The 65,071-nt window shown below is 34.1% G+C and overlaps 8 protein-coding genes across 16 annotated transcripts; 3 read left to right on the top strand and 5 right to left on the bottom strand.

Annotated features, from left to right (window-relative positions):
* Positions 1 to 500: 500 nt before the first annotated feature.
* Positions 501 to 2,567, bottom strand: LOC133698662 (uncharacterized). 2 transcript variants are annotated; one of them, XR_009843177.1, is made up of 2 exons: positions 1,049 to 1,453; positions 501 to 931 (listed from the first exon to the last, which is right to left on the bottom strand). XR_009843177.1 is itself a non-coding variant. In XM_062121668.1 (2 exons), the coding sequence occupies exons 1-2, from the start codon at positions 2,469 to 2,471 to the stop codon at positions 902 to 904; spliced, it is 387 nt and encodes a 128-aa protein (XP_061977652.1). In that variant the 5' UTR covers positions 2,472 to 2,567; the 3' UTR covers positions 501 to 901. The 2 variants fall into 2 exon arrangements, 1 of the variants encoding a protein (XP_061977652.1); XM_062121668.1 differs by lacking the exon at positions 1,049 to 1,453 and adding an exon at positions 2,115 to 2,567.
* An 862-nt stretch (positions 2,568 to 3,429) lies between these two features.
* LOC133698612 (NADPH-dependent pterin aldehyde reductase) lies at positions 3,430 to 6,793 on the top strand. 3 transcript variants are annotated; one of them, XR_009843166.1, is made up of 6 exons: positions 3,430 to 3,838; positions 3,914 to 3,983; positions 4,085 to 4,278; positions 4,886 to 5,058; positions 6,222 to 6,408; positions 6,491 to 6,793. XR_009843166.1 is itself a non-coding variant. In XM_062121595.1 (5 exons), the coding sequence occupies exons 1-5, from the start codon at positions 3,590 to 3,592 to the stop codon at positions 6,289 to 6,291; spliced, it is 756 nt and encodes a 251-aa protein (XP_061977579.1). In that variant the 5' UTR covers positions 3,431 to 3,589; the 3' UTR covers positions 6,292 to 6,793. The 3 variants fall into 3 exon arrangements, 1 of the variants encoding a protein (XP_061977579.1); XR_009843165.1 differs by having other exon boundaries at positions 3,431 to 3,838; positions 6,222 to 6,388; XM_062121595.1 differs by having other exon boundaries at positions 3,431 to 3,838; positions 6,222 to 6,793.
* Positions 6,794 to 7,677: 884 nt separating this feature from the next.
* On the top strand, positions 7,678 to 16,992 carry LOC133699065 (uncharacterized). 3 transcript variants are annotated; one of them, XM_062122193.1, is made up of 12 exons: positions 7,678 to 7,862; positions 8,209 to 8,348; positions 8,448 to 8,631; positions 9,322 to 9,404; positions 9,534 to 9,732; positions 11,264 to 11,385; positions 12,462 to 12,528; positions 13,457 to 13,507; positions 15,000 to 15,052; positions 15,220 to 15,430; positions 15,874 to 16,044; positions 16,637 to 16,992. In XM_062122193.1, the coding sequence occupies exons 1-12, from the start codon at positions 7,701 to 7,703 to the stop codon at positions 16,694 to 16,696; spliced, it is 1,503 nt and encodes a 500-aa protein (XP_061978177.1). In that variant the 5' UTR covers positions 7,678 to 7,700; the 3' UTR covers positions 16,697 to 16,992. The 3 variants fall into 3 exon arrangements, with proteins under 3 accessions (XP_061978177.1, XP_061978178.1, XP_061978180.1); XM_062122194.1 differs by having other exon boundaries at positions 11,270 to 11,385; XM_062122196.1 differs by lacking the exons at positions 9,322 to 9,404; positions 9,534 to 9,732 and having other exon boundaries at positions 7,679 to 7,862.
* A 545-nt stretch (positions 16,993 to 17,537) lies between these two features.
* LOC133699175 (dynamin-2A) lies at positions 17,538 to 27,801 on the bottom strand. The gene is made up of 22 exons (XM_062122333.1): positions 27,434 to 27,801; positions 27,214 to 27,264; positions 27,017 to 27,137; positions 26,788 to 26,880; positions 26,450 to 26,511; positions 25,889 to 26,006; positions 25,440 to 25,779; positions 25,036 to 25,183; positions 24,199 to 24,300; positions 23,993 to 24,112; positions 23,259 to 23,342; positions 23,038 to 23,165; positions 22,191 to 22,275; positions 21,934 to 22,072; positions 21,337 to 21,413; positions 20,799 to 20,855; positions 19,719 to 19,866; positions 19,469 to 19,617; positions 19,131 to 19,244; positions 18,971 to 19,038; positions 18,567 to 18,745; positions 17,538 to 18,114 (listed from the first exon to the last, which is right to left on the bottom strand). Exons 1-22 carry the CDS (start codon positions 27,578 to 27,580, stop codon positions 17,888 to 17,890), a joined length of 2,757 nt encoding a protein of 918 aa, XP_061978317.1. The 5' UTR covers positions 27,581 to 27,801; the 3' UTR covers positions 17,538 to 17,887.
* Positions 27,802 to 33,969: 6,168 nt separating this feature from the next.
* LOC133699211 (chloride channel protein CLC-c-like) lies at positions 33,970 to 40,969 on the bottom strand. Its single transcript, XM_062122372.1, has 7 exons — positions 40,480 to 40,969; positions 39,274 to 39,474; positions 38,163 to 38,340; positions 36,700 to 36,962; positions 36,044 to 36,313; positions 34,521 to 35,649; positions 33,970 to 34,363 (listed from the first exon to the last, which is right to left on the bottom strand). Exons 1-7 carry the CDS (start codon positions 40,647 to 40,649, stop codon positions 34,274 to 34,276), a joined length of 2,301 nt encoding a protein of 766 aa, XP_061978356.1. The 5' UTR covers positions 40,650 to 40,969; the 3' UTR covers positions 33,970 to 34,273.
* Positions 40,970 to 46,765: 5,796 nt separating this feature from the next.
* Positions 46,766 to 51,035, bottom strand: LOC133698775 (RNA pseudouridine synthase 3, mitochondrial). Of its 3 annotated transcripts, none has more exons than XM_062121833.1 (9): positions 50,569 to 51,035; positions 50,406 to 50,490; positions 50,144 to 50,313; positions 49,825 to 49,872; positions 49,650 to 49,730; positions 48,694 to 48,810; positions 48,475 to 48,576; positions 48,185 to 48,343; positions 46,766 to 47,313 (listed from the first exon to the last, which is right to left on the bottom strand). In XM_062121833.1, the coding sequence occupies exons 1-9, from the start codon at positions 50,878 to 50,880 to the stop codon at positions 46,939 to 46,941; spliced, it is 1,449 nt and encodes a 482-aa protein (XP_061977817.1). In that variant the 5' UTR covers positions 50,881 to 51,035; the 3' UTR covers positions 46,766 to 46,938. The 3 variants fall into 3 exon arrangements, with proteins under 3 accessions (XP_061977817.1, XP_061977818.1, XP_061977819.1); XM_062121834.1 differs by having other exon boundaries at positions 50,144 to 50,302; positions 50,422 to 50,490; positions 50,569 to 51,034; XM_062121835.1 differs by having other exon boundaries at positions 50,422 to 50,490; positions 50,569 to 50,636.
* Positions 51,036 to 54,438: 3,403 nt separating this feature from the next.
* Positions 54,439 to 57,679, top strand: LOC133698915 (glycosyltransferase BC10). Its single transcript, XM_062122024.1, has 2 exons — positions 54,439 to 55,511; positions 56,566 to 57,679. The coding sequence occupies exons 1-2, from the start codon at positions 54,975 to 54,977 to the stop codon at positions 57,205 to 57,207; spliced, it is 1,179 nt and encodes a 392-aa protein (XP_061978008.1). The 5' UTR covers positions 54,439 to 54,974; the 3' UTR covers positions 57,208 to 57,679.
* A 1,558-nt stretch (positions 57,680 to 59,237) lies between these two features.
* On the bottom strand, positions 59,238 to 64,032 carry LOC133699778 (pentatricopeptide repeat-containing protein At1g10270). 2 transcript variants are annotated; one of them, XR_009843318.1, is made up of 5 exons: positions 63,464 to 64,032; positions 61,842 to 63,355; positions 60,620 to 61,575; positions 59,638 to 59,925; positions 59,238 to 59,523 (listed from the first exon to the last, which is right to left on the bottom strand). XR_009843318.1 is itself a non-coding variant. In XM_062123236.1 (4 exons), exons 1-4 carry the CDS (start codon positions 63,943 to 63,945, stop codon positions 59,842 to 59,844), a joined length of 3,036 nt encoding a protein of 1,011 aa, XP_061979220.1. In that variant the 5' UTR covers positions 63,946 to 64,032; the 3' UTR covers positions 59,238 to 59,841. The 2 variants fall into 2 exon arrangements, 1 of the variants encoding a protein (XP_061979220.1); XM_062123236.1 differs by having other exon boundaries at positions 59,238 to 59,925.
* Positions 64,033 to 65,071: the final 1,039 nt, after the last annotated feature.

Genomic DNA, 65,071 nt, shown 5'->3' on the forward strand with positions numbered 1-65,071 from the left:
ATTTTCAAGAAACATAACCGGGCGCAAAAACGAACGTCCCCTTGAGGTAGAACCATTTTCACCATAAGCCTAAGAGGAAAGAACATGGATACGCTTAACCAAGCCCACCCCTGAAACTTGGCTGCCCAATGACTAAAAGCTAAGAGTAGCCCAAGCATCTGTAGGCTTTACACTGACCCGATAATACAACAGCTGCATTCAACACAGTTCTTTCTCTTTTACGTGAAAAAAACAAATGCAGAGATCAATCTTCCCTGAAAGAAAAGTCAGCTGCGTAAAGCTGCATTAGGCTATGAACAATGAAAACGCTCTCCACTGTTCACAGTGAAGACTGTTCATTTTTACAAAGTAAATAGTAGAGAGTGAATTAACTCTTCACCGTTCACTTTACAAAAATGCAAAGTGAACAGTGAAGACGGCAGAAAAAGAAGCAACAACTTCAACTTGCTTTCAGTTACCCTGCATGCATTTTAAACGTAAATAATAATGGGTCTCATAAATAGTAAATTACGTTTAGTAATTAACCAAACGGTTTATTTATGTGGACTGCTTCAAAAGCTGAAGGAGCCACAAAAACAAACACTCTCGCACTGATAATGAAGAAAAATACACAGCGAGTCTGCAAGCACAGATAATAAAGTACAGCAGGCTGCATTTTATCCAGCAACAGTATCAAAGCACAAGTACGCATCAAAAAAGAAGCAATATTGTTTCAAAATCAAGACATACGAAACACTTCCATGGAGAATTAAAACTTATGCAGCTAGCAGCACTAGCATAGTTCAAATCATGGCCTACAAAGGGGGTATAACTCGCAAAAAATTAAGTTCTGTCTTTGCTCCGGCAGAGCTTATGGTCATCCAGAGTCTCCAATGCAGCAAGTAGAACAGACAACATACAATTATTGCTTCTTCTCTTCTGCCTTCCTTGGCTGTGAGGAAAAAAAACAGAGAATTATAAAAAAGTAAAATAGAGGGAGGTGGTAACATGTGAATATGCAAAAGAAAGCATAGATCATGGAAAACTAGGAGAGTATAAGCATGGCTACCAAGCTCTAGTGAAGTGCAGAAAGAAGATGCAATCTCATTATCACCTCATTACCAAGTGTAAGGGGAACGGAACAATTGTTCAGTAAGAAAAGGCATAGCTTTGTGAATGACGCCCTTAAGCACCAACTCCTATTTCTATCATTTCACAACCTCCTGCCTCATCTTTTTCTTGGTAAGCAACCCTTTTCTCAGAAAGAATCATGAGCAATCAAGGCACAACAAGATTCAAACTGGATGGTTAGAAGGCAATTCACACCACTGATTGACTGCCTAACTTAAATGAAAGCATGAGTTGGTGGAGCCTCCTTTTCAATGCAATTAAACTTGGCCAATTAAGTGGGCTGGCTCTGCTCCTTTTCCTTTTCTTTTCTTTTATAATTTTTATGAATTAAGCAGTTTTATTATATTAAAAGAAATAAAGAACACCAGTGAGGATGATTGGCAAGCACCCATTAAGTCAAGAACATCTGATGTCCTGAGAAAAACTCTCCTGTTCCATCCATAAAAGTAACCAGCTGTTTTATTAATAAGACCATCCTGTTTCTCACTTAACCGGCTAACCCCTTTGTCCATGATTATCAGGGCCCTAAAAGCAGCCACAATGATACTCAAGCTAACAGAAGCAGATAAAGGTGCATCTCTCACTGTGTGATACAAGTTCCTAATCAGCACTCAGGGCACTTGTTTGTTGCATTGGAAACCCCTGGACTTTCAATCAAGGATTTTTTTATCTCCTTAGTGTTGAAATTGGTTTGTAGTCATGTCATTAGGTCAATGGCAATATTATCCTTTTCTTATTTCAATTCTGGCTAATCAGCCTACGAATATAAACTAATCACTGACCTGCAACAGCTGGTTACTTTCATGGATGGAACGGGAGAGTTTTTCTCAAGACATCAGATGTTTACCTAGAACTGACCCATGGATGAAAATCACAATGGATGTCAAGATGTCAAGTCCTACCATGGAGTAACAACAAAACACACCACCTGTTCGACAAAATGTCCAAACGAGAGCAAGAAAACCACCTAATCAAACAACCAAATACAACCAGCAAGCACTAACCTTAGTACCGGGAGCAAACTGGTGGAGCTCTTCTTCAGGGATAATAACAGGCCACTTCTCACCAGCCTCACGAAACATTTGCTCGGTCTCAAGAAGCTGACCCTTTTCCAAAATCATGGTCCTAATGGCCTGTGCAGGAGTAGAAGTGGCATCGAAAGCTTCCTCGACGCCGTTGACGAAAGTGACAGTGATCTGTGGTGGGAAATCGTCGGTGCGGCGCTTGACAAGAAGCTGGCAAGCAGGGTTGGATTCTTTGGCCTTGCGGGCATTGCATTGAGCTAAGAACTCCATACATGAGGCTACGCGGGGGTCTAGTGCGTTGAATTCAATTTTTACCTTTGAGAGGAACTTCAACATTTTATTTTCGTCTTTCTAGTTCTTTCGGTTTTCCACAGGGTTGGCTCCAGCCTTGTTTCGTAGGGAATTTATGAATTTGAATAATTCTTGAAATATTTTGTAAATTTAACTTGTACCTGAACCAGGGAATATGAATATATGAATATAAAAAATTAATTTTAAAAATAAAAAATGTCATTTTTAATATTATTTTTTAAAAAAATTATTATTATAATATCAAACACTATCTTAATAAAATTACCAATTTATTATAAAACATAATTATAAAGCGAGGCCGGATCCATAATCTAATTTAAAACTTAGAGATGACTAAATCATTCAAAATCAATATAAATCAATATTAATTTTTAAAAAGCTAAAACAATAAAGTATTTAATTATTTTAGAATCAAATCAATTAATTTATTAAATTAATCATCGATTTAATTAATAAGATCAAAACAAGGATAAACTTAATTTATTTATTTTTTATTAAATAATATCATTTTATCTTTAAAAATTATTTAAAATGATATCATTTTAGATTAATAAAAATAAACATATCAAATATTATTTTAAAATCTAATTTGGCTCGACAAATAGACTGGTCAAGTTGAGGCATTAATTGATATAAATTAAAAAAAACAAAGAAAAACTTGAATAATCTATTCAAAAACCCTAATTGTTATATAATCTTATCAAACATTTATTATCAACCCATTAATTTTAATTTGTTTTTATTGAATTAAGTTGATACAAATTGATTACAATAATCTAAATTTTATCTTAAAATAATTTCTCATCAAGTTTTAAAACCATACCACTTCGCATCATTTGATATTATGTTGCGATATATTTTTTAAAATTATAATTTACTATTAAAATATATTAAAGTATATTTTAATAATAATACATAACAACTATAAAAAAAATACTTAAAAATGTTTTTTTTTGAAGCTGACACTGTTGCAAACGCAAAAACCAGAGTCCAGAGGACCAGAACACTCCACATCATACAGCAAAAGACAAAACAACCCCCACCACAAGACACGTGGTGTAGCTCTGCAATTTGCACCCAACTATCGCGACATATCTTATTCTTTACCTGTAACAATACTAACAGAGCAATTTCAGAGCAGGATGACGGTTCCAACAACGACGGCGCTTGGGACAGTGAGCAGAGCGGCGGCAACCGCCGCAGCAGCAGGAGGAGGAGGCAGCAAGAAGGTGATGATAACAGGAGTGGGGAAGGGTCTAGGGAGAGCATTAGCCCTAGAATTAGACAAGAGAGGTCACATTGTTATCGGCTGCTCCCGTTCCCAGGACAATCTCAATTCTCTCCAGTCTCAATTCTCCTCCGATAAGCACCTCCTCCTCGACGCCGACGTGGTACTATACTATCATCTCTATCTTTTATTATTTAATTTTCTAAATCAATCAATTAATAATTAATTTTGGTCGCAGAAATCAAATAGCAGTGTTGAAGAGCTTGCGCGTATTGTTGTTGAGAAGAAAGGCGTTCCTGATATCATAGGTAAGATTAATTAATTAATTTTTTAAAGTTTTATTTATTTATTTTTGTATAGGATTTGTAGTAAAATTGATTCGGCCGGGTATTGTTTGTTGGGTATGTAGTGAACAATGCGGGTACAATTAACCAAAACAAGAAGATTTGGGAGGTCAGTGAAGAAGAATTTGATAGCGTTATTGATACAAATGTGAAAGGGATAGCCAATATGTTGCGCCATTTCATCCCTCTTATGATACCAAACAAGCAAGGGATTATTGTTAACATGTCCTCTGGATGGGGAAGGTCCGGCGCTGCGCTGGTAAGTGAGTAGAAAGCAAGTAAATTCGCAAAAAGATTACTTTCTTTTGTTGTTTTCCTGTGGCTGATTTGCATTGCTCATGTTCCCTTATAGTTATATCAATTAGGAGGCTAATGAATTTTAAGATTTTGTTTGTTTTTGGACAATAACGGCACGTGTCCTCAACAACTTAAGATTAGATGTTACCATGAAATACTGATCCTTAAGAATTAAAGGAGAAAAGTTTAGGAAATGATGGCCGAAAAATCTTGCATGTTTTGAAAAATTGTAGACGTTTTGATATATTTGAGAATTGAAAAGGAACCATCTTGTTATATTTAATCAAAACATCGATGTTAAGGTATCTTAGAGCAAACAAATTTTAATGAAGGGAAGATCCAAAACATAAATTTAGTGTTGGGACCTAAAGCAAACCTACCCTTGGAAAAGTGATATAGTTTGGCTTATTCCATGTATTGTAGATATCTGCTTGCATTGATTTATTGGTATTGGGATTGTGGGGTTTCTTATTTATTTATTTTTTGTGAAGTCTCTGTTTCAAAGTGGCCTTATGCACTTCTTCTGAACTGCATTTTTTTTAGTTTTTGACCAGTTTTATCTTGTACAGGTTGCACCTTATTGTGCATCTAAATGGGCTGTGGAGGGTTTAAGTAGATCAGTGGCGAAGGAGTTGCCAGAAGGAATGGCAATTGTCGCTCTTAATCCTGGTGTGATACATACTGACATGCTCACGTCATGCTTTGGCACTTCAGCTTCTCTGTACCAGGATCCTGATACATGGTATCTAGTTTACTCCCTATAAGATCATCTTTGCCCTTTGCTGAATAAAGTTTAACATAATTAATGGCTCTATGAATTTGTGCATGAGTTCTATGAGTTATATATTTATATCAATTTTATAGGAAAAACTTGTTTCTGTTTCTGTTGGTAATGCAGTGAAATTAAATGTGTTATCTTGTCCTTTACATATATCTTGCAAGAAGTTATATTAAAATTTTGAGAACTGGTTTGAAAGGCCAATACAGTAATAGTTGAAATGGTATTAAAATTCAGTCTTTTGTTCCTGTCAAGTTTCTTCTCATAATTATTTTGCATGGATATAGTCTTCTTCAGGTTCAAACACATGTGCTACGAAGAAATAAAAAATATAGCATAGGAGATGTAGCTAAGGACATGTTGAGCATCTGAAGTGAAGGTTTCATTAAGTAAATTAGTAGTGAATCAACTTGGCATAACACAAGTGTCTTGAAATATTTATTTTTGTGTGATTGAATAATTTAATCTAATGCTCAAATTGTAGTGAACGAGTGCAAAATTTGCCAGTTCAAAATCAGAATACATAACAATTGCAAAAAAAAAAAAAGAAGAAGAAGAAAGAAGAAAGAGAAAGTGTATATATTAAAACAATAGAAGTAGGAATCTCTTATGAAAGTTGTTGAAGCAACCCAGTAACAGGCGAAGATGCTCAATATCCTGGTTAAGTTAACTTGCATGTTGATTTTTCAAATCTTATTTTGTCACTGTATAACATAAAACTATGTTCAGGATGTATTATTTATTGATTTAATTTGACACAAAATGCTCTGGTAGACACTGATAGTCAAAAGATGAAAAGACAATACTCTTACTACCACAGTCTTGTGCCAGATTTTGGTACTGTTTGATTCTCATACGTGCATAGACAAAAAGAACAGAAGAGATTTGAAGAAGGAACAAAATAAACAGGCATATTTCTTGTTTATCTGCAACCATAAAAATATATTGGTTTTCGTGCTTAGTCACAAACTCATGCCAAGCAGGGTGATGTACTGAATTGATGTACGCAACTGTCTCGCGTGCACCAACCTTACTTGTTTATATTTGCTCCCTTTCTTTGTTATGAATATCCCTGGGACCATCCTGTTTCTCACTTAACCGGCTAACCCTTTGTCCATGATTATCAGGGCCCTAAAAGCAGCCACAATGATACTCAATCTAACAGAAGCAGATAATGGTGCATCTCTCACTGTGTGATACAAGTTCCTAATCAGCACTCAGGGCACTTGTTTGTTGCATTGGAAACCCCTGGCCTCTCAATCAAGGATATTTTATCCCCTCAGTGTTGAAATTGGTTTGTAGTCGTGTCATGAGGTCAATGACAATATTATCCTTTTCTTATTTCTATTCTGGCAAATCAGCCTCCGAATATAAACTAATCACTGACCTGCAACAGTTGGTTACTTTCATGGATGGAACGGGAGAGTTTTTCTCAGGACATCAGATGTTTACCTAGAACTGACGAGGCATCGAGAACCGATGGGATTTTTTCACGGGCATGATACATATATTGGGATGAGAGTTTGAATGAAATCTGTTTATGCTCTTCAGCATGTTTTAGCTTTTCTCAATGTCGAAAGATTTGTCAAGAATTTGTTCTTGTCCAGCTAAAGAAACTTACAATTTTTTCTTGCACTTGCATGGAAGTTTTGGTTGCACGATTCTGGTGTTAGAATTTAAAAAGTGGTCTTCTTGCCAATCTTGTTCCTGTACAAAATCATTGGTTGCTTGGAATTTCAACATTGAATAAAATAACTCCCCCTCAGCTATCTTAGCTGAAATCTTCTTATTTTTTAACTTTTCTAGACTGCATGGATGCATAAGGTGTAAACCTCGAGCCCATCACATTATATGCTGCACACTACCATAGAATCAGTTCTACAAAGGTGCTGTAAAATGTAAGAACCAAGACAGTTCTTAATCAATCTGTTCACAGTTAAAAAACATGGAGAATTCTGTGTTCGAGTCCACAATAAGGGTTAGAGACACCAAATTTGTGCTAGACTTGCTGGAAGAAGATTTTAGTCCCGTGTATAGCTTGCAAAATTACAAAGTCTAAGGACTAGACTATACTTGTATTTTTACGCGAAAGGAGTTTTTCGTGTAGTTATAAAATTTAGCCCGTGAGGGTCACCTGGTGAAAATGTAAAAATAAAAGAGAAGGATATGATTTTATTAATATCATTTTATTTTGAAAAAAAATGTTAATCTAAAATACAAAAAGGATTATATATAAATTAAAATAATTCTACTTTTAATAAATAAAATAAAATATATTTTTTTAGTATCGCCAACTCGCAAATTGATTGGAGTTGGGTTTTTTGAATTAATTTTTTTTTATCAAAACAATATTATTTTAATTTTTTATTTTATAAAACAAGATAATATATTTTATAAAAAAAATAAAACAGTATTATTTTAATAAAAAATAATAATAAATCAACTAGGTCTATATGTGACTGGGACTTGAATCGGCTCATGTAAGTATGTATTTTATTTTTTTTTGAAAAAACGGGAATGGTATTGAGAAATTGGAAACAACAAGGATGAAAGTGGAAGAATTGATGAATCTAAAAGAACATATGGCGCTGTAGCTGGCAACGTGGATGAAGTCATTACTGATTTTTTTTCTCTCTCTCTCTCTCTCTCTATTTTTTCCGGGTTTCAGAAAGAGAGAGAGAGCCAAGAATTTTGTGGCCATGGCAGCAGTAGTAATGAGCTACTACTGCAAGCCTTCGCCATTTCTGGGCCACTTCCCATCTTACCTTGTAAGTCTTCTTCTTCTCGTGATTTTTACTTTTCTCTCTTGACATCTCAGGTCATTTGTAAGCTGACTGATTTATTTTTGTCTTCAAAAAGTGTACATGATGATCCATGTTTCGTGTTTTTTCATAGCATGGAAGATGGTCTTGAAGTCATGCATTACCTTGAATGAAATTTTACTAGGAATCTAAGTTGTCTGGTTAAAGCTTGAATTCTATGTCTTGGTTGAATATGTTTGTGCACATCAACTACTGTCTTTTACTACTTTTGTCTTAGGCTGCTATCATTGTAACTGGGGATGTGCAAAGAGATGATGATGAGAACATATGCATCTAATTCTTGTAATTGCAGGCAAAATCATCATCCAGACAGGTTGCGGGGACTGCAGTTCAGGAATCTAAAATCAGTGCACTGTTTTGGGGATCGAAGAAGTCTGTGCAGCCAAAAGAATTGGATGTTTCAGTTTCACTACAAGATTCCATTCTAACAGGGTCAGGCTTGGAGGTTATATTTGATGGTCCCACAGAATTTGGAATCTTTTTCCTTCTTGTGTTAGCAGCTAATTCCAATCTTGTTGGTTTTAAATTCAGGGGTGGTTTGGAAAAACAAATAACACCTAAGAGGATTTCACTTTCCATCATTTCTTCAATCTCAGAAGTTTCGTCGCATGAATGGGATGCCTGCAATTTGGATGCTACTGGCCCTGACAAGTTTAATCCATTTCTTAGCCATGGTTTTCTTTCAAGCTTGGAAGAGTCACGCTCGGCAGTTAAGGTTGAGAATCATTGCTTCACTCTAAGCTTCTCCAAGTTCTGTCATTAAATCAGCATAGGTCTCACTTGGACATCACTTGAGAGTAATATAATTGGCTGTCTTTCAGTTAGCCCTGAAAAATGAGTCTGTTTTGCTTCTTCATTTCCAATTTAACATAAATTGTTGGTCGTGGATGTATTGCTTTGACTGATTTCCATTTTATGTGGTGTAAATCCCTTTTCAATTACAAAATATTCCCAAACAACAGATCTCTTGTGAGCTATGTTATAGCAGTTGAAATTCCTGCTTGAAACACTGAAAATTTCATTTCGAGCTGTAAACTCACCTTGGATTCGTGAAGGACAGCACTGATGTAAACTCACCTTGGATTCGTGAAGGACAGCACTGATCAAAGGGCCACCAAAATTGTCCTTCCTCACCACATTGGATTTGCTTATTAGAAAGAGTTGCCATCTTACTTTTTTCTTGAGTCAGGGACTGCTGGTCTCATCTTGGATGTGAGTTCAATTTATGTCTGGTCTTCCTCAGTGTTGGACCGGATGATAATGAAACTGAAATACTTTAACATCTTGGTTAAGAAATTTATCTCCTTTTGGATATTGTGTGACATGGGTAGTAAACTACTAGAATAATAAAATTAAGCTTGAATGTTCTGCTGCTGTGTTAATTTTCTTTTTGAATCAACTCCAGGAGACTGGATGGATGCCTAGCCACATTGTTGCTAAGGATGAATCTGATAATGTTTTGGGTGTTGTTCCACTCTATCTTAAAAGGTTCTGCATCTTCTATGCTGCCCATACTGCCAATTCTTATCTACCTTGTTCTACAATCCTTTTAACAATTCAATTTTAAACACTTCTATTGGTTAGCTGTTGTTTCATCTCTTTTACTTGGATGTGCAGCCATTCCTATGGCGAATTTGTTTTTGACCATTCTTGGGCTGATGCCTACTATGGTTTCGGATCAAGGTATTATCCAAAGTTTCAGTGTTGTGTGCCTTTCACTCCAGTAACTGGTCCAAGGATTCTGGTCCGCAATACCCCCTTCAGAGATCAACTTTTTGATGTTCTAGTCTCTGCCCTGAAGGATCTGGCAGCCAAGGTGTGACATTAAATTGATATATTAATACTGCTGCTTTCATGCATGTTTTTATTCCCTTTTCCATTACATGCAAGGTCACGAGAAAATATTTCTGGTTTCTCAAGGATTCTTTCTCAATTTTATTCTTCTAACTCTATCTAAATAATTTTTTAACTCGAGTGATTAATGGGGGTTTTATTTTCAAGGAATGTGTCCAAATGTATTTCTGTAAGATGGTTAAGTGAGCAGAGTTATTGTTTCCATTTCACAATCAACTCTATGTTTCTTTTCTAAAATACTGTTCAAGAATGTATTTTATCTGTAAATGGCTCTTTCATGTAAACCTGATGGTGGTTTATAAATCTAGAAACCAGCCATAAGACTGAGTGATTTTCACTGTTCATCCGTGTCATTGGCATCAACTCTCCTGTTCCAATTTGATTGGATTGTTTCAGGTAGACTGATGTTTCTAGAAGGTGGGAACTTTATTATGGATTGTTTCAGGTAGACTGATGTTTCTAGAAGGTGGGAACTTTATTATGGATCTATAGTAGGATGTGTTAGAAAAATATTGCTTTATAATTGTGGTAGTTTGGTTAAACCATGGCCTTGATGACATCATTCAGTAGGAGAATTGATGTTATTGTTGTTCTCTGATCACCAAAATCGTCTACAGCTGCAAATTAGTTTTCAATTATACTAAATTGTAGTTAGGAAAAAAGGAATCAATAATCATGCAACCTTAACTATCCACTGAATATTGTTTTGTCATTTGATCAAGCATAATAGACTATTGTACAAAACTGGTAGCTGAAATTTTCACAATTGTGAAAAATGATCTTTTCTCAGAGATCAAGCATGATAGACTATTGTACAAAACTGGTAGCTGAAATTTTCACAATCACGAAAAATGATCTTTTCTCAGTTTTGAGTGGAAGAATACAATACTTTGAACTCTTTTTGCCACCTGCTTTCTTTCTTTCTTTCCTTTTTTTTTAAATTTGAGAGAGAGAGAGAGAGAGAGAGAGAGAGGATGGGGTTGGTTGTGACTTGGGTTGGTTGTGACTTGGAGCTTATCTAAATAAACTTGCATTTGTTGATAGAAGGCCGGAGAAGAAAAACGAGAGGAGGCAATCAACTTGAGAAAAGAGAAAATTTCCTTGGTGGAGGTGGTGAGAGATTCTGTGTTTGTTTGTGACCTGTCTCTGCATTTTCAAATGCAGAGACACTTTCACAAGCAATGCTTATCATGGGTTTGAAAAGATTTTGGAGAGTGTTAATATCAATCATTCTAGTTGAATCTCATTTCGTGATTGACTTTAACTTTATAAGATCTGTCCATTTGTTCACAACTTCCTACATATTATTATTAGTTTAATTCAGTTTCTAGGAATCTGTTACTCTTAGATGCACTTGTGATTGTTTCCTTTTTTTTTATCAGAAGAACTGTCCAGTCTAAGATGTTTGGATCACTAGCAAAGGACTTCTGAAGACCATTCATTTTCCACTTAACCTGGAATTAATTTTCTGATTGCTTTATTTCTTTTCATAGTCCCAGGTCTCATCACTGCACGTCACCTTCCCCACTGAAAAAGAGTGGCACATGCTGAAGGAAAAGGGATTTCTGCAGAGGATTGGAATGCAGTATCACTGGAAAAATCGTAACTATAAAAAGTGAGTGTTTCATGAGGTACCATGTAAAGTGAATTATTTTGCTCATTTAAAGTTCGAGTCCAGTCAAAGTTCCTTGCACTCTCTTTTAAGGTAAGTTTGCAGTTTATAATTTCAGAATTTATACAATTATGATGCAATATCTAATTATGAATTGCATCAAAGGAAGGAAAAACCCCGCTACCAAGCAATCAGTGAAAAGTTGATTTGGGAAGGCAAGTCATGGTTTTCTCAACAGTGTCCGGAAACTTGTTGCCTTCCTGTACTGCAGTTTATAGAGTGTGTCTGAGATTATGCTGTGCAATATGCCATTAATAATGTCAAGAAATCTATGGCTTGTTTAACACCCACCTCTCTTACAATTTAGTATGACTATGACAACCTTTTGTTTTTGTCAATTATGCTACACTGTCATCTGCACACAAGTTCCATATTAAGCGAGAATATCTCTACATTTTCTGTTTGCTCATAAATCTCCATCTGAGTAAAGCCTGATCTATCTATCTTACCTTTGATGGTGGTGCCTTTAGTTTCCCTGGTCTTTTTATGTGAACTTGTGCAGTAATACATCCCCTTTCCAAGGGCCTTTTATTCACAACAGAAAGAAAAAGGAAATCAATAACTTAAACCTATGTCAGTTAGCTTAAACTTTTTTCAGGTAATATTATAAATCTAATTATGACTACTTGTTCCCAGCCACCTCACAGTCCCACCAAATTTCCTTTACTTGAAATTAAGCCTACATTTTTACAAATTGACAGCTAAGGCTCTTCATGTTTTTCATAAACCCGTGGCTCATGAATACTTAAACAGCAACAATGAGTATGCGCTAGTTAATTAAGTTCCCCTGTTTGAAATACCTGTCAGACTTGAGATCTCATAGTCTCTGACTGCATGAACTCATCTTGCTCTAAATATCATGTATGATTTTATATAGCAAGTCCTTGAAGTGCTTTTTTTTTCCTCTCAGCAGAATCAATCACCCAGCCACTTCATCTTGACCTAATGCTAGATCTAATTTGTTTTTCTTGTTTATATACGGATAAAATTTTGTTTAGAATTTCCTTACATTGCTGCAGTTTTGATGAATTCTTGATGGATATGAAGCAAAGTAAAAGAAAAAATATTCGTCAAGAGCGCAAAAAGGTTCATCTCCTTTTCTTCCTTAGTCCCATCACGCTCACTCAAATGAGTTTGAATTGTGCCTCTTTACATTGGCTTGTAAAGCCTATGTCTGTTGATCTGAGTGCTACAGGAAGCACACAATGCTTGCACCATTGCATGATGAGGCATGCTAGTTTATTATTAAGAACTTGAAAGTTTTCTTATTGGTCCTACATTTGGATTCTTTGTTGTGATCTAAAAGGATCAACATATACTATTGTCGGTTAAGTTACACTACATGGTTTAAATCTTGGTCATGGTTATTTGTTGCACATATCTTGACAGAGGATGAAACTTTTTTTCCCTTAAAGTTTGCATCTCAAATCATAGAAAATCTCAGGAAAATCCAGCATTTGAATCAGATAATGTTAATATATTGGAGGAAATCCATATCTGACACATATGGCATTGGACTGAACCGCCTGCCTGATATTTTGCTCAATAAGAGAAATAGGTAAAAAAATAGCAGAGAAGAGAGAATGCATTTGTGACATCTTTCTCGTTCATGCTATACATTTCATAGACCTTGTCAAACCCATGGAAGCAAAATTGACCAAATTGGGGCTGACTTCTATTGTTTTTTTTGTGAAACTCATCATGATCAATGATCTGTAGTTATATGTTATGGCATTTTCCTCTGCACTCTCTTAATATGATGATAGTTATTGATCTTTCAGCGGGAGACACAATGCATTGCCTACTTTCAAAAACCACAGTATCATCATTGAACGTGATTTGTTAGGTCTTGAGAATCTAGTCCTAGTTGATTATTCTTTCCCATTTACATATGATTTGGACTCTGTTTACTCTGTTTCCTTGGCTTAATTTAGGTTTAGGTCCTGAGTGCTTCCGTAATCAGGTAGTAACATTTATTTTGACGATGCTGTCTGACTGAACTTTCTTAATGCAGGTTTCTACTCAAAACTTGAGTATGAAACGTCTTCGGGGTTATGAAATAAAGGTATTTAGTAATTGTATCTGCTAGTGATGAATTTTAATGGTAATATATGTTATCACGTAATTTTTTAGTCTGTAGATTCTATTTTTTCTTTTTATTGTTTTGCATATCATATGGTCTTAAACATGCTGTAATCTTGTTTCAACGTGATTGATTTTCTTCATATGGAGTTCATAATGTATAGCAAAGCAACTTGTCATTTGACATTTTTATCATTGCATAAGCATTGAATATAATGTCTCTGTTACATTAGTGGTGCCTCTTGATATTTGATAGATTTGTAGAAATATTATCAAATGAATCAAATCTTGGAAGATATGAATTTAAAATACAGAATAATTAAAATCACATTGAACTGACATGCATTGATAAGATTCAATTTTATGTATAGAAAACGAAAGTGCCCTACAGGAGCTACTTTCTGAATATCTATATAAAAAGAATACAAAGGGAATAAGCTCTGATCAAAGCAGAAAGATTAATTAAACTATATTTTAATTGAGCATGCCTATGCCTGGTTAAAAAATGGAATAGGCATATAAATGGAGCAGTTAAATCTACCTTCACATGAATAAATGAAAAACAAAATGGGTTCCAAAATGAACATGACCAAGCTTCTCAAGTTCCTTGAGCTTTTCCTAATCATTAAATTTATTTGAAATGATGTTTGGAGGTTCGAGCATCTCACTACTCAACTGTATCAGTTTTTGTAGAAGAGAAGTGTACGCCCAAGAAATTATGACGTTGCCTTCCACCCCCCCAAAACACACAGACCATATGTATAGACATTTGCCTTCAAACATTGTCTTGTTTTGTAAATGTATCTGAATCCAAAACTGAATTAAATAAAGAATAAACTAAACTTGTCAATTAGTATAAAAAGGTCATGAAAAAATATTGTGTAGTGGGATTTAGGTTGAGGGGGAGAGAGGAGAGAGATGAAAAGGAGAAATTGTATTTGTTTGAATAGCTGAAAGCTGAAAGTGTACTCTAATTATGCATCTATTTTTTAACCTTTTTCCATGTTGCCATACGGACGGAGCTACTAGGAATGGTACATAAAGAGTCATTCCATTTTGCCATACTGACCACTCTGAATTATAGAATCTGAAGCAAAGTTTTCAATGTTTTGTCAGTTCCAGGTGTTATTTCTAGAGTTTGAAAACAAACCCAAAACACAGGTGGTACCTGAGTGTTTGCTTTAAATATCTACTTCCTAGTTCTGCTGTTGTTATCTAGCTTGAATGGTGCCAAAGAGATGACATCCATCCAAGATTCTCTCTAGGCCAGAAGGAGTTGTGCTTATTCATCCATCACTCATGAATAATGAATGCGTGCCTTTGAGTTTTTAACACTCTGTAATTAGGTCTTCTTTCAGAAAATTATAGCTCATGCATTGTTATGGCTACTTGAATTTGATTGTTGATTTTCCACTCCCTTTCTAGAGTACAAAAAAAGGATTTCTTACCCTAGTATTTTGTTCATGTCTTGGCAGGCTAGGCATTGGGATACCTTCTATAGCTTCTACAGGAACACGACTGATAACAAGTTTGATCTCATCATTGAAACCTTTTTTTCCCTTCTTTCCACCAAAATTTTGTTGATATAGATAACTACAAACAATTAGTTCTTACTTCACATCATCATAGAATTTAGTCAAATCATATCAGATGCTCGAATCGCCACCTTGTTAATATGGTATTGTTTTTCCATAGGTGGGGTACTCCTTATCTCACGAGGGATTTTTTTCACACCATGGGGTCAAAGATGGGAGATCAGGTGCTGCTTGTTGTTGCTGAAGAAGGGGATGAGCTTGTTGCAGGAGCTCTTAACATTATTGGTGGAGATACTCTATTTGGACGTCTATGGGGATGTCATCCAAAAGCCTACTATCCAAGCTTGCATTTTGAAGCATGCTATTACCAGGTTTTGATCTGATTTCTTGAAGTTTTTCATTTTTCATTTTCTGTGCTGAACTGCATTATCAACCACCTGCTGTCTGTTAATGATGCCATGTTGAATACAACAGTAATCATAAGTTTTAAGCTCGATAAACTTAACTATGGACCCTGTTCTTTAATTTTATGTGGGCTATGCAACCAAGTCTGTTGACCTTGTTGACCTTCTGCATTTCTTAATAATAAGCTGTGGGGACCAAATTATTTTTGGGGAATCCTCGCTCCATCTTTCTCTGTGATATTCCTGGCCAAGGATAGCCAGTGTCATTTCATGTAAGCAGTTGCAGTGACACAGACACTGACAGAAGTTACCTTCTGGAGCTTCCACGGCATTGCTGTAGTCTATAGAGCATCATTTGCAGCAGTCATTAACGACATGAGTATTTATCCACACTCGGTTATCACATGCAGGCAATAGAGGCGGCCATTGAACTTAACTTGAACACAGTAGAAGCAGGAGCTCAGGGTGAGCATAAAATTCAGCGTGGTTACCTGCCTGTGTTAACTTATAGCTGCCATTACCTCATTGATGAAGCTTTCAGGAAAGCTATAGAGGAATTTCTCGTGCGGGAATCAACCCAGGTATGGTCTCGTGCATAGGTTTTTATAATGGTAATATCCTGAGTTGAAGCTCCTTTCTTTCACCACTTAGCATGTGCATCAGGACAATTTAGGGTTTTTCTTCCTTTATGACGGCTAGCGTGAGGTATATGATCTGAATTCCATTGATATCTGTGATCCAAAACTCCATCTTATATGTAAATAAGATGCCGATGAGATCAAGGGCAGTTGTATTCATTTAGATACACAATAATAATAATGATGATATAAGAAATCTCTATCCTTTCTTATAGAGAATTTGAAACCAGCATCTTTCCTTGCTTATTTGGGAATGTTGTCTATTCTGTTGATTTAAGAGAAAGAAACATCCGATCCGGCTCTCCATCATCCCTGAAAGATTTTTATCCTCCAGGGGATAATACAAGATTGAAATGCATTTAATGACTTAGACCTCTAGATGGTGTTGATCTCTGAAATTTCGTAGCAAATGGAATTGCCCATGGTGTTCCATTAAGAATTTATTGCCTGTTTGCCATTAGTATATATAATAAGCTTTCAGTAAGTTCATTGCATTTCTCTGATTAACCATTCCTTTTCTTCTTCTTTTTTGCAGGTTAAGCTTGTTATGAAACTAATTCACGATTCCGGTCCGCTTAAGGAGGGCATAAAATAGAATCAAAATGCATTGATGTTGTTGAAAAACTAGGACATCTTGCTACTTGTTTCCATAATCTCTGTAAATATATTTTCTGCACTTTTCTGCTCCCAAAAGTTCACCATTAAGGGTTTGTATATAATCACAGGAAATTAACATATCAAGGGTTTGGTGTTGTCATTCCAACCGCTAAACGATGGTTAAGTGTGGTGTCATCTCATCTGCTAAACCATGGTTAAGCTTTGCACCGACAGCAGCAGCAAAATTCTATTTCACCTTGAAAAAAATAGATTATAAAGAAATTTCATTTCAAATTGGTAGTCTTTGACTATGGATGACCATTGTTTCTCCTCATAAAGATTCGAGGTTCTCGACTTCATAATGCAAGTTGAATGTGAGCATTTACACTAATATTACATGAAAATTAGGGAAAATAAACATACCATATACCGTGTGCGACATTTTCTATTTTGCATTTTGCTTAGAACCCTAAAGAGTGTTTGTCTGCGTATTTTTCTTTCCTTTAGATTCTTAGAATTTCAAACTGTGCTTCGAAATGAAAAGCATTATTTTAGCTGCTTTTCATTTCAACCATGATTTGAAACGTACAAAAATACATTAGCAGGTTCTAAGATTGTATATTGAATTTTTAAAAGTGCTAGTATAAAAAAGCATATGATTTTAATACACTGATATTAAAATTTTTAAAAATATTTTTAAAAAAATTCATTTTATTGCATTTTCACCTGACTACTAGATCTTTAACAATCACAGATATCAAAGTCTATTTGGGGGAGGATCACGCAAATAATGATAATGGGGGAGGGGGGAGGGTCAAATTCAAGCATTTACTTCACCATTGCAGCACAAACCATGAGAAAGAATTACTTTTCTAGTCAGATTCAATACAACAAACACATTCGTCAATTCGTAACATCTGATTCAAAAATATATATGTAAAACAGATAGCCTCACCCCGGCAGCCGAACTTGGAAAGGTAAAATGGAAAATTTTAGTGTAGGTAAATACACATCTCAAAATCAAGAACTTGCAACTTGCAATATATATCTACACGCCTATTCCACTTTTACAAAGCTACTAACATGATGTGAGCTCCAGAAAATGTTCTGTCCGTCTTGAGTGGGAGCAGCAAAGCATGCGGCCACCCAATAATAATGCATGAATAATGAATTTGAAACAGGCTTTTATCTAGTACCTATAGGATGAACCAGACGGTGGTGGCACAGGTGGCATTCGAGTGGGTGTGCGGCGACTGCTGTTTGAGTTTACATCACCATTCTGAGCTGGATCACTGTTTCGCCGGCTGTGAGACCTCGATGGGCCACCAAAACTGTCAGTAGGTCCATTGGCTGCCGCATCAAATGCATTTCTCCAGTCTTCTCCTGATGATGGTCCATTTGTTCTTGGGCTGCTTTCTGCATAATTTAACATTACAAAGTACATTGAAGAGATCAAATATCTGAAAACATAGCACAAGTGGCAAACGATTCTCTTTCAATGAATACATGCAACATCTGTGAAAATTAAACAGTCATCAGGAGAAAGTCAACTGTGGGATTTATGGCCATGACTGTTTGCAATGGAATGCCAAACCAACATGAATTACTCCCCACAAACTACTTTCAACCGACACTGTCCACATTTAGGATACGCAGGTTTCATGAAACTAGATTCTGCAGCCACCACCATCAAGAGTAAAATACAGAAATTATGCAGACAACAAATTATAAATCAGCTTCATGAAATTACCATGAAAAGGAAATACTGATGCTACTGGTTCTATTATCATGATCATGCAAGCTAAGAAATGTCTGCATAAGCAAACATCAACATAAAGGTGAACTGTACTGTTTGTAGCCACCATTACCTGCTCCACCACCCCCACCATCAGACCAGTTGGAAGCAGCAGCTGCTCGATTATCATGGATGCTAAGTTTCCTAGTGAGATTTGAAAGAAGAGAGGACTGTTTCTGATAGCGTTCTCTCCTCCTCTTTGCATTCTGGTCCTCCTGGAGCAGCTCCTCAATCCTTGCTGTGCTTTGTGAACTAGCCACCAAAAAATGAGCAACAGGTAAGCCTTTATTGAGAGAAAAATTGGCAACAAAAATAAAGAAAAGAAATTTCAAATGTACTTGAGATGGTATTCAGTGCCATGTGCACCACACCAACTTCCATTAAGAATATATATAATGCACTCAAAAGGTTTGCAACTCGCAGGGCATAACGAAGAAGATAACCATACATTACAAAAGCAAGTAACAGTACACTGACCTTATAGAGCTATATAACTGATTAAGCATGTCTTCTTTGGCTTTCTCTACTTGGCAAAGAACAACTGCCTGCTCAACAAGAACGAAATGATAAATATTTCAAAAAATTATATCAACAAATAAAAATAATATGATGATTGGCATTCAAGAAAAAGAAATACTTTTGGGACATTGGCACCAAGGCTGTTAAGAACAGCTTCAACATAGCCGCGTACTTCTTGTGACATCCACCGGAGCTCTTCTTCAGGGTCAGCAGGTCTTCTAGCGATTGTATCCTAAAGGGTAGCAAATTAGAATAGTTCCAAGAAACAGTCCCAACTACTCTGACTTTAGGGGTGCTAATATTCTGTTTCTTAAGAACTAAAATACCATGCACAAAAAAATAAAAAATTCCAACAATCACAAATTGCAGCGAAGGTAAGTGATAATGGCATCCAGTCACCCCAGACAAAAAAAAAAGACGTGGGAAAGAAACAATAAACATCACTGGATAACTCACTAGGGAACCATCAGACATGCTATGACGCATGGGAGGCCCAGATTCACCAATCACTTGGCCTCCTTTAGACTGGATGACATTTCTCAACTTGTTTAGCCACTCAACCTTATCAGCCACGCTCTCAGCTTTTAATACAACAGCGCTGTGAGCTGGAAAAAAATAAAGATCATTAATCAGCACTTTTGTGAGCGTGTATTTTTTTTCAGGGGAGGGTGAAAGCAAACAAGATAGAGAGGCAAGCTAAAGATACCTTTCAAGACAGTCTTATATTGAACTCTACTAGTTATTTTGAACACAAGACTAGGTCCTTTCTCAGAACTTGGTCCGTTTGCCTTTTTATCCTTGGAACTTTTTGATGGGGTTTCTTCTTCTTCAGAAACTTCTTCAATATTGCATTCCTGATTGTTACATCCAAAGATCAGGGTAAATCAATATGCATTAAGAGAAGAAAACATGAAAATTAGCATTGATTTCAAGCTTGGTCACTTTGAAATTATTAGGGCAAAAGCAGTACATTAGATAATACATTCACTTGTCCCGTCAAGAATTTCAGAACTTATACTGGCAGGACAACCTGAAAACTTGCATCATAGAACTTCTAGTTTTAACTTATTATGTTAGAAAGAAATACCACCTGATGTCCATAGGAGTTGTTTTTCTATCTTATTTACAAAACTTGCCTTCCATCACTTGCTATAAGCCCTCTCTATCTCCCTCTCTGTTTTTTCCAGTCAGATTTTTACCTCTCAGAAATCCTATAATTTAACTTTTGCTCCTGTAGGACATGCCTGTAAAGTTTCTGTTTTTTATTCTTTTTCAAGTCAAATGAATCCATATTTTAACCTAGCAGAATAAATTATTACAGCTACATTATTTTTCTTTCAAACTTCGTTTTGAGAAAACCCTTTCAGAGTTACTTATGTAGGCTTGATTGATTACAACTGTGCTCAAATCTTCTTCAAACTCAAGTCTTCCTTTTATATTATACAAAAGCCAATCACTTTGACATTAGAAATAGATTCCCATTTCATGCCCAGCCTTTTATATTTAAAACAAAATTGCAAATAATTTGAAGGTTATGATGTACATGGCTGTAACTATTTACACATTTCTGTAGATATCTTGTGTCATCCAAGTTTCTTAAACAAATTAGGATGTTACAAGAGAGGACTGTCAATCCTCAGCAAGCATCATCCTAATAACAAATTTTTATATGTACGGATCCCACATCAATTTTAGTTCGGCTTACTTCAATAACATAAGTACTTAGCATTATGATTTATGCTTTTTATTATCAATTGAAATTCCCCTCTCCTGGTGAGGTCCTTACCTCCAAAGTAATAACCCCACGGAAGTGTCTTTCTTCTTGCTTTTTGGTGTAACCAAGCTGCAACAAAAGTTAAATAATATAAGCCCTGCCAGAAAAGAAAGTAAACTTACAAACAAAAGAGTGGTAGTGGTAGAAAAACGAATGATCAAATTCAAGGACTACTATAAACATTATCCAAGACCCAATTCCTGAATGGGTGACAACATTTACCAAAGGCACCAAATAACAATTGAAAAATTCAAATGGCTTCACTGTACAATGTAAAAGATGAGAATACACTGTACAATAACCTCATTGAAACTAGATACCATTTTGTTTACTTAAAATTTTAAGCATCAAGTTCATCTCAAGCATACTTTTCTCAAGCTGGACATGATGCTCCTAAATAATAGATATGTTAATGCGGCACATGACTACACTTCTGTAAGTTAGAGACTGAAGGCAATGCCCTCTTTGGTAAAGGATTATGCAACGTCAGTGCACAGGAAATTAAATATCATACAATCACTTTAAGCTGGCCAAAACTCTATACACTAACCTTGCCACTTTTTTCATTCAAAACAAACCAACGCTTACTCCAGCCATTAGTTTTTCCACTTTTCTTCAACAAAAACCCTGCATTTCCAGAGTAATATCAATGACAAGCGACAAAGTCAAGAACATATGAAAGTACTTCCACAAGGATCTGGCACCAATCTTCTTTTCTTTATTGGGTATCCAGTGTTAGTCTTTGGAACCAAAACTGCAGGTACAATCAAGTAATGACAGAAAGCAGAAAACATAGGCAGCTAACAAAACAAATAAAAAGCTGCACATCCAGCACCCCTATCCCAACCAAAAAGAAAAACTAAGAAAAGGAAAGGAAAGGAAAGGAAAGAGAAAAAGGGAACTAAATTTGTTAAAAATAGTATTCCCTGCCCTTTTTAGGCCAAAATATCATTTTCAGGATGTTTCAGAATATAGGTCCACAGTAATTTCTGAAGGACTATTACAGCATACTTCATACGCATGTTACACAAACTATATACATGCATGCAAACTCAAGCATGTTACAGATCCAATATTGGAATAAAAGGATGTTAATTTCAATATTGTTTAGACAAGACAATCGGTGTGAATAAGTTAGTGCACACACCTGCTGTTATCTCACCACCAGGCCCAGCAGTTTTCAAGGCAGATCCCTCTTGCGCATCTTTATCCTGCTGGTTGGATTTATCTTTCATTGATTTCAAGCTTCCTCCAGATTGTTGAACACCTGTCTGGGGGCTGGTTGCCTATGAGATGCATTGAAGATAATTAGCATATGTAATGAGAAAAACTCATAAAGGCTTTTCTGTGTGAAGTGTGTATGGATGCAACACCAACTAAATTTCAAGAAAGTAAATAACTCGCCCTATTTAAAATAGATTGCTCTGCATCAACTGCCTTTTTTGAAGATTTGTTCTTTAGCTCATCCTCACGGCGCTGCCTATCCATTCTGGTTAAGAATATGCAATGAAGGATTAGAATAATCCATAGAAACAGCCACATATCAACAAAAGCACACTTTAACAACTAAAACAATAAATCATTTCGGAAGAAAAGTGTATTCACACAAATTATGAAAAAAAAAATTATATAAAACCTACTTTCACATATGTCAACATAAAGCTTCAATTTAAGCATATAAAGAGCTTCCCTTGCCACTGTAATTTATTCTCTTTCCTATATTTCTTTTATAAGCTGACAAGCATTTGATAAAGGATGGAAAGTTCAATGTGTAATATATCACAACATTTGATTCTTTCTTGCTTGGAACTTCTGGAGAAAATTCATGCCCTTAAAATTTTAAATCTGATTAACCAATAATCAAATATGGTCTATTCTTCCAATTGGATTAGAGAGGCAGGTTTCATCACAGTCTAGTTGACGCATCATATCAGTAACAAATACAGGGAGTTATTAAAGAACCTATAACCAATGACATGGAAAGGTATCAATTTTTAATACAACATTAGAAGAAAAACAATTTAAAATTTCACATTGCAGCGACAACTTATACTAAAACTGACAAACATAAGCCAATCATTTACCAAACATGATAAATTAGAAGCTTAACAACAAATACAGATGCCAGAACAGACACAAACCATTATATACTTACCTATCAGGGTTAAACTTTCAAAAGCACATCTTTTGCTAACAATGACTAATAATTCCAAAAAAAAAAATTTATCTACATTTAAATTTTAAAGCATACCGCCTCTGCACCAATCGGATGAAGTGTTGAGGTGGAACAAATGCACGCTCCATATCAACTAGGGCAACTACCATTTTCTTAGCTTCATTTTTAAACCCATCAAGTGCAGAACTTGCAATGGCAACAACCTGTTTGATAAAATTTTAAAAACATGATCTAAGATTCTAGACAATGAAATATCATACAGAAAGTATACAAAAATAGCAGTAAGGCTGCAGTACCTCTCTCTTGAAAGGAGGATACCTTCCAAGACCAGGAGTAGCATTTGCAGCAGAAGATACTATATCCACTAGTACACGATGCACCTATTATGCAGCCACCCAGATAAAAGTAACTGAAGTTAGTATAATAGGTAGCCGGAAAAACTATACAAACACCCATTGAAAAACAGATTTGGATTAAGCAATACCAACAAAAGAACAGATTAAATCATCAAAATTTAGAAATCTTTTCTTCCCTAGAAAAGTTTTGCTTAGAATGTGGGCGTGCAGAATACTAAATCAAAAAGGAAAAAAGATGGCATTGATAAAGAAAAAAAAATAATAGTGAAAAAGGTCAGAGACCGATAAATGCCTGCGGTTTATAAAGAAACATACAGTGCATGTCAACAATTTTACTTGGGGATAAAATTTGAAAACCATTATGATGACCCAGATTGTTTATGCCTGGTTTCTGTGATCTGATGCATTCAGATTGGTTATGCAGAATACTATGATGCAGCAAATTGCAATGAGGAAAGATGTAAGCATTTTACCAAAAGAGTTGCAGCTGTCACTGAAACACCACGGCTACAGGCAGACCCATAAGAGCATGCATATTAACATTTTATAATAGCAACTCCCCCCTTCTTTTAATTGTTGGATTGAACAAGTTTTGATTTCAAGTAAAACATTTTGGTTCCTTGAAAAGAAACCATATATGGAATATAACCAAAAGGAGCACACAAGAACTGTACCTCATCAACACATAGCTTTGAGGGTTCCTTTGCCAGCTCAAGGACACCTTTTATTAAGGACCTTAACCCCTTCTCTGGAGATATAAGATATGGTTGATAACCATCGGCTTCTAGGACAATCTGATATCAAGGAGATAATTTGAGAGCACCTTGAAACATTTCTAATAAGGAAGAGATACAGAATCAATTTAGAAGGGAAGTAATACCCGTTTGACATTGTTTATGTCAAAATGCCTATCTAAAGGTAGCTGCTTGATTCTGTTTGGAAAATTACCCTCAAAACTCGCAACAACTTTCCAACCATTACCCTGTAAATAAGCTGGGTTATTGAAACTATAGTGATTGTACAGCAGAACATGGTTTTGAAACCCTAACAACAAAGAAAATCAATATAAGTCGAATGTCAATTATGGTCCTCGTACTCTAAAGAAGTGCAGGACAATTAACTGCGGGTACAGTCATGCTCTTGCACTGAACTAGGAGTCAAATTGATGTATAACATGCACACCCTGGAACCATGCAGTGTAGAATTATTTTTGGCTTATAAGAAAGATACCATAACTCAATATTTACAGCACATATATCCTCAGCTAAATTTATAAACTTTCATTTCTTTAAAGTCCCTATTCACATTCAACAGCCACACAGGTTCAAATTCTTTGAACACAAGCCCAGGAGGTTTAGGGACAACATCCATCAGGATGCAAACACCACATTAGTGAGTAATCTTTCGAATTTCAGACATTTCCTTCTAAATTTGAAGAATTCCTTAAATTTGAGATTTTATAATTTTCTATCACATGTAGTTCCCATATTGTTAAATTATTACATTCAAGTATCAAATAGTATCTACCATAAAAACAGTGACAGTCTGGATGACCAAAGCAAATCATAATAATATAACAGCAATTCAGAAGCCCCTTTTCTTTTCATAAAAACTATAACAATCCCAACTCAGGTAAACATCTGGAGTACTCTCACTAGTTTCTCTTGCAGATAGAAATGAAAATGATGCATAAGATGCTTCAAAAAGAAAAACTCACTTCACCACCCATAAGATGCAGAAGAAATTTGTCCTCAAACTCACGGCAGAGCTCCAAAGCTAAAGCTCTTGTACCTTCAGAAGAACTAACCATTTGCTCCCCAAGCCCCACCAATTCATCCTGAACTATTTGAGATTTCCCCTGAAGCCTGTATTTTTGTCAGCACATAAACAGCATTAAAGGCCTAATGGACAAAAAGTGTCATCATACAGGAGAATACCAGACCTAATCCAGCAATTGTATGTCAGTAGATAATAATTTCCTAATTCTTGTCCAAAAGAGGGATAACACCAATAAGAAGGAAGCAACGCCAAGACAGCAGAAGATATGTACAACAGTTCTGAAAAAACATGGAACTTAATAGAAACAATGATCAAACAGCAGCAGGAGAAAAGGAGCAATACCCAGAAAGGAGATTGGGAAGCCTGAGTTTCATGCGACTACGGATCTGACCAGCAAGGGCATCCACTAGAGCAACTCTCCCAAGCTTGCTTGGTGGGGCTCCAGTCAATATGGATTTTAGACTTTCACTTTCAGCTCGCCAAGCAGTTTCCAAAGAGTTCTCAGGTGCACTTGCTGATTGGGCTGAAGCAATGGAAACAGATTGACCGATCAATGCAACCCATGGAATATCAGATGTTTTTGGTGGTCCCTGATTCAAAAGAAGAGCTTGAACAGCTGCAAGAGCTTTTGACTCTGTAGCTGCTTGATCAATTTTACTAATAACACCAACTGTTCTGGTACCTATAATGCAACACAAAACATACTTAAGCTATAATAATATGTTTTCAGAAATTTAAAATTACAAATAATTTCAGCAAAAAGATAGGATGCAAGCTTAAGAATGACTCACTCTCAGCATCATATTCCTTTGCGATTCTGAGGGCTCTAGAAGAAGAAATTTCTGGTGCCTGAGTAGCAGGTATTACAACTAGCAGAATAGCATCATTGTGCTGAACATAATCACTGATCTGGGGGAGCAAAAAAATACAAGCTATTAATAAACCTTCCAACTGCATTGATTTAGAAAAGAAGGGAAAGATAACAAAGACTTTTCAAACTACGGCATCTTTTATTTTTAATAAGCATAAAACTTCATTAAAGAGCACCAAGAGGTGCAACCCATACAAAAACAGAGTATCACAAGCTGTGACCCACAAAAACAATAACAATATTAGTATAGAAAAAATCCATTCCCAGAAGAGAAAATTTACACTATGTATAGCAGAATGAGCAGCAAAATATTGCTTAACCTTTGACGTACAGCATCTTATAAACGGAAATGATCAGCTTCCTGATTTTCTCAGAGAATAGTGTTTTCCATCTGGGCTCTAGGCCTCCAGCTAAAAATAAAAGAATCACACATGTACCTACTGCAAAAATTTGCAACCTAAAAAAAGATAACAACACTCACCATTGAGTCATCTACAATTCTTTGATCCACCCCAGGCAAGTCAATCAATTTCAATGGTGGGGCTGAACATATCAAAGAAAAGAAATTAATTAAAAAAACAAGATGATGCAAGGAAAGTGCACATATATTACTTGTCAACAAGGGTGAATGTTGACCTTGTGTCTTTGCATTAATAATCTGTACTAGGACCTCATCAATTCAAGATAGGTCAAGCTATCTACTTAACTGAATAAAATTTGCTAGAAATCAAAGGAAATGCCATATGTGAATTAAATAACACCATTTTACTATCATTTCCTACAAAATCTGAGCAGCCAATCATTAAGAGAGGAGCCGACCTGTACTGGTACGAAGTTTCAGATATATTTCATCACGACTCCTGCCTGAGGAACCTTTACTTAGCCTTTCCTGTAGAGAATGCCGAAGCGCACCTATCATGCACCCATATACAGAAACCAACAATAATCAGAGACAAATCCAAAGAAGCAGATGCAGCATTGGATGCATGCTTCAATGACATTAAAACCCAGCACCAATCGGCCAACAAAAAGCAATCCCAGGACTTACTCGCAGAAACCTGTTGATTTTTGCTGTCAATTTGCAAAATAATCGATTTACTGCTTACAGAACTATCCCTACTTAGCTCGATGCTTATCGGAGCCCGGGTAGCACCATTTTCACCAGTTGGCTGCGGAAAAAAAAATTGTTGTCAGCGGTGAATAAACATCCAAATCATCAGTAGCGCATCGCAAATACAAGCTTACCAAAACAGGATGTCCGATTAAACTATTCAAAACAGCAGATTTGCCGGCGCCCTGTTCAAAAACACGTCTCGTTAGCAATAAAGGCTTCAAAATTCTCAATACTCAAGCTTTCTTTCGGATTTTGAAATTCACGGGCATTGTTTCTTAATTGGAATCCAAACGCGGCCTTAATTGCACAAACCTAAAAAACAAACAGATCCAAACGATCCAAGGAACTTACGACATTGCCGAGAGCAACGACATTGAGGAAAGTGGAGGAGCGTCGAGAAGAAGACGACGTCGTTTCATCGATATCTTCATCGGCGAGCAAGGCAGATGCTTGCCTCATAGATTCCGATAGCTGAGCCAATTCATCGATCGCCTCCATAACTAATTTCAAAGATTTTGAACAGATTTCGAAATAACGAGGAAACAAAAGAAGATTTGTAGAGATCTCGAGAAACCCTAAGATTGGATCTGGATAGTGAGATTTTATTCGATTCAAACAATTGGGGATGCAACAAAATATATTTATTAGAAATTTGAAAGAGACGGTTCGTTTGTGCTTGCCTTTTCTTTTTTCGGATGTGTGATTATTGAATTGAGTTTGAAATTAAAATCAGGAACAATCCGTGTGGTGGCAACGAGCGAGATGGAACTTTTATTTTATTGCAGAATGGTCCTCTAAGTTTGTGTTTTTTTTATCTCAATAGTTGGAATCAGGAATCTTTGAGTTGAGAGTTGAGACCATATATATTAAACCTGAAGCGGTATGGTAGATCAACTCGGTGACTCATCAAGAACTTGATTTATGTTGGATTTCAAAATAAATTGTAAGATTTGATCTGGTTAGATTTGATTGATTTAGAAGATAAATTTATGATCTAGTCGATTGAGTTAAAACCATACTTAATTTAAAAAAAAATCAAAATAACATTATTTTTTACTAAAAAAAACATTATTTTAAATTAATTTAAATTAACTATCTCAATTCATGATTTAAACCTTGAATAAACTCGTGAGTCGAGCATTATTTAGTAACTTTAGTTAAGATTTTAGATCATAGTTATTAAATCAGATTTGATCTAACATCATGATTTAAAACTTGACTTAATTTATGTTTTATTTTAAATAATATTTTACATAAATTTGATCAAATTCAAGTTATTTAACAAATTTAATTGACTTCATCAAGCCTGGCCAAATCATAAATAAGAAAAAAAATTAAAAGAAAATAAAATAATCTTGTTTTAAATAAAAAGAAGACATGTGCTAACTGATAGTTTGCCTAGAAGTATGGTTGGGATTCTTTTTTAAAATGTTTTTCATTTGAAAATATATTAAAATAATAAATTTTTATTTTTTAAAATTTAATCTAAAAATATTAAAAAAAATTAAAATTTTACAAAAACCAGTCCAACCAAAGCTGCGAAGAGGACCATGGTGATCCTTGGACCTAATAATGGATATGTCAACCATGCTTTAGCCTACTTGGAATGAACATGTTTATCGATGTGTGAGCTCAATTGTATCCCTAATCAATATTTTTAGCCAATTACATCCAACGTGTATTGAGTGTAGGAATTAGGATGATACATCGTGGGCACCCATTCTTGCACGCATTTTAAAGAGTCAGCCGCATGGCGTTGCATAAAGGCGACACGTATAGGGGGTTGGGCATATTGAATGGGTGTGGTTGCATGGCAATTTTGAAATTTAAGTATAGAAATTTGAATTTCAAAACTCCATGATTTTCAATCTGCTTTTTTAACATGTGAGAAATATATATATATATATATATATATATATATATATATAATTTTAATATGTTAATATTAAAAATAAAAATATATTATTTTAATATATTTTAAATTAAAATTTATTTTTAAAAAATATATTTCAAACTGGTGATTCTAAAACATATCATGCAGATCAGTCTACACTAATTTAAACTCATCAATATTCTAAACACATGTACTAGTGTTTGGAAATGTGATAATTTATGTTTTCGGGCATGTTTTATAAGCATGTTTCACTTTGATGTGTTAATATTATAAATAAAAAAATATATTTTAATGTATTTTTAAGTAAAAAATATTTTTAAAAAATATCAAATATACTACCCTCGCTGTGTTTTCAAAATCATGGTTTGCATCTAAAATCATGATTTAAAAACATATTAAATTTCAGCTTTGTCAAATAAAAAGGTTTTAGGTGTATTGAGTTTTCAAAACTATGGTCTTTAAGATAATTATTAAACAAATACTTTTAACTCAACTTGTTTTTTTTTACCAACTCCACTTCAATATAAAATAGGCACTAAATAAATATGAAATTTCCAATTCTCTCCCAATTTGTTCACTTCAGTTTCTCCAAGAAAGGCTATTTAAAAGAGAGAGAAAAAAGAACTTGTAAAAAATCAAGACATTGAAGAAGGACAATGGGTTTGAATCCTTTTATCTCATAATATATTTATTATTATAATTTTTCAAGTAAAAAAATAAGGAAATGAGGGGAAGACAGATGTTATGGTTTTTAAATTTTAAGATTATAGTTCGGAACTAGAGAAAGTGAACTTTAAGTTCTGAAAATAATTACTTAACTGATATGATTAATCTTAATTTATAAAAAATTAGATAAATAGCATTCTTTTGTAAATTATATTTAAGTATGAATAATAAGTGTAAGATGTCTTTATATTGTTTTTTTTTACTATTTCATACCAATAATTTCAATTCATCTCAATATCACCTCTAATTAATTATATAACATATTAATTACAATAGTTAAGAGTTTATATAAAATCTAGCATATATAAATAAAAATAAACATTTAATTTCTTGTATTTACAAACAAAAGTCAAGCATTAAAGTTTACGTGATACACTTAGCCTATATGAATAAAAGAGATAAAATAAATCCACTCCTGATATGAATATGATAATCCTGAAAAGCACAATATACAAAACATAAACTAATGAAATAATTAATAAACAATTATTACATCAAATAATATAAATAGATTCCTTTATCATTTCATCATTTTTCTTACTCTAGTTATCTATATTAGCATCATAATATCATTAATTACCTGTAACCCGCTAATCAATGTCAATATCAATATCAGATTGATATAATTAACAATTACCTCGAGTATGGTTTTATCAGGGGTATGTCGATATCAATCCATCTTGTATCATTAGCTTCTATTTTATTGGATAGCTAATCAAGTTTTCAAGTACATGCTCATGTTAACATGTTCACATTAACATCATTAGCCTTTATATTTTTTGAGAATGACAAATCAAGTTCATTCCCACAAATTCCCTTCATGGTTATGTCGATATCAATGAACCTCATTGTGATCATTAATCTCTCATATTAGAAATGACTAATCAAGTTCAAGTAAATATCGATGTCAATGATCCTCATTGATATCATTAGTCTCTCATATCACGAACGACTGGTCAAATTTAAGTAAATATTGATACCAATTATTCATGTTGGTATCATTAGTTTTCTATATCAGGAATAACTAATCAAGTCCAAGTAAATATTGATATTAATGCAACTCATTAGTTTTCTAAACCTAGAATAGTTAATTAAGTTTATTTTCAACAATTTAATTTCATTACATTGATGCCGATGTCATTAGCCTCCATTTTAGAAGTGACTAATCAAGTTCTTAACAAATATATTTCCATCAAAATAAACATTAGTATCAATGTATCACATTGATATCATTAGCTTTCAAATTACCTTGGACATCTAATTAAGTTTACATTTCTTTCTTTTCTTTCCCCATTATTTTCTTTTATTTAATATCCATGAAATCCACATTCAAAGAGCTTATGGTTACAACAATTAAAGTGATACAAATGAAATTATCAAGGTGTGAGACACTTACCTGCAGCATATAAAGTTCATGCTCCTACTCTGAAATCAATGTATCATATTGATATCATTAGCTTTTAAATTTTCTTGAACAGCTAATCAAGATCACGTTTCTTTTTTTTTCTTTCTCTACTATTTTCTTTCATTTAATTGTCATGAAATACAATCAAAGAACTTGTAGTTATATAACAATTCAAGTCATACAAATGAAATTATCAAGGTGTGAGACATTTACATGCTGCATATGAAATCTTTACTCCTACTCCGGACTGTGTTGTAACTGTGATAGTATCTTTTGTTAAAACAGGATAAATTCAACACCATTATTTTATTATAACCTTTGGATCCACACTTAGGTCCCTAGAATAACACATTTCTATTATTTCAATGCATATACATATTTCACTCTTGTAAATTTATACATCCATATTCAAGTTTTATTTTATCATTTAATTCATCAATACTAGAATTATGATTGTCTGTATTATTGGTTTTCATGGTGATATGGATTAAAAAATATTCAATTTTATTTTGGAATAACAGTACCCTAAATGCAATAGCATCCAATTTGCTACATCAGCGTAATTCAATAAGTTGCTATAGTGACATAAGATTCAAACAAGAATAACTCACACCCAAATCACAAACAAAAAAAATCATGATATGTATATAAGTATGTTGGCCAACACATATCCAAATTTAAGTTTAATTCAATGATTAGATCTTTCTGGATCAAAATAAAACTAAACTGGCCTGAAAATTTAGGGAGTTATTGTTCAACATGAACAAATTCATATCGGAGTGTTTATTTTTTATGTACACTGTACATAATATAGAGAATAATCAGGCTTGATCAAACGGTGAAATAGAGAGAAAACATTGAACGACCTAGATTGTCCTGGATGATATTTTTTTTTCTAGTATATTTTCAATGATAATTTAACTAAAAAAAAAATGATCTTGAAAATCTCTCCAATAAAATTATAAAGAGCGAATGTAATAAAAATATATCCAAAAACCAGCTCGATACAAAGATGCAGTGATGAGATATGGCTGCCAGCATGTATTGTTTCCTATGATTTTTTTATCTTTGGCTTCTCTCGTTTTCTCCAAGTTTTTTGCCGACTACTAGGGGTGTTCACGGTTCGGTTCGGTTCGGTTTTTATTAAAAAAAATAACCAAACGAATTTTTTTTTTAAAAAAACCTAAACCAAACCGAAACCGGTTCAAACTAACCGGTTTTGGTTCGGTTCGGTTTTTTAGAGCAAAAACCGGTTCAAACCGGTTTTGCTCGGTTTTGGCTCGTTGGCTCGATTTGACTCGGTTTTGGCTCAGTTTGGCTCGGTTTTTTCTGGTTCCGGTTCGGTTTGGTTTTTCCGGTTCTAGACTTAAAAAACCGAAACCGAACCGAACCAAAACCGGTCGGTTTTTTCAAAATTTTAATAGGTTTAATCGGTTTTTTTTCATGGTTCGATTTTTTCGGTTATTTTTTTTCCGGTTTTCTCAGTTTAATCGGTTTTTCGGTTTTTTTAAACACCCCTACCGCTAACCATGGCTCCAATAGAAAGCCAACAAGGTATTTACATTGCCAATCTTCTCATTAATTACAAAAATGCACCCCCTAGTCTAGTTTAATTATTTTTTGGTTCAACTGTCTCCGCCTGCTTTTAAAATAACATACATGAAGGTTTTTAATATTTAAAACCCATTTCATTCTATCCAATATCTCCTTATTTTATTTTCTAATTAACCCATTTATTTCCAAAATTAAATTTAAATTTTCATTAATACTGAAAAATTCAGGTCGAGAGTTTGCATGACTCATCTTTGAAAATTTTATGATGATTAAGGAGTGAAAAATGACATATCATTAGTTATTTTTTAGCTCTACCATGAAAAAAAAGATAAAAACAAAGAAAAATAAAATAAAATTCAGAACTCACAAAAAATAATAAAAATACATTTACATATGATGTGTTAATGTTAAAAATAAAAATAAAATATTTTGATGTATTTTTAAATAAAAAAACACTTTTAAAATATATCATTTATCATAATATCAAATACATTAGACTTCACAATATTTTCCAAAGGAAGTGATGGAAGGTCAAAGTGTGTGTGTGTGTTTTTAAAACCTGGTGCCTTAGGTTCATAGGCTATATTTGTTTCAATGACGCGATCTGCATTTATCCTTAACTATATATTTAAAAATATTTATCTGATTAAAAAGATTATAATTTATAACTTTTTTAAATTTATTTTTTAAAACAATAATTATAAAAATTATTATAATATCAAACATACATCTTAACAGTATGATACATGGAAGCTAGCAAATTCACATGAGCCAGAGCAGGGCAGATTAGCTTGCTAATATCGGTTTTTTGTTAACCCGTTTATTTTTGTGTTTTAAAAATATTTAAAAAAAATTTTTTTACTTTAAATTAATATGTTTCTGATAATTTTAGATCATTTTAATATACTAATATCAAAAATAATTTTTAAAATATAAAAAAATACTTTTTTAATATATTTTTAAATAAAAAATAATTTAAAAAGTAACCACATCTACACCTCCAAACGGGCTAATTCTCGCATTTTGGCTGCAGAGGCTTGGAACCCAATATCAAACCTGCTGGCATGTGATAAGCCCTGGTGCCCACCTTACAAATAAAAAAAATAAAAAATACAATGTTAGACCTGGCTCCAACACTTATCCAGAAACGAGCTAAGATCATTGTATCCATCTATTCAATCAATTCAGCTTAATCATTTTTTTTATTACAATGAAATCATTTTGTTTTCTCTCTTTTTTTTATAAAAAAAAAAAATTCTTTAATATTGATCCAACTAGGCCTAAATGAGGTTTGAATAGATCAAGCAGTTTCATAAAGCCTTCTACAAGCCAGGAGTCCCGAGCCGTAGATTTTTCGAGTCAAGCCAAACTGAGTTTAACAACCATACTACAATGCCCTTGCTACGCATCTTAGAATACAAATCCTATTATTCTAAGATAAGCAACTTTCCTTACACTGTTTCATAGTTCCATTATAGTAAAATCCATTCCTTGCAGAGAATCCTTTGTCCAATAATTCCCTCGGTTTGGCAATGGCAAGGGAAAGTTTAAAGATCCATAAGAACGAGTCCTCACAGGCAGAAAACACACAACTATAAGTAGCTTGCTTGCCCTACTTGTGGGGTGTAATTTGTGGGTAAAGCCCCAGTACATGCTCTGGTGTGAAGTCGTGCCGAGTCAAGATTCCAACAAGAGGAGGCCTCTGCAAAATACAGAAATTTGAGGAAATCTTTGCACGAGCATTTGCATAGATTCTAGACAAACCATTAGCAACAAAAATGGATAAACACAGATCTGAAACGAAATCCTAAGTGTTGATTTGCATATTAACATGTATATGAACAATGAGAGAGTCTTACCCCTGGTGTCTTCGACACCACACACAAGTGTCTAAGGCCAAGTTCGCGAAAGAGAACAGCAGCTTTAGCTAGAGACATGGATTCAACCACGGTGTATGGAGATGTGTTGGCAATAGGATGGAGATCAATATACATCTCCATCTCCTCCTCTGTGATCTCCAAATCTTCCAGCTTCACCCCTTTGCCCGATCCAGCCTTTGCAAAGTCATGTGCCTTGAAACCCCTCAGCATATCTGATCCTGTCTTTACTCTCTGCTTTGTAAATTTCTTTCCTTCAAGCAACACGAGCAGATGAGACCTCAAGACAAGCCCACATAATTCTGGAGCATCTGAATAAGGTGGCTCGTTAATCACAGGAAATCCATTATGCCCTGTTACTCTCAGGACATGTAATATGTTCCCTACCTTTTCAACCCCAGAGAATGAAACTAATGGACCAGAAACAACATCACTTGCAATAAGGTGTCTCATGTATGGTTCTGCATGGGTTTCCATATAAGGCAATCCCTTAATTTTCATAATTTGATCATAAACACCCTTATTGAAAATATCAGCCACAGATTTTGAAATGAGGAGCACTAGCATCATTAGTGGAAGCATAAGCAGATCATTAGTAAGTTCGAGAAGTATGACACAAAGAGAAACTGTCATTCTCATGGTGCCACCAAGGAAGGAGGCAGCTCCAAGAAGGGCAAAGAGACCCACATCAAGATTAGAAAGGGGACCGAGCAGTGTTCCAACAAGACGGCCATAAGAGGCCCCAGCAAGAATGACTGGGATGAAGAGCCCAGAGGGAACAGCAATGCCATAAGTAACAATGCCAAGGCAGAAAATAGCAACGAAGAAAACCAGAAGGGTGGAGAGGTGAAATTCTTTTTCACTGCCAGAAGTGAATAAGATGCGGATGGCATCATCATTGGTGTTGAAAAAGAGGGAAGCAAGATTGTTATAGTGGTTTGGTGGACACTGGAAATTCTTGAAGTTTCCAGAGCGACTTTCAGTGGGGCATTGCTCAGCCAGGTGAGGGGGACAGGGAATGCACTGTGAAAGCCATGGGAGGCCGTAGGAGCAACAAGAGGTCAACAGGGAAATGACAATAACAAGCAGGATCTTAAACAAAGGACCTCTCCTGTAATTTGTTCAAACCATCAGCACCAGCAAATATATTGTCAGTCATCCACTAATTCATGCATTTCAAATAATTGAGAAACTAAACCAACAAATCTGTGTCAGAAAATTAATCCTGTCTTTGTAAAGCAAGAATCAAAAGCAACAAATAAAAGTTGGAAAGATGAAGGTGAACAGTCCATGTTGGATATAAAGAGTTTTACAATGGAAATTAAAAATAATAGCAGGATTAGTCTTTTCTGAAAACGTAGATATGAATAAAAATATACTTTTCCATGTTTGGTTTTAACTGTTCAAAAGCAGGATGGGTGATGAAATATAAAGCATAGCTATTCACAAATGAAATGACGATAAAGATTAACAGTAAATAATATGAAGAGACTGTTGGTGCATACTCGTTGATGATGCTATAAGTGCGAAGGACCTTGTCAACACAATAGTTGTAAAAGCTTCCAAAAACGCCTCCTATCACTCCAAGGAACATAACTGCTAGTAGATCTGGGGTACTGTAAGTAGCTTTTGTGGAATTTACATCAAACATGATCAGACCTCCTTGTCCAAACAGCCCACATTTTCCAGTTCGGCAAAATTCTATGAGACTTCTCAATACAACTGCTACTACAGCTGTTGTGAAGAATGTCCTCCAAAGAAGGGCACTCCTCCACCTGAATGATACAAGAAAATAATACATTTCACCTCTTTGTAGAGAAAAGAACACTCAAAAGTGGAAGTTGAAAAAAGCAAAACACCCCAATAACATCTAATCATGAAAAGCAAGGGTTACAGAAATAAGGTCACTTGTAACTGTGAAAGAAAATTATCTGCAACCTGTTGAATGCTAAACGAGTTCTATGTGGTTTTACAAAACATCAAGTTAGTCAATCAAAATGAATGGATCTATATGAGAATGTATTTTTGCCATTTAAATTGGAATCATAGAAGAACATACACCAATTCAAACATAAACATAAGAAATTAAAGAAGCTACCATACCAATTCAACGATGGAGAAATGGGGAGAAGGAGAGGATGCTGAAAGAACAGAGAGTTACCAGGAAGCAGCTTCTTCAAGGGCAAATAAGACCCCGCCAACAGGAGCACGGAAGGCAGCAGCTACACCAGCAGCAGAACCACATGTGATCAAATCTCGCCGGTCTCGATCATTTTTGAAGTATCTCAGCCATTTCCATGTCAAATGATACTTACGAGAACCTCCCTGTCCAAGAAAGGAGGCTATGCAAGCACCAGTATGCACCATGGGTCCTTCTTTGCCAACAACAAATCCAGCAGCAACTCCAAATATGGACCCAAATATCTGAGAAGTTCAAATTAAAGATAAAAAACTAAATAACCAACAATTTAGAGATTCCCTAACCACCCCATAAAACTAGATTGCCCCCACTCATGTCAGTGATGAATTAGCTCATCATGATGAACTAAAAACAGTAGTAAGGAATGACAGTCAACAACAGAAGGCAGGAAAAATGTCTGCGTTAGAAATTATAATTGCTAGCTTTTCCAAAGCAATGAAAGAAAGTAGATTATTTCATGAATAAAGGAAACAATCAGCATAAAAACTATTTGAAGCAAAAGCTTCTCAGATTAAGAGACACTAACAGAATTCTTCTCTTCGTTTAGCCTTTGCTTGTGTTCTGATGAAAGGATCAATGGGAAGAACTAATGCAAATGATTTGTGACTTCTAGTTTCACCCCATGTATCCTGACAAGGCAGCGTATTCACATCCAAACTCATCAAACATGTAAATAAAACCAATGTGGAAGGCAATTTCACTTTAATTGGGTTTCAAGGAGACATATACTGGCTGGTCACCAAATATCCATTTGAATGCAGAAAAATCAATGGATTTCTTTGTTAACTGCATGTTTTTTTATGCCTCAAAAACAATATTCAAGTTGTTGCATATAACGTAACCTGAGTGATCCATTCTACTAATGGCTAGAATAAGCAGAAGACTGGCAAACTTTCCATTTAAAATAGTTGAATGAATAGCTTGGACTTGTACAAAAATGCTAGGTTTAGAGTAATGTTTGGAGGCTAACCAATGAAGTATTAGAATGATTCGACTAATTTTGATGCATGTCTAGTAACAAGCAGATTATAATTTTTGGATTTATCTACAGTCTGTTGGAAACATGAGAATTGGACCTGGCCTTTATGTCTTTGTTATCATCCCCTATCTGAGAGGTGACCTGATGCTATGTTGACAGGCAAGTTTCTCACCTTTCCGCCTTTTCTTTATCTTTGGACATCACTGGCTATTAAACAACAATTACCCAACTTCATAAGCTAATGGCGTCTTGAAATTTGCAATAAGTGGCCAAAAAAAAAACTACCTGTGGTAAGGACTTAAATAAATTGTATAATTAGAGGAAACAACTTGTAAGACATTCAGACAATCACTAAATTCAAAAAATTGTATAGAGGGAACCAATATAACTTCTGAAGTTGGTGAGAGAGAGAGACAGAGAGAGTTGCAGATAGTTTGTTATTCACCTTTACAAAGAGGGTAGCAGGTGCCAAAATAGAAGGAGCATCTACACCATTGAGGTATGCTTTAACCTCTGGTATACCAGATCCTGCTGCTGCAGGAGCAACATAAGCACATAGGGCTGCAGCAGCAATAGCCAAAACCACATTGCAACCAGCATAAGTTGCAAATGCCTGATAGTACCTGTACTGGAATAAGAATTATTCATAGCATGTTTGATTATAAGAAAACTCACAAAAGCACGTATCTTGTTTCATGATAAAATATAGCCAAGTATCACTACTAAGATAAGACAAAAGTCTATAACAACTTGATCTGCAAAATAATAGAAAACTGATGCGCAGATATTAACTTTGTTGTGTAACATATATATAAAAAAATGAAAAAAAATAAAAAAACATGTTGACATAAGTTAAAATATCGAGATAGAAGCCAATGCTAATCACAAGTAAAGGTATCCCAAACATGGAAATATGTTGTTACCAGGAACAAAAATGGGGGAAATTCAACAGAATATGAAGGAAAAACCACAGTTCTTGTGCACAAGAACTGCATCGCCAAATGTTCAACAATTTCTTTGAATAGATCCAACTTCATATAGCTCTCATAATTGTGGCGGTGCATGCACTCAAGCCTACCTATGTAAGGTCATTACTGCCCAATAATATATCTTGATATTTCAAACTGAAAACGGTAATCAGACTTGGGGGCACATAAAGCATGGAGTGGACTCAAAAATAAAATTAACAATCATACTCAATGTAGATTGATGGGATTCGGATGGCTATCATGATTGATAAATTTTTGAAAATGCAAGCTCAAAAACTAGGATAGGTTATCACAAAAATAGAAGGAAAAAAAACTGTTATCTTTGTAGAATTGTGTCCTCAAAGGTAAACCCAATGCTAGATCTTGGGTTCCAAATGGGGGTCATATGTTGTGGAACGGGCTGGTGTGGGACTAAGGATTGCTACCCTCTCAATGCCTAATGGATCTCCAAAAGCAGCAAAAAGTTGTTCATAGTAGTATAGAATACGAACATAGTATAATCTCAAGCTGAAAATTAGTGCACTTTCAGCATGATGAAGAAGACACTTTAAGTTAGACTACGCTTACTTGTCCTTAAGCATGAGATTGTTTGTCATCAGAAGTTTGAAACCAGCTATATTCTCAATGGCAAGGTTATTGAAAAAGCCGACAAGCCCTGTACCTAACCCAATGAGGAGAGCAAGTGTCCACTTGAGGACAACATACTGAAATATCTCAGCCTTCTTTCGAGACCTCCAGTCCTGTTTAAAAAGTTCATTCTCAGCAATCCTGCAAAAATACATAGACACAAGTGGGTCAGAATGCAGTAGCAATCCAGCATTACTTCCAGCACAAATGGCATACTGCTTAGAACTTCTAACAATATATTTAAGACTACATTATTATGAGCATTTCTGAACTTTAATAATGTCTTTCCCCCTTCAATACCCTAACTTAAAGCATTTCAGCATTTCCATTCTCAGTAAGGAGAGCACGAAGGCACCAGTGAACATCCTAAGGTTACCGAAAGGATAACTACGGTCACCAACTGAAAGCCATAGGTGAACTGCAGGATGGGAAGGCAAGCCTAGGAAAGAAGGGTGTTCCCCACATAACTTTAACAGCCCAATTCTATAAGACCAACCACAGCCTGAGTACACTCACTGAACAGTAAAAACACAAGGTCATGGTCGTCATCCTCTATCATTACTTGTAGCTAGTCAACCTTTACTTGACTAATGATAAGAGTCCAAGAAATGCTTCTTATTGAAACTAACTCCACATTTAATTTAGTTCTCAACAACTACTAATAAAAAGAACAGGCAACCACATCTTGACTCACTCGAGAGCGATCTTATTTGTTCTAAAGCCCAATTCAAGCAACAAAATGTTCAAAATTAAATTTCCCTTTTCTCCTATATTGTCATTGCCCAAAAAAACAACATAGAACACAATATACAAAAGTTCGTTCCTTTTTGTCATTTTCCTTCAATTTCTAGCTACCTAGAACGAGAACAGGAAAATTGATATGATGGGAACAATTAAAACAGTAAATGAAGAAGCCATCAATACCTTTTCTACTAAACCAATTCAACCTTCCATATAACAACAACAAATCAATGCATTCTCTGGTGATCTACCATTACATCAACCCAAGTGATAATTGATAAATAAGAATATTGGTAAACAAATGGAAACTAAAAGGGCAACATTAACAATGGAGATTAACATAAAAAGAACAAAAAAGACATAAACTTTAGCAGAAAGAGAGAGAATGAGAATATTGAGACTTACTCATAATCAAGGCTTTCGATGGGGCAGGTATTAGCACCAACAATGGCAATCTGTGAAGTATTGTTCTTTCTATTCCTAACAAGAAATGGCTCTCTCAACATTGACACACTGTGTTCCTTATCATCATCTATCTCTAAATCATTCTTTTCTCTATTACTATAACCCTCCATTTTCAACCCTTTCCTTCTTCTTCTTCTTCCCCCCCCTTTTCCTCCTCTCTGTCAAAGTTTCTGTCTTTGTATTTGCATGCCAATTATATACAACTATCTAAACATGGGGCAGCAGTAAATTTGTTTCCTTTCAAGCTAGATTTTCAAGTTCAAATTATGAGCATCAAGACCAAACCACCTCTTTTCTCTTTTCTGAACAAATTATGAACAAATAAATGGAGGGGACGTTTATCCATTGACCCAGAGCTTTTGTCATGTGATTTCCTCCTTTTGCGTCATCTTCGTTGGCCGACCACATTCTACCACGTAGTTGAGTGGTTTCTTTTATTGTTGTTATCCCCGCCTTCACGTATCAATATGGTGTCACGCCGATCCTATCCTTTCTTTTCTTTTCTTTTTATTTAACGTAGGTATCCGGGCTAGCTTGCGCACACCTCGACTAATCCCACGGGCCTGAAGTTAACGACCATGTAAGCCTCCAGTGGCCATCATATGAGCAACCACAGGGCTCGAACCTGAAATCACAGAGGGAGCAAACCTCTTGGTCCCAAGCTCTTATCACTAGGCCACCCCACCTAGATGGTTCTATACTTTCTTTAGTTATGGCTGAGATTGTGTTATTAAAATATTTTTTAAATATATTAGAATAATATATTTTATTTTTTAAAATTTATTTTTAATATTAAAAGATCAAAACATCCAAAATCATAAAAATAAAAATAATTTGAAGTAAAAAATATTAAAAAATTTAAAAAATATTTTTTTGAATGCAAAAATAAACACACTTAAAAATTGTTGTGGTATGACCCGATGTTGTATATCAACACACAATTACGTCAAAATTAGATTTTGACTTTTTTTAATTTTTTTTCAAAATAATGTTTTAATTTTTCTTTAAAAATCTTGAAATAAAATAGTTTGGGATTGATTCAGGTGCACATACTCAACCTTTGACCACGGGTCTTTGGCCAAAATATGAGCCAAGCTTGCTTTAATAACTTTTGTTTCATTTGTCTATTTAGTCAACACTAAATAATTAGTTCGCGCTATACTTTAGGTCAGATCAATTTAAATTGTGTGAGGATTAACTCAATTAACTTCACAAGTCAAAAAAATAACTCATGTGATCATTAAAAACATAACTTGACTAAAAAAATTAAAGAAAATATCTTTTAAAAAATTTTAAGATAAAAACATATTGAATCGATCCATGTCAATCTAGGTTAACATGACAAATTCACGACCCGAATCATAAGACCATATAATCTTTAACCTGCTAAATCCATCAGCCAAATTATGAGACTGAGATAAACTCATAAAAAGTAAATAAAAAAAATATGAAATTCAATTTCCAATCAACTCAATACTGAATGATAAAATTGAAAAAAAAATCAATTAAAAAAAAGACCAAAAAACAAACAACTCAAGTCAACCCCGATTAATCTGTCAAAGCCTTAACTTAGGTCATGTGACTACAATAACCTCATAAAAAGCAAATCAAAACAAATTATGAATCTCAATTCTCAATCAATCCCATGTTGAATGATGAAATTAAAAGATAAAATCAATTAAAAATGACAAAAAAATTTGATGCTAGACCTATGACCCATGTAATGAAATCAAGATAACTTTATAGAAATTAAACTAAAAATGATAAATCAACCAAATGTTGAAGAAAAAAAATCAACTAAGAAAAGGACAAAAAACCCTGAGTTTACCTGCCAATTTTGCGACTTGAATCATGAAACTTAGATAACTAAACTCAATATTAAAAGATGAAATTGAAAAAAAAAATTTAAAACTTAAGAAAAAATAAAAAATAAAAAATAAAACAAAGTTGAGGAGGGGGAACAATGAATTCCCCTCCTCAATTAGTTTATACTATATATTTTTTACCGCGCTACGCTGTGGGTCGAGTCAAAAAAAATTTCTAACATAAAAAAATATATTCAGATAATGATAACCTGAGTAAATCTAAGTTAATTTGACTAATACGTGAGATATGAGATCGATATACCTTGTATAATGGAAAGCAAAAAACCCACAATGTTTCAGGGTCCAACAATCTAATATCAAGTTATGAAACTAGAAAAAAAATGCGAAAGAAAAAAATATGAGTCAACACAGGTTCACTTAACTAACCCCTTACCCACGGCATGAGATTGGGATAAGAAAATTATTTTAAAAAAATGACCTAGAAAAAAGAATCTAAGTTAAATAAATAATGAAAAAAAAACTTTTGTCACCATGATTAACCTGACTACCTTACAACTAGAGATAACCCATGTAAAAGAAAAATATAAAAAATCATAAACTCAAGATCCAATAGCCTAACTTCAAAGAATAACATTAAAAAAAATTAAAAAAAAAACATTGGAAAGAATTCTATAACACCCCAAGTAACTTAACTAACCTGTAACCTGGGATAACCCTTGAGGAAGGAAAGGGAAGAAACTAGAAAGCTCAAGACCTAATAGCCTCATGTTAAAAAATGAATTAAAAAAGTAATTTCTAAAAAAGATCGAAGTTAAATCGGGCTAATCTTTGAAATCAACAACTTGAGTCATAAGACTGAGATAACCCCGCAGAAGGCAAAAATAAATCTCGAACAAAATTCTTAACCATAAAAAACAAAAACAAAAATAAATTGCAATCAAAACAACAAGGATCAAATCTGGTATAAGAACTAATAAAATAAAATAATGAGGGACTAAATTAAAAAAAAAAAAGAAAGAGAGAGAGAGATATTAAAAGAATAGAGATCAAGATTGGATAAAAAAACAAATGCAATTAAATACCAAATGATAAAATTAAAAAAAATTAAAAAACAGATAAAAAAGGAGCAATTAAAGAAATAAAATAAAATATTGATGGTTAGAATTTAAAGAAAAAAACAAATAAAAAAATAACAATAAAAAAATGAGTATTATATTTGATTTAAAAACCAAATAAAATAAGTGGAACGGGATGTAATTGAAAATAAAAACAATTCAAAAAGAATCCAAAAGAAATATAGACCAATAAGAAAAAAGCACCATAATTGAAAGATAAAATAAATAAGAGGACAACCCTGATTTTTGGCTAATATAGTGGATTTCAATGAGAGAAGAGAAAAAAAAAAGGAAAGAGAAAAAAATTCAATTACCATCGAATTGCTAAGAACTGAGCAACACGTGCCACCCCAACATGTGTTTCCACTAGATGCTTCAGCAGAGACAATGGTTAGAAAATTTTGGTTACTTCACGATGCTAAATATGTCACCTAAAAAATACGAGCGATGTCCACTCGCAGAGACATGCTTCACATGTCAGCAACTTTTTTATATATTAAATATATGAAAAATACTAAGTTGCCTCTAATCCAAATATAATATAACAAAAAAACCATAATGAAAACACTAAAACACTCTTTAACCCATCATTTAATTTTTTTGACTTGAAGGATAATGAAGTAATTTTCTTGTTTCTAAAAAACAAAATTACACTAAAGCCCTCTTAGCCTTTCGTTTTCTTTTGCATTTTAAGGGTATCTACATAATTTATCTGTGCAAAAAAAATATGAACTCACTAAATTATCCCCGATCAATTTGTAAATGACATTTGTTTTCCCTGAGAAATACGATTTTAACCTTGTCAACAAGACAATTTCCTCTATAAAGAATAGCAAAGAGGCTAAAATATTGTGTAAATCCACAATGTTTTATCTCACAATCCACGGTACACAACAATGCACAACCCTTTTCTTATAGTTTTAAGAAAATCCGTATAAATATTAGCTTTAAGATTTGAATTTAAAAAAATTAAGAGAGTAATTTTTTTTATTATCAAACCAATCATAATTTTGAATTTCAATTTTTGTTAATAGTTTGATATTTATTTATATAGATGGAATCTGCATCAAACAAATATTATTTAGAAAAAAATTATTACTGGAATAAATAATGTTGCTCGAACTAATAAATAAAAATTATTGTTACAAGTTTTCATGTGAAAATAATAACTTGTTATTAGGGCTATTGAAACTACAGTTACCCATGTCATTTTAGAGTTAGAGTATGTTTGTTTTCGTGGTTTAAAATGTTTTGTGTTATTAATATTATGATACAAAATGTTTTTTAAAAGTGTTTTTCAATTAAAAATACATCAAAATAATTTTTATTTTATTTTTGACATTAGCACATCATGAGATTCAAAATCACTCATTGAAAGTACTTTTCAAATTTATATATTTTTAGATATTTTTTGATGATTTTAATATACTAGAATAAAAAATATAAAATATAAAAAAATATTATTTTAATATATTTTAAAATAACAAGTATTTTGACAAAACATTCGTACACCTATTATTAAACACATACAAAATCACCATTAAAGATCGTGTTCCTTGTTCAGGTTGCTTTGCTCTTTGCAATTTTGCATATGTTGACTTCTTTTGCTGACCAACCAATTGGTAGCCGCCATGTGTTGAAAACAAAATATATGATCATGATTTTTTAATTGGTGAGTGATTCGATTCCAAAACTCAACCTAGCATGTTGACCTAACCTCTTCTCCAAGTGGCTCTTGATTTTTTATGTTGTTTTATTTTTTTAAAAAAAATTAATTTATGTAATTTATAATCTGAACCTTGAGTTAAAATTTGATATAATAACTATGACTTGTTTGCCATTCTGCGTTGTGTATGTTTGATAATTTAGTGCGATGATTTTTTTAAAAGTAATTTTTAATTAAAAATACATCAAAATAATTTCTTTTATATCTTTTGTATTAACTTATTAAAATCATAAAAAAATCAATTTAATATGATTTTAAATAAAAAATATTTTAAAAATAATTCAAATCACACAAATAAAAATTCAAGACCACTCAAATCAAGACCAAATAAAAAATATTTAAAGAAGTCAACATATGCAAAGAGCAAAGCAACCTAAACAAGGAACACGGTCTTTGTTGTGTACAAGTAATTAAAACTAAATTCTTTTTTATAAATTATTATTTGGTCAGAATAGGTTGCTTTACATATAATTTAAAAGGGATATACAAAAGGTCGTGATTAAATTGAGGTTTTAATAATAATAATAATTATTATTATTATTTGCCGGCATCAAATTTAGAAATTCAAAAGACCTTTTATATTATTATAACTAGGAAATCATGTCACATAGTAACTGTTGATGCCGGATATTATTTTTAGATTATTGATACAATAATAGTGACCGACAATTTTTATTTTAATAGGGACCCACGAATTTATATGATTTTCTCTTGACAGCACAAATAGCCGATCCAATAATAGAATTGAGAATGACATCACTTGAAAATAAATTAATTTTGTAAAGGATAAGTTTGAATTGAAAACGTAATATATTAATTAACAAGTTTGTTATTAAGAAAATTAAAGTAATCTTAACAAGTTTGTTATTAAGAAAAGTAATTTTCATTTTCCTTTAAACAAATTATTTAGCCAAAAAACTTTCTAATAAATCATCATCTCTCTTATTTTAGAAGAATAATATATATATAAAATATCTTCTAAAATACCTGCTATACATCTCATCTCATTAATAATATATAAAAAATATTTATTTTTCATCAATAAAATATGCAAAATTTCAGCTCGTTAATGCCACAAAAAACAATAGTTTTTCTAATCTCTCTCCCCTCGAAACAATAAAATTTAGAAAATATAAATACCTTATAAATCATTCAGATAAGAATTTAAAACTTTCATCGCTTAAAAAAAACTTCCATATATTTAAAAATATTAACTATCTTAAAATCCAAAAACAAACACCTTTGATTTTTAAATTTAAAATTTTTTAAAGTCATTTATTATTTTTTCCATCAAAATACTGACTTTGAGATTGTTTTTGCATGTATCAGCTTTCACCATCAGTTTGGTGTTCCCTGATCTAATGAGAAGAAAGCTTCCTATCTAGATATATTAATTAACCAGTGTCCTAAATACTAAATAACCTATCATCTATATACTTGAATTTTGGAACATCATGAGTTTGCCATCATCCCAATCTGATCTCTGTAATCTTCTCATGTGAAGTTAGTCTCCCGGTTCACACACACACAAGGTAAAAAGAATGCAGCTTTATGCATCATGGATGAAATTTGGGAACCATCTTTCACTACTGATGACCTAATTTATAGAATTTATCCTCTACATATAGCAGCTTAATTACTTGAGCGTCTGGCTGGCTAGAGTAGTTAAAATATCCAACGCTTCTGAGCTTTTTCAGGTTTACATGACTAACGAAATCAGCTGAAATGTTTGTTATACCAAGTAGGAGGACATCAGATTCCAGCTAATTTTCATGTGGGAAGGCATCGATGCCACAAACCTTAGAAGGTCTGGTCTAGTGCCAAGTGCAGGATGCACATTTTCTGATTTCCCATCCAAAACATCAAGGAATTTTGCAATGTTTGGGAGCACGAGTTCCCTGCAATGGAGATGCAATAAGGGGACTTTTGCCAGGACACTTCCCTTTTGAATATCCACACCTTCTGGCCACCGTAACTTGTATGGTTTCCCAGAAGATGGTTCAATATCAATTCTAGGCATTTGCTTCCATCTCCGGTGCACAAACCACCCATACTTATAATCACCAACAATTGGAGTTCCGAGAGCTTCCGCACAATGGACGCGGAGCTGTATATTGAAGAGAGAATCAGAAATTCTTCAGATGCAAAACCATACTTCATTCTTTATTACACTTACAAAAGAATGTGTGGATATAAATAGAACCATTATGTTTCTAAATTCTGATGTCAAACCACCATAGAAACAAAAAGTTAGCAGGCATTCTATATCTCTTACACATGTCCCCCATACTGGGTTGATTTCAATATTGTAGGTACTGACATTACAAACCAAGTATTTGACACCGCCAAATTTCTTCCTTATGGTGGTTTGCTATTGTAGTTGCAAGTAAAATTAAGCAATGGTGGATAAATTGTTTTGATAAAAGAAAAACAGTAATGATGAAAATCAACCAGAACATAATGATTGTTCTTTGTAGATTCATTCTTGTACTCTAGGCTCAAGGTGATAACCATATAAATTTTTGTAGGTGTGCCTATATGCCAACTAACATCTGCAAACAGCTATCATGTGCAAACAAAGCATGGATTGCATCAGGTACACGAGTGCCTTTGTGCCATCAGAAACTGAACACCTTTATAAACTTAGTGGCCAGTACATTATGCCTTTTCTACCACTTTAGAATTTAGTAACCCAAATGCTATTCTGTTCGGTCTTTTGGTCACATGTTGGCATCATGATAAAGGTTGTTCTCATCATCCCATCTCCCTTCTCTGGTGAAGATGGGGTTTCATCACCTTGTTTTCAACCCTTCAAGTAAAAAATTGACTTTGAGATTATCCCAATTCAATTTGCCACTTTTGGGAATTAAGATAAAACCACTTCCACCTTTAGATTTCTACCCACCCCACGCCCATGACTTGAAAAAAGAGTATAAGAAGCTTTACTCAATTTGCGAGTACTCAAGTAAGAGGCTTACCTGATGCTTTCGACTAGTAAGTGGACGCAATTCGATCCATGAGCATCCATTTATTGTAGGACCTAAGACTCGATATTCAGTTACAGCCTCTCGGGACGGTTCCAAGCTTGAATGCTGGGCCAAAACAACTCTCTCTGTCTTCCCATCATCAAGAAGCACCTACAATCAGTAGCAACAGGTACACAATAGACAGGTCAAGTACTTGGATGTCTCATAAGATTCCATCTGCAGTTTCCACAGTGATTCTGCAAGCATGTGCTAGTGCCAACACAGAGAGAGAGAGAGAGAACCTTCGAAAGACGTGCACTAATTAAGCCTTCCTTGTCCTTTGGAGAGCCTATGACCAATGCCCAGTATCGTTGATATGTTGCCTCACATGCATCATTCCACGCCTAAAATTTCCCAAAGCATATCATAGCAAAGAAAAGGGATGTAGTCATTTAGCCATCTGCTATGTTGTGTTCTGTAAGTAGCATTCACTGCCCTCATGCTGTATGAACACAACTTACCTGACACTTGGATTGTGCTTTATTTATGTAACTAAATAACAACTGGAGATGAGCTATACTTTCTTTTGTTCGACCCATTAAGAGGAGGCCACTGCTCTCTCTGTCAAGTCGGTGCACCTGATGAAAGTATGAGAAAACAATATGTTCAGTTAGAAGATTTATGATGACTGCGAGTGATTCAACAACAAATCCAAGACCACAATTTGCTTCATCATGCAATAGGCAGGGTTTAACACCAAATCCACTAAGCCCTAACCCAAGAAACCCAAGAAGATAAGGTGTCCACGATTTATCTCCCCCAAAATTGTTTCCTGGATTAATATGCCATTTCATACTGCCTCAACAATGTTCAAGAGATTTAACTGCATATACACTAATACAGTATAAAGCAAATATTTATGCATGCATCCATATATATAAATACTATAGTAATTAAAAAAAATTAGTACATCAAAGGGGACAGGCAGACCACTGGTTTTCTTTCTTTTTCTTTTTTTATCAATCAAGATGACAAATTCTCTCCTGCAGCCCTTTTGTGATGAACACGAGCAAGAGGGAGGGAATTCTAACTTTAAATACAACCTTGGTACCTTTAAATACACATGTGCAAAAGGTATATAGGTCCTCTAAACCTCAAGGCAGGGGAGGTTAGTTACCCACTGAAAATAAAACACATCAATTCATTTGTTTAACTATATTACTCAAGGGAGGAATTAGCCAAATTCTATTATCTTTTCATGTACAGTGTCAGATCCCTGAGCTATACATGGAATCGTATAACTCCTGAACCTAGATATGCAACCACATCTACCAAGTATTCAATTAAATGTTGCCCAATTGTCCTCGAATTTAAAAGAATCCCTACAAATATTAACATGATAAACTGAAATGTAAGGTCACAGATTGAACTACATAAATGACTAGATGAACACAATTATCTAGAACTAGAAGCATACCAATTTAGGACCCTCATCATAACCATAAGACAAAGCTGCAGCTGCCAATGCATCCATGCTATTGTGAATTGGCATGTTTCCCTAAAGCCATTACATTATGAAAATAAATCAATGGCAACCAAACATGCCGAGACAACCCAGAATTAAAGAAAACAATGGGATTTAAGATTCTAACCTTGACTGGAACCTTTGGCGGCTTATTTAGCACAAGGAGAGCAGAGTCCTAAAAATTCACCAAACAATAATTAAAAAAATTAAAACAGAAACATATTTGGAAAAACACCACAAACGCATCATAACATCTTTGTATATGGGCATCGACCAAGCAAAAAGCAGCACCGGCAAAACATTAAGAAGTTTTGGCAAAATCATAAGCAGCACAAAAGGGAACAAATATAAGGCAGTAACCGGCGTTTAACAATTTAGAATCAGAACTACTTGTTTGCACACTAAAATAACATGAAGAGACAGAAAAGCAGTCAAGTTAAACATGCCTTGTACTTGACAAGCCTTTGCAAATACTCTATCTCATCAGCATTTGGGTACAAAGTTCCACTTGGTATGGTATCAAACCTCTTGGAAATTGCAGTCTCAGCAACTGATACAGGAATATGAATTCTCGCCCCAACTTCCATGACATCACTTGGCTTAATCTGCACACGAGCTGTGTTGTAGAACATTCACTCACATGGAATAAAGGATTCATCAAAAAACCTTCATTATAATCAATCTAATGCTTTGACAATCGAGCACCACCTAAATTTAAACAAACCTTTCTCATGGGTTTTCCAAGCCCTTCCATTTCAACAGAGTCACTAGAACTGGGGCACTCTATTTGAACCTAAAGCAAGGCAATAAATCAAAATATCCCAACAAAGAAAATCAGAAGGAAATGCAAACGTTTAAAAGAAATACTCACAAGGGACTTGTTAAAATGAGACTGAATGACAGAATCTTGGATTTCATCGAAATAATATTTGACCCAGCTGATAGCAGTGATATGACAAGCATTAAGAGACTTCTTTCCAGGTAAAGGAAAACCAGGAAACGGGGGCAAGGACAGCAGCTGACGAGGTTTTGGCCCCTCTTTTGGAGAACCCAGTTTGGCTACATTCTTGGCTGTCACTCTGACAACCTGAGGCGCAACTCTTGAATACAGCCTCACCCCAGATGACACTAACACTCTCTGTCTCCACATTCCTTTTTTCCTTCTCCTTCTACTACTTTGCATGGAATTGAAGCCCTAGAGAGGAACGTGAACATGATTTCCCATTTCCCATTTTTTCTTCTTCTGTGAAGAATCAAACTTTGTATTGCAGTGAAGGAGAATATTATATGAGAGGTTCTGTCAAAACCCTAGAAAAGAAACTGACTTTGTGAAGGACATGGCTTTCCTCTATTAGTTTTGTGGCAGGGAAAAGGTGCCGTGGACGGTGGTTTAAAAACGAGAAATTAATTTAAAAAAAAACTTAAATTTTTTAAATTAAAGACGCAATATTTTTGTAGATGCTCAATCAAAAAAACTCAAGAGTCTTCAGCCGTTAGAAAATTTTGAAATACTTAAGGAATAAAAAAATCAGAAATTAAAATTATAAAAAATGCTTAAGAAATATGAACTGTAGTTTTTCTTTAAAAAAACACTATTTTTAAGAATAATAAAATTTATTCAGCCATTAAATTACAAGAAAATAAAAATTCATATTTTTTTCCTTTTCTTGTTCTTTCTTTGTTTTTGTGTTTTCTTAAATAATCAAACTTTGTATTTTATCAAATATAATTTTATTTAAGAGCCTATATCAAAACCCTAAACGAGGATTTCATAAAAGAGACAATTAAAATTGACTTCGGGACTAACATGATTTTCTCAACCATTTAAAATCGAGGTTTTGATGTTTTTAAAGTATATTTTTGACTAAAAATATATAAAAATAATATCTTAAATATATTAACTACATTACTTACTCATGCTATGCTTTGAATTTGATCAACTTTTTTAAAAGTTCAAAAGATATTTATATATTATTAATAGATTTTCAAGAAAAAATAAATAAATTATATAAAAATTAATTTAATATGACTCAATCAACTTAATAGATTCAGAGACAACTCGAATAATTAAAAAAAAAACATAGTTTAACTAAAAAAATTCAAGATGATGTTATTTTTAACATACTGAGACAACAATATACTGGATTAAACCGAGTCAACCCGAATTAATATGTAAGATTTATGATCCGAGTCATGAAATTGTAATAACCTTGGATAAAGCAAATAAAAAAAACATATTAAATTCAATTCATTGAAAAATGAAAATTAAAAATACAAAAAAGATTTAAGTCAACTCTAGTTAATCCGTCAAACATTGATCATGAGACAAGAATAATTCAGTAAAAAGCAATAAAAACAAGTTATGAAACTCAATCCAATATTAAATGATGAAATAAAAAAAATAGAAAAAAAAAAAAAACGAGTCAACAGGTTTAACTCGTCAAACCTTTGACTTGAGTTGTGAAATGATAATAACTTCATAGAAAGTAAATTAAAATAATTTATGAAATTTAATTTTTAATTAATCCAATTTCTAAATAATAAAATTGAAAAAAATAAATTATAAAAAATAACAAAAAAACTCGAGTCAACCGAGTTAGCTTACAAAACTTGTAATATAAATCATGAAATTGAGATAGTTTCATAAAATAATAAATTATAAGTAAATATAAAGTTAACTACTAGATTTTTTAAAAAAATATTATTCCAATAAATAATACTTTTGTTAATATATGTTATCTGTACCCGTTATCTTAAGACGTGAACTCTCCTTTAAGTCTTTGCCTCAACAAGTTGACATGTTGAAAAGATGTTGTTAGCAATGGTGCTCTTCCAAATCCGAAGCTGGAGGTTGTCTTCCAAATCCGAAGCTGGAGGTTGACTTGGCCAATGCACAGCTCATGGAGTTTTTAGGGTGCGGTATTGGAATGTCACCGATGGCAGGCCGCTGGAGATTAGATGTCACGTGATAGTATTTATTTTTTAAAATATTTTTTATTTAAATTTAAAAAAATTAATTAAAACAAATATAAACTAACTTGGATATTCATAATTATAAAAAAAAATATTTTTTACTTGAAAATATATTTAAATAATATTTTTTATTTTTATAAAAATTATTTTTGATATCAGCATATTAAAATAATTTAAAAACACAAAAAAATATTAACTTAAAAAAAATAAAAAAAAATAAATTTTTTTAAAATTATTTTTTGAGTGAAGACTTCTCTTTTACCTCTTTGTTTTGAAAAAGTATAAAGTTTTTGTTTAGAGTTGCGATGCAACTTGCTTTTTTATTAAAATTTGAATATTTTTTATATTAAATTATTTTTTAGTGTTTTTTTTTGTTGTTTTAATGTGTTAATATAAAATAAATTTTAAAAAATTATAAAATATTATTATTTTAATATATTTTCAAGTAAAAAATATTTTAAAAGATAATATCTACCATACTCTCGTATGTTTATTAATACGGTCAACCACATGGTTAATCGCATTAATAAATAAAGCTAAATTCATTATAAAACTATTTAAGAAACATATTTATTTTATTTTTATTTTTGTTTCTCTAACCAAACACCTTTGTATTATTCTTTCATTGCATCAAAAGCTGGTTTTGTGGACAGTGTTGCTAATATGAAAGCAATTGCCATCAGGGAAGCTCTCTAGTTGGATGAACCTGAATGGGTGGATGGATACATGCTAGATTTGAATGATAACATTTCCAAGCAACCACTAATTACATTTGTTTTCATATATTGCATATATAGGCTATATTACATTTTTCTTTCTATAAATCATTGGATTCTATAATAAAAAAGATAATAAATAAATAAAATGTTATACATGTAAACAACTTGCAAAAGAATTATATAAATTAGTTGAATTTTTTTTATTAATGGAGTCAATTTACAAGTTATCTAAAAATAATTTTGTTTCATGGACATTCTTTTGTTTTTTTTTTAGTTTTAGATGTTCGGACTAGTTTACACGCATCTTAACTAATCCTCCGAGATTTTTTGTAGACATTTCTTAGTAAATGCAAATTTTAAGCTTGAATCTAAAAAATAAAAAAGAGTTATAACAGCTAAATCAATTCTTTCTAGTATGAGAATAGTACATGTAATATATTTTTATATGTTTTTTTTATTTAAGTTGTTTTTGTTTTTGTGATTCAACTTGCTTTTCAAATTATTTTTCTCTTAAAAAAACATCAAATTGATGATTTTAATGTCTAAAAGAAAAAATATATATAAAAATATTATCTTAATATATTTTTAATTTAAAAACATTCTTATAAAAGCACCATCCACTGCTTTGTGAAACACACACTTATTTGCAAATATAATTGTATTTCTTTTATGTTTTAAGAAATTAATAATATTTGTTGTTGGATTTTTAAAAATAGAAAAGAGAGCTTTTTTTTATATAAAAACAAAGAGCATAGGCCTTTTTCTTTTTGTTTGTTACATGAAAAATAGTTTTTTTGAAATTAATTTTCAAACTTTTCTATGTTTTATGAACTTTTAAAAAAATTAATAAATCGAAAATGATTTTCAGTCAACTTAAAAAATAAATATTTTTACTAGAAAAACGTTTTCCTCTTTCTAACAAAAAAAATATTATTTATTTATTTATCATTTTTTATAAATTATTTTCCTAAATAAAACTACTTTCAAGAGAACAAATAATCTTTTTAACCGTAATAACTTACAAATACAAGCAGCACAAAACACAACCGAAAAACACAATTGTCTGTCGTTTTTGTCTCTCTCTTTCCTGGTTCCTTTCCTCTTTTCTTTTCTCTCCTGTCTCCACCAATACAATTACAACAAACACTCAGATTCTCCCGGTCTTTCTCCCTTCAAACGACAAATCGTTTTCAACCTCAGCACATTACTTTCCGCAGTAACACTAACCTATAAATCTCCCTCAAATAATTTCTTTTTACAGTGATTTCGATTCTTTTGCTTTTCTTTGACTTTCTCATCTGGGTTTGATCTCAAAGACCTGATTTTTCTTTTGTTTTTTTGTTTGATCTTCCTGCACTTGTTTCTAATTTCAGAACCCATCTCTTGAATTTCTTGATCTTTGATTTTTGGGGTTTAATCAGTGTTTTAGTTGGTGGGTTTTCCTTGTTTTCATTGACCATCGCTGAAAGTTATAGTCTCTGGATCGTTTGTTGACGGTTTTGCCGTGGAAGAGTTCAACTCTGATCGAGGAAGAAAATTAGTTGGCCTTTTGGTTTCTTTGAATGAAAAGTGAGAAACTTTATAGATGGCAAGGAATAGATGGGACAGAGAAGATGCACCAGAAAAGCACATCGGTTTGCTTCAACTGGTTCAAATGTTGTCATTGCTGGTTATTTTTGTTGCTGGTATAATCATAGGCATAGCTACAAGTCCTCACATCAACCGATACTTTGATTCGCTAGCACAGTTAACTTTCACTAACAACATTGCTTCTCCTAAGATCTCTGATGATAATTGTACGATTTTGAGGACTTGTGAGAAGGTTGATTGTTTGAGTATGGAGGGGTTTGTTCATCCAGACAATTTGACTCATAGGATGACTGATGACGAGGTCCTTTGGAGGGCTTCTTTGTTGCCATATAAGAAAGGGTATCCCTTTGATAGAGTGCCTAAAGTTGCTTTCATGTTTTTGACTAGAGGGCCTTTGCCTCTGTTGCCTTTGTGGGAGAGGTTCTTTAGGGGTCATGCCGGGTATTTCTCCATTTATGTCCATACTCCTGAAGATTATGAGCTCAATGTTTCCACTGATTCTCCATTCTATGGAAGAAAGATTCCAAGTAAGGTATGAACCAAAATCAGATGGTTTTTAGGTTATGGCAATTCTTTATTCTTGCTTATTCTGATATCCATTGGAAATATACTTGACATTGCCATGATATGGATGCCGCAGATGTAATGTCTTTCTAAATTGAATTGGATAGGTTCAGATTCCTAATGAATTTGCATGTGAATGTCCTTTCTGGAGAAAGTTTGTTGATGGATTTTTCACAATTCCTCTCTTTACGCATGCGCTCGATTTGTATAGATACACACCCTTCTCATTGTTCTAGTGCTATATTTTTCACTATTTTGGGATGGTTGATGGATTAATATGTAGATGGAAGCTTGGTGAATCTTTGGACCATTTCTGACAAGAACTATCTCTTATAATGTGTTGGACATGTGTGTTGCACAAGTCTGAGTAAAACAACCATATGATTGATCACCTTTCAGTTGGACCATTTCACTCGTTGCCATCTTACTGCTGTTTCTTAAGAATTTAACAGCGTAATAAATTATCAGGATCACACTAAACATCAATTTGAAGATTGAATGGGCCGCTCATGAAATCATGCATATCATTTTCTTCCTTGTCAAATTACTCTATGGATTTTGCATGGAGCATCTCTTCGCTAAAGTGCATGATAAGCGAATTATCACATACATGAATGCTATTGCTCAGTACAGATACTTGCCAGCATATAAAAGCATGCAGTTGATTAGTCTGCCAGTTTGCATTCATATGAAAAAGTGATATTGGAAGCTTTCTGCAGTTATTTACTCTACAGTCACAGTGGTTAGCTTAATAAGATGCATTCTTACCAAAAAAATATTTATGGTTGATGGTTGTTTCTTTTATGAAGAAATCCTGTAGTTACTGGAAACTAATTGTTTGTTATGGACTAGCTATTGCTGTGTTATTAGCTTTGTGTTATCTGCAAACAGAGCATTGCCTTTGTTTGTTTGACAAATGCACCTATGTTCTCCCATGCACACTTTGTATCTGATAGAAGCGATGCGCACATGATTTGCATTTTGTATTTGCTTATGAATTTATTCATTTTTCCTCTCACCAGGATGTTGAATGGGGATCAATATCAATGGTTGATGCTGAGAAGCGCCTTCTAGCCAATGCCCTGTTGGATTTCTCAAATGAACGTTTTGTTCTCCTGTCTGAGAGCTGCATCCCAATCTACAAATTCTCTATTGTCTACAAGTATCTCATTCGTTCAAAACACAGCTTTGTTGAGTCATATGATGCACCTACCCGCTATGCACGTGGTCGTTACAACCAGAAAATGCTTCCTGATATTCACCTGTATCAATGGAGGAAAGGGTCACAATGGTTTGAGATCCAACGAGATCTGGCTGTTTATTTAGTTTCAGACACCAAGTACCACACCATCTTCAAGAAATATTGTAGGCCTGCATGCTATCCTGACGAGCATTACATTCCTACTTACTTGAACATGTTCCATGGGTCACTTAATGCGAATCGGACTGTGACATGGGTTGATTGGTCAATCATTGCACCACACCCACCGACATATGATGGTATCGATATTACAGAAGGCTTTATACAGTCCATTCGGAACAAAGGGAATCAATGTTCCTATAATTCAGAGATGACATCTGTTTGTTACCTCTTTGCTCGGAAATTCGCTCCAAGTGCGTTGGTTCCTTTGCTTAACCAAACCTCGACGGTAATGGGATTTTAATTTTCCTTTTCATATCTTGGAAGAGTTAAGATATCATTTCTATAGCATTCTAAAGTCCGTTTGGGAAAGTTTGGGAAAGTTGTGGTTGTGGCTTTTAAAAAGCTACAAATTGTAGCTTCTGCAAATAAAACATGAAAGAAGCTGTGATATAAACACCTAAAAGCCACAGCTAAAAGCTACAACCACAATCAAATTATTGATTCCCAAACGTGCACTCAGTCATTGGTGGGGCTGCTGTGCATTGGTGAGGCTGCTCTCACAGCTCTCCAAAAAGTTTTGGTTTGGGGACGTTGTACAGTTAGTTTTCTTAGAGCATTGGGGTTTTTGACCATTGAGGAAATTACAATTTGTTCCACACATTTTTGTGACAACACTAGGCAGCTTTTCAAAGAAAAGCAGCAACACCACATAATTTAATAATTTTTTCTGCATTTATTCCAATAATAATGCGAAAGGCACACTTGAATGTTGATTGATCTCTTATTGCTTAGATGAACTTGTTCTTGTTACATATGATTTAGGTGCTCTAGACATACAAGTTTCTAGTGACAACTTATCAATACATTTTATTCTTTCTTGAAATTATGTTAGCAAATGCGTTTCCTTGTGTTAAACTAGTCAATCAATCATGTGTTTCATGAATGTATTGAAAACTCCGAGTTAAAATATATTTTTAAGATGGCAAGTTCTTTGAAACATCACTAGTGATATAATTTTCTCTCTTGTGCAATGAATTATGTTAGAGTAGGTTTTGACTCTTCTCAAAATGTAGAAAATCGGATGAACTGATGATGATACATAAAAGAATGATTAAAACTCTATATTCATGCAAATAATTATTAAATTAAATATTATCAAGAAAAAATAATAAAAAATATGACTTATTATCCTACATGATAATACTGAAATCAAGATAAATAATAAAAAAATTATTAAGAGCATATTTGAAATAAATTCACTATTAAAATTAAATTTAACCATAACGTTTAAATTGAATTAATTGAAAATAAATTAAATTTACATGATGGGATGGGATATTTTATCACTAGTTCAAATCAATTTATTTTCCATGTTGTTTTTTTATATTACCTTCATTTCTTTTATTTTTTTATTCAAAAGATCTCTCGATACTCTAGATATTTCTAACAATAAGTAATCTACCTCCTTCAATCACCACAAACCCCCCTTTTTTTTCTACCTTCAATTCTCTTTTATTACCATCACCATAAAATTATTAATATTCTAGGAAATTGATTGATTTATAAATCCATACAAATATGTATGTTAATGATGATGACTAAGAAAATATAGAAAAAATACCATAATATCAAATGATGTTTTTTTCCTTAAATGTTTTATTTACTTGATTTGGTTTCAAAATTATTGTTTTCTCTTAATTCTTTCAACAACTGATGAAGAACTTTGTGGACTGCCTCTTTGATGCCATCCATACAAGGAAGACTATCCCCTTGATAGAGTGCCTAAAGTGGCTTTGAATTTTTTTGTTTTTTTGGCTAGAGGGCCATTGCCAATGTCGCCATTGTTGGAGAGGTTTTCTAAAGGTTACAAGTATATAGTTATAAGACCTAATTTAGAAGTTTACTCGGCTCAAGACCTGGTGAGCTGGCTTGCGAGTTGACCTAAGGGTAAGTGAGTTATCCCAGGTTATGATTTTTTATGAAAAATAAACTAATAACGATGCCATTTGAGTCCAAAAAAAAAAAACACCTAAACGTTGACTCTATTATACTAGACTATAATTAGAATAAACTTTACTCTATTTATGTCCATGCACATCCAAGGTACAAGATCAAGGTATCTGAAGACTCGTAGTTCCATGGAAGGCAGATCCGAGCCAGGTGTCTCTGTATATACTGAAAATATGCATCTGGGCTACACGCGCGCACACTGATATGGTCTTATAACAATCTCTATGAACTTTGTAACTTTTTGGTTTTCATTCTGCAGGAGGTGAAATGGAGACGGATGTCAGCAATTGATGCTGAGAATAACATTAAGGAAAATACATCAAGCCAATAAACCATTACATTTACATCACATTAATTCCATATGCAAGCCAATACATTTATATCGTTTTATGGGGTGTAGAATAACATTAAGGAGAATACATCAAGCAAAGAGCGTTCAAGTGCTGTGAAGCAACTTTGGGAGAGCATCACATCCAATGATCCCACATTCCGTAGTATGAATTCAGAAAAAAAGAGAAATTAACCCTCCCATAAGCTAATGAAACAGGTTCAAAATTGTTTAGTTAACTGTTATGATATTCAGTGGCCGCACAATTCACCTGATGACCTGCAAATTTACATGGATGATTATTACACAAGAGTCTCTCTAGCACTAGTCAGGTAGATTAACGTTGACTAATCAATGGGATATCTTTAATAAATATAAAGGGTCAAAAAGTACCAAGAATAATTGATCATCGTATAAGACTCATGCATTAAGCACTTCCTAAACGCATAGTGGCACTTCTACCATTTATGCTTGCAAGTGAAACTAGCAACCAGGGACAATCCCTGCACATATATCGATGATGTAGCATTCCTGTCCCAACTCAAGATCAATCCCTGAAAGAACCAGGAAATTTATCAAGTCACTCCGTTCCTGGAATCATGCTGCTGCCTGCTGGTGGCTGTGTTGCCATTCAAGGGCTCCCGATGAATGTTGTTCAGCCATATCTGAAGGTCCATTTGGCTGGCACAGAAGAAGAACCATTACAATATAAGTAGCATGAGGGAATATAATCTAATATCCAGGAAACATACAAGAACAGCCAGACCAAATTTAGGTCACTTTCCACAACACCTAAGAGAATCTAAGCATGCACATCTACACTAACAGATTTTGAAGTGAATGACAAATTATATAAAATTTCTACAGAGGTTTGTAGATACACCATTCTGTATGCTATATTTATAAACATGGTTATGGTCAACTACAAACAAATTACAGAAAGATAAATGAACCAAATGTTAGAAGAGCAGACAAAACAAGTGTACTGAAAATGAATTAGCACAATGTTTTAACTGTCTTTCTTGCTATTTGCACATAATCTCGAAATAATTACTTTCAGTGAAGTTTGACTTTGTTAAGGGAACACAGAGGAAATCAAATCCATCTGCAATTCCTTTTCAGATGGATAATTGTCTGAAGTCTGAAACAAAAGAGGCTGGCGAGGCCGGATTGAAACTCCATCTAAAAGTGACAAATTTACTGCTAAATCCTTTCCCAGGGTCTTGTCTAAGGATTTGGTACAAATAGGGGAGGTATGACTTCCCCTCAATGAGCAATATCTACTCAGCAACAACAATGATCTAGAATTTTCTGTCCAAACAAAAATTAAAACAATGAGCAGAGAGGATTTCATATCAAGGATTCAAGCTGTTACCTGCTGCTGGTTGTCTTCCCCTTGTTGTTGTCCAGCCATCTGAGAGGATCCTACAGGATGGTGTCTGACCACTGAAGGTGATCCATTAGAATATTGTCCTCCATTTGGTAAGGATCCTACAGGATGGTTTCTGACCACTGAAGGTGATCCGTAAGAATATTGTCCACCATTCTGTGAGGATTGAAAAGGTGCATTTGGTGAGGATCCTACAGGGTGGTTTCTGACCACTGAAGGTGATCCGTAAGAATATTGTCCACCATTCTGTGATGATTGAAAAGGTGCATTTGGTGAGGATCCTACAGGGTGGTTTCTGACCACTGAAGGTGATCCGTAAGAATATTGTCCACCATTCTGTGAGGATTGAAAAGGTGCATCTGGTGAGGATCCTACAGGATGGTTTCTGACCACTGAAGGTGACCCGTAGGAATATTGTCCACCATTCTGTGAGGATTGAAAAGTTGCCTGTCCTGACATCTGTGGAGATTCATTTGGATGGCATTTAATCATATGAGAGGTTCCTGGTGGCTGATGTTCCATATTACTGGACCCTAATGCCTGCTGTCCCCCAGTTTCAGAGGACCATGATGGCTGATGCCCTCCCCTATCAGAGGACCATGATTGCTGCTGTCCTCTTGTTTGAGAGGACCAAGATGGCTGCTGGCCTCCTGATTGAGAGGACCAAGATGGCTGCTGGCCTCCTGTTTGAGGGGACCAAGATGGCTGCTGGCCTCCTGCTCGAGAGGACCATGATGGCTGCTGGCCTCCTGCTCGAGAGGACCATGGAGGATGCTGGCCTGTTTGAGAAGAATGTGACAGCTGCGGTCCAGTTTGAGAAGAACATGATGACGGCTGTTGACCTCCTGTTTGAGAAGAACACGATAGCTGTTGGCCTGCTGTTTGAGGAGACCATGGTGGATGCTGGCCTCCTGCTTGAGAAGACCATGAAGATTGTTGCCCTGCCATTGTAGTTGCCAATATCAATCAATGATTAAAGAAACAGAATGAACATAATTCGTTGTAGCTGAAATGAGTAGCATTCAAAGAGATTTAAGGAAAACAAAAGAATTACATTTTTAAAAAAAAGTTAAAAATTACGAACAACAAATAAAAATAAAAAACAGAATAAAGTAAGATAAATAAATAGATCACTATTCATAATACAACAACAAAAAGGAAAATAACATGACAATAAAAGTTAAATCTTCAATTGGATAGTCACTACCTTGGTAAGGTTTTGATGGCTGTTGTTGATCCATATTGTGGAATTCTGATGGCTGTTGCCTATTATGAGAACCTAGTGGCAGCTGCCCAGTCATCTGAGGAGATCCTAATTGTGTTTGTCTTGACATTGGATGGACTCCAAAGGACTGTGATCTTGAAATCTGAGGTTCACCTGAAATTGATTTTCCCATCAATGGAGAAGGCCCTAATGGCCACCCACTTGCCATTTGAGTAGGTTCATGTTGACTTTGAGGCTGTCTTGGATAAGCAGGTCTTGAATTGTTAATCCACTTACTTTGATCCAAAACACTCTTAACCTCACTACCCCGTCCAGCATTTTCAAAAACCTCAAGTACAAAATCCTTCAATACAGGTGGAACACCAACACCATATTTCATCATTTGGTCGACGATATCCTTGCCCATGTCAAGTGCACCAGCATTACAAAGCCCCCTAACCACAACATCATAGATTGAGGAGTCTGGTTTTGGATCTTTGTTTCCCATTTTGGTCAAAATCTCTGCAGACTCCACTGCCTTGCCATTCTTAATCAACTCACCAAACACTCTAGTCCCAAAGCTTGCCACCACCCTCAAACCAGCATCTGCCATTTTATTGAACATTCTCAAAACATCATCAATCTCCTCCATCTTCAAATATGTATCGATTAATGTCCTAAAAGTCGTGACATCAGGAGTCAAGCATTTGGCAGATAATGCTGCAAGGAACTCCTCCGCCTGCTTCATCATCCCATTCTCGCAAAACCTTGCGATAATGTTGTTGTACCCCGCAACATCCATTTGAAAAGGCTTAGATCCAGGCTTTGTCCCTGCCTTTTTAAATGTATTAATTGCCTCCTCAAACTCCCCTTCCCTAAAGCACTCATTCACCATTGTATTAAATGTATCTGAATTTACACCTTGGTGGGTCGGTGGGGTATGGTTATCCAGCATATGCTCAAACAAAGCCCATGCAGCCTCTTTCTTCCCATATTTAACTAGAACCTCCAAAATGGTATTACATGTTGCTGGTACCACCTTAAAATTCCTATCCTGCCAAGACTTGTAACTTTCCATAGCCTCCTTATCCTTCCCTTGTTTAAACCACCAATCCATATACGTGGCATTAATCACTCCATCATAAACCAGACACCTCTCTTTCAACTCATTGAAGAACTCATCAGCCTTCTCCAAATTCCCCAACTCCAAAAACCCTTTGATCACATTATTATAAACCAACGAATCCGCACCATGCCCTTTAACCAACATCTCCCTCAACAAAGCAACCGCATCCTCCATCCTCCCAGCATCAATCAACCCTTTAGTTAAATGCCTATAAGTCACTGAAGACGGTGAAAACGGGGCTATCTCAATTATACGCCTATAAACCTCAAGCCCCACATCAACTCTCCCCTCATCGCAATGTGCATTAATCAAATTATTGTATGAAACAACATTAGGCACTATATGATGTTGTTCAAAAAAGAACTTGAACAGCGCAATCGCATCGTCATATCTGCATATCAATCACAATACAATAATTCGACATCACAAATTACATTCAAAACAACAACTTACAAAGAAAATGCTCACAATTTATTTACACTCTAATCAAAGAATGTACCTTTTGGCGCGATACATAGCAGCTATGATGGCGTTGCAAGTAAAAACAGTGGGGCGAGTACGTGAATAAACAGAATTACGAGCAACATGGGATGCCGTGTCGAGATCGAAAGCGCGGATTAGGGATTGGACTCGATTGTGGAGGTTAAGGCGATTACCAGTTAATGCGCTTGTGGAGTCAGGGAGGCGAGGAGCGTTGGGGTCACGAGGGGGAGGGTTCGGGTTGCGTTGCATTGCTTGGAGTGGAGGTTCGATTCGGAGGCGGCGCCTTCTTCTTCTACGTTCTGCGGCGGCTTCTTCGGCTGAGGAAAAGGAGAACGTGCGAGATGATGGCAGGAGTGGGGTGGTGGAAATTGGAGGGTTAGGGTTTGGGATATGATGGAGGGGAGAGAGAATGAGGTGGTGGAGAGCTCGTAGTAGAGGATGATTGGTGGTTGTTAGAGTGGAAGAGGAGCGGCGAAGGAGGAGGAGATGGAGGGACATTTTTTTTTTTTGTGAGGGGTTTGAATTTTGTGAAAGCGGAATTAAACCCAAAAGTGGAAGGAGAAGGGGCAGAGAGGAGTGCTTAAACCCTGAACTCTGAAGTGAGGATTTAACATCAAGTGGGATTAACACGCCACTGTGTGTCATGTCGTTCGCTTGTTTCTTAAATAAATTCAACAATAACAAGTAAAATTAGCCCACAAAAAGGTTGATTTTAGAAGGTTTTTATTTTTTATTTTTTTGTTATTTTTCTTAGAGTATATTTGAAAAAAAAATTTATTTCAAATTATTTTCTTATAGTGTTTTTAGATCGTTTTAATGTGTTGATGTTAAAAATAAAATTTAAAAAATAAAATAAATATTATTTTAATATATTTTAAAATAAAAATCATTTTAAAAAATAATCACTCTTTTATCCCATAAAATGTTGCCTTATGTTTGAATTTTACAGGTGTCTTGAGTGGTGAGTTGATGTTTACATTTAAGCTACATTTGAGCTCAATATATCTTCATTTATTAATTTAATATGGGATCATCTCATCCCTCTATTACTAAATAGAAATCTATTAGATAGGGCTCATGCTACCGGGTTTATTTTTTATTTTCATAAAAAAAATATTAAAAAATTTAAAGACTAAAAATATTAGATTTAACTGTAACGTTGGATCCAAGAGCATTAAGTTTGATTATAACATCAAACTCAATAATAATATTTATAATAATAATAATAATATTTAACTTGTTTGCAAAAAAAAAAATTATATATTTTTTTAATAGTAATAATAGTTTTTTAAAATTTATTATTAATAATAATAATTTTAAATTTAAAGTATATGATTGTTTTTCAATATTGATAATAATTTTTTTAAAATTTCTTGATTATTTTATTGATAATATTAATTATAATAAAAATAATTATATTTAAAAATCTAAGAACTAAAAAACTTGTATCCAAACATGGAACCCAATTGACACCTGATGTAACATTCAAGAAAATTAAATCCTAACACAAGACATATTAGCCTTTGCCGGATCCGAAAATTAGATCCTAACACTAAACTCAATAGCCTTGAATCCTAACACAACTTAAGACAATTAAATTCTAATACAGAACTCAAAAGCATGA

Source organism: Populus nigra, chromosome 7 (assembly GCF_951802175.1).
Source record: "Populus nigra chromosome 7, ddPopNigr1.1, whole genome shotgun sequence".
Taxonomy (NCBI): Eukaryota; Viridiplantae; Streptophyta; class Magnoliopsida; order Malpighiales; family Salicaceae; genus Populus; species Populus nigra.

Coding starts and splice junctions, on each gene's coding strand:
- LOC133699778 (XM_062123236.1), bottom strand. CDS start 63,945: ATGTCCCTCCATCTCCTCCTCCTTCGCCGCTCCTCTTCCACTCTAACA. Junction 61,576..61,841: donor GCCATCAAAACCTTACCAAG/GTAGTGACTATC, acceptor CTACAATGGCAG/GGCAACAATCTTCATGGTCT. Junction 59,926..60,619: donor GGGAAGACAACCAGCAGCAG/GTAACAGCTTGA, acceptor CTTCTGTGCCAG/CCAAATGGACCTTCAGATAT.
- LOC133698612 (XM_062121595.1), top strand. CDS start 3,590: ATGACGGTTCCAACAACGACGGCGCTTGGGACAGTGAGCAGAGCGGCG. Junction 4,279..4,885: donor GAAGGTCCGGCGCTGCGCTG/GTAAGTGAGTAG, acceptor TATCTTGTACAG/GTTGCACCTTATTGTGCATC. Junction 5,059..6,221: donor TACCAGGATCCTGATACATG/GTATCTAGTTTA, acceptor CATGATTATCAG/GGCCCTAAAAGCAGCCACAA.
- LOC133699065 (XM_062122193.1), top strand. CDS start 7,701: ATGAAGTCATTACTGATTTTTTTTCTCTCTCTCTCTCTCTCTCTATTT. Junction 9,405..9,533: donor GTTCCACTCTATCTTAAAAG/GTTCTGCATCTT, acceptor TTGGATGTGCAG/CCATTCCTATGGCGAATTTG. Junction 11,386..12,461: donor AAAAATCGTAACTATAAAAA/GTGAGTGTTTCA, acceptor ACATTGCTGCAG/TTTTGATGAATTCTTGATGG.
- LOC133699211 (XM_062122372.1), bottom strand. CDS start 40,649: ATGGAGGGTTATAGTAATAGAGAAAAGAATGATTTAGAGATAGATGAT. Junction 38,341..39,273: donor AATCTCATGCTTAAGGACAA/GTAAGCGTAGTC, acceptor ATTCCAGTACAG/GTACTATCAGGCATTTGCAA. Junction 36,314..36,699: donor CTTGAAGAAGCTGCTTCCTG/GTAACTCTCTGT, acceptor TGTATCATTCAG/GTGGAGGAGTGCCCTTCTTT.
- LOC133698915 (XM_062122024.1), top strand. CDS start 54,975: ATGGCAAGGAATAGATGGGACAGAGAAGATGCACCAGAAAAGCACATC. Junction 55,512..56,565: donor GAAGAAAGATTCCAAGTAAG/GTATGAACCAAA, acceptor TCCTCTCACCAG/GATGTTGAATGGGGATCAAT.
- LOC133699175 (XM_062122333.1), bottom strand. CDS start 27,580: ATGGAGGCGATCGATGAATTGGCTCAGCTATCGGAATCTATGAGGCAA. Junction 23,343..23,992: donor CAAAGCTATGTGTTGATGAG/GTACAGTTCTTG, acceptor GCTGCATAATAG/GTGCATCGTGTACTAGTGGA. Junction 22,073..22,190: donor AGCAATCTATTTTAAATAGG/GCGAGTTATTTA, acceptor TGCATCTCATAG/GCAACCAGCCCCCAGACAGG.
- LOC133698775 (XM_062121833.1), bottom strand. CDS start 50,880: ATGCAAAGTAGTAGAAGGAGAAGGAAAAAAGGAATGTGGAGACAGAGA. Junction 48,811..49,649: donor ATGATGAGGGTCCTAAATTG/GTATGCTTCTAG, acceptor TACTTTCATCAG/GTGCACCGACTTGACAGAGA. Junction 48,577..48,693: donor AAGCACAATCCAAGTGTCAG/GTAAGTTGTGTT, acceptor GGGAAATTTTAG/GCGTGGAATGATGCATGTGA.
- LOC133698662 (XM_062121668.1), bottom strand. CDS start 2,471: ATGTTGAAGTTCCTCTCAAAGGTAAAAATTGAATTCAACGCACTAGAC. Junction 932..2,114: donor AGTTTGCTCCCGGTACTAAG/GTTAGTGCTTGC, acceptor TTTTCCTCACAG/CCAAGGAAGGCAGAAGAGAA.